Source organism: Aptenodytes patagonicus, chromosome 9 (genome assembly GCF_965638725.1).
Source record: "Aptenodytes patagonicus chromosome 9, bAptPat1.pri.cur, whole genome shotgun sequence".
Lineage (NCBI taxonomy): Eukaryota > Metazoa > Chordata > Aves > Sphenisciformes > Spheniscidae > Aptenodytes > Aptenodytes patagonicus.
In genome coordinates, this window is record NC_134957.1 from 2,948,911 (window position 1) to 3,020,999 (window position 72,089).

Below are 72,089 nucleotides of genomic sequence, written 5' to 3' on the forward strand. Positions count from 1 at the left end.
TTTGGAGAACATATGTATAGCCACTGTCCATACACAGATCTACTACTGCTACCCTTCAGCAACCTGAACGCTGGTTTAAGTTTTTTTTTTTTCCACAGCAGTGGTTGATACCATATAGAAATATTTATCAACTAGATGCTGCTCTAGACATTCCCTTTCGTTCACAAGCACCTACAGAACCCTTGCAAGAAACAAAGAACCCTTGCAGGAAAAACAAAAGGCAGTATCTTGCTGTATTCTTGACGGTCACTGCTCCACTGTGGCCATGGAGCACCGTTAGACTCACCATTAGAACATAAAGATGCTGGTGCTACAAGTAAAAAGCAAAGGCTTACAGTGAAAAGTTAAAGAATTCCACAGTTACGAACACGTCATTGGCATGTACAACCACAGCCAGATCTGAAGGTGTTAGTACAAATACCTTCCCAACCACACAAACGCAATTGCCAAAGAGGCTACTAGTGTTGGGAATCTGCAGTGTGGAGTAGTTAGAGCAGGACCAGAGTGCATCTCAAGGCAGCTCAGCATGGCAAGGGGTTGGAGACTCCTAGTAAGGTAATGTTTAGCATTACAGAAATAAAGCATTGTTCAACTGCAAAGTTTATTTAACAGTGCGCACATATTTACATAGAGCTGTAACAGACCATTCAACAAATAATATCAGCACAGAAAAAATATCGGCATCTTTTTTGTTAGAATGATTGTCTCTGCCAGAATGAAACAGCTATCATACAAAAATACATTTTTCTTTTTACCTAAGGCACTGCTCTAAGGTCTAAAACAGTTCTACCGTATTCTGAATAGCAAACAGTGAGAGTTAGAAGGCTGAGGGTTTCCTACTGTAACTGTGATGTCGAGGAAAGAACACATTTAGTTCCAGCAAAACCATTTGCATTTAACCACTGAAAACACAGCTGCCATTTGGATGATTCATTTGAATTGAAGTATCAGCCACTGGTTTATAGCAGGATTTGAGACAGCTATTCTTTACAGTAATCACTTATCCAGTATATCTGTTACAGGAGACATAAGAACAAGACTGCATTATTACTTTTAGTAGCAATTTTCAGAAGATGCTTAGTTAATCTCTTCATGCTGTAAAGAGCAGGCAAGTGTAGGTTAAATAGATTACTTAATGCAGGCTTTAGGGGAAGGGAAATATATATGCAGCTTGCAGCCACTGTTATAAAGCTAGAACAGGAACACTTAGAATAATTAACATGAACACCACATGACTTCAGTGGTCTAATACTGTTCTGTACACAATAAAATAATACTGCCATGAGTGTAGATAAACTTAAATAAGTAATTCAAAAGGAAAACATTTTTAAAAGCATGACATGTTAAACTGCTCTACGACAGACATATCTAGGTACTCAACATTTTTGTAACATATTAGTGCATATGCTGTAAAACGTTTTGATGTTTTCCAACAGATTAAAACATATTAGCCATGGTACACTACTGCATTTTGAAACTGCCAATATTTTCACGTTAGAAAATAAGAATTTCTTCTTCTCCATTCAAAATTGAAGATATTCAATTTTGCGTTTTTAAATAGCATGTGAACCAACAAGTAACAGCGTTTTTTCTAGAACATTACAAAGGGAGTTCAGCTTTAACACACACTGAATGAGTCTTATTTCATCAAGTGTCATTTTAAGAATATGCAAAATCTGGCCAGTAGCTAACTGGGGAGCCTCCAGTGGCACGTTGCTGTACATGATACTGATATGAAAATAAAAAGACTCAAACAGGTTACTGTAAAGTCTGTAAAAGGGAAACAAGTGATATTTAAACAAGGAAATCTTATCTAACAATTAGCTAAATGAATGGAAAAGGAACATCAGCACAATAGTTTCCCTGAATGTTTCAAGGTGCAAATCTAGAAGTTTGCCATCCCTCCCTGGTGTTTTTTGTTTTTTTGCAAACTTGAAGATGGATAAAGTTAAACAAGCAGCTTTTCAAAACAAGGCCTTCGGTACTTGATAAAACACTGGATTACTGAAGTGCAATCACATTATGTCCAGGTTTCTAGTGTTCACAGTTCTGTCCAAAGAGCAAAGAGAAGAAAACATTTAACCATCGTAACTGTGTGTATGCCACATATGTCTATCATCACTGTCAGAGTCTACAATCCAGGGAGTGAGCACAGAACCACTTGGTTACTTACGGTCCAAAATCAGCGCAGCAGCTTTTTTTATATATGAATATTAGTTTTCAAAGTTATGTACATAATTCTTAAACCATATTATGTCTAAACATTTTAAATTTCAAAATTAAAAGGCAACACTTTCTTCACTAAAAAGTTAATGATTTTGATCAGAACAAAATGTGATCAGCAGTATCGCATTAAAACCATCTATTCCCATGGCCCAGTTAGTCGTGGCCCCAAGGAAAGTCTAAATAAGGCTATATCCATGGGACTAAAATTCACAAGACGCAGAGTGACAGAGGAGACTCAGGAAACAGTTCAGTCTAGAAAAGTGCTACACTTTAATCAAAAAAAGTGCTACACATCATCACTTAAGGAAAATGTGGATAGCAAGCCTTGTTTTTTCCACCACCATTCATTTCAACTGTTCACACAGTCATTTATCTCACTGAAAGAGATCTCCTGCTGTGAGTACGTCCATTTGGGGTTTAGCTCCAACACCAGTGAAGTTTAGTCTTACATAAACCAGTTTACTGAAGCCTCTCTGGCACGCTATGCTGTACTGCATCAGGGTTTGGCTTCTCAAGTACATGTGGCTTCAGATGCAGCCCTGCTTCTTTCAGAAAATTCAGAATATTGTGTCTGCAGCTTTATGACTCCTCCCAAAATGTAACACAACCATCTGTGGAATTTAAGGTTGGTGTTATCCCCCTCAGTGAAGTGAAAGACTATTCTACAGTAAGTGGAGAGGACAGCTAATACCTTGCCAGAGCCTGAAGAGACCTTGTAAGACCATGCAGGACAGCATCAAAAAGTTACAGAACATGCCTAGGAGTGGAAAGGTCTTGTCTGTAGAGTTACATCAGACACCTTTTAAACTGTTAGTATCTTCAAAAGTAACGTGCCATTTAAGATATCTTAGAAGGAGCTTAAAATGCAACAGATGGGCTTGAGTGCTGGTAGGAGATACAGGAGCTTCACAGGGGCTCAGCTGTGTCTTTGGAAAAGCCTTAGGTGCTGTCTAGAGCAAGTACCTAAAAAGGCATCAGTTGGTGACTCCTTTTGACAGAACGCAAGTTACAAGCACTAAAGAAAGAGCTTTCCCTCCGGTCTACACATTGGAAAAAGTGCCTTGAAAACAAGAAGCTGTAGTTAAGGCAAGGAGAGCAAAATGAAAGGAAGTCAATTACCTAGCCAGAGGAAGAGACAGATAGGGAAATCAGCTTGGATTACCTGATGAAGCATCTATAGGTTTGGTCAATGAATTCACTGCACCGTCTTCCTCAAAAGCCAATTTGGGACTAGAAGGTATTATAGCAGCATCATTCAAGTTTTGATTACAGTTACCAGCAGAGATGCTGTCCGAGCTCAGTTTGGTTGACTTGGAATGTACTCCAACGTCAATGAACTCCTCAAAAGTCCATGAACCAGATTTTCCGTTAAGATTCTGAGTAAGTCCAATTGTATGATCAGCTTCGTTAACACCCAACTTCACTGACTCATCGATAACCGTTTCTTTTGCAGGTTGGCTAGAAAAAAAAAAGAATGGATACTTCTATTACAATTTCTGCATGTTTAACCTTTAGATTGATTACAGGCCAGCCAATTAGCAGTCTGCATACTTTGCAAAGCACTGAATATCCTGAAGGGCATTCCCAGACAAGTTCCTCCAGCTGCCACGCAGGATCTTCCCTCCAAGAGCCAATGGGGAAGAACGACTCACCAATATATAGCCACTTTTTACTATACTAATAGCTCCCAGGTAAGGTCTGGCTCCAGAAATTTGATATAAGAAAACAAGTTTAAAGCCCTGCACCATTAAAACCTATTTTAGTAGTGTGCATTTTTCCTTTTTTCTCCAGTTAAGACTTTTTAAACACAAAACTGAGCCTCAGAAGACTAGCAATATTTAAAACAGATTCAAAAGCTAAATCTGAATCAGAGTGATCAATTTGCATTCACTCTTAAGAAAATCATGAAAATGTCTTTATATTCCATCACTGGAGGAATGAGATTAATTTATCATCACTTTAAAAAAAAAGAGTTCACAATGTCATTTCTAAATCATTAGCATTTAGATGAGCAAATGGAACAAGCATCAGAGGACAGATTTTCCAGTAGTAGATAGAAATGCTTTATGTTCAAAAAGATAAAATTTGAAATACTAAAAAAAATTCCCATTAAGGGAGGCTTTTCTGTTGTATCTGGTGTTTCAGCACAACTGAAACTGTTCTAGAGCTTTCTGTAGGTTATTCTTCCTTTTCAGTGTTGTCCCCCTCCCTCCTGTTTAATGTTTTGTTAATGAAAAGAACTGCTAGCCATTTCAAGGGAAAAGATTTCAAGCCAATGCCATTCTTTATGAGTAACACTGCGACGTTGCTGGCTATGTGTCTCTCTTCTTAGCAAAGCCAGTACTGTTAACATGGTGCCATCTAAACAATTATCCTGAACTAACTGCCTCTGCGTGAAGCAGTAAACTGACAGCATGCACACACCACATGCCTGCAGCAAGCCAGAGAAATACCACAAAGCTAGCGGGGTGCAAAATTTGAGACGTTACATACAGCACTAAATTTAATTTAAACATAGAGAGAGATTTCTAGTGTGATGGGTAACTGCTCTAACAGCAAAGCAGCCACCTACACAGACTCACCTGCAATCCTTTAATTCAGTAACAAGTAGAGACCCCTCATCGCTTTTCAAATCGTCTCCATTCATAAACACTTCACTGGCCTTCAACTCTGACACATCTTGTTCCTCAGATTCTGTAGAGATCAAACTATGCGCAGTCTCTAAACAACCCTCTGCCTCCCCCTTGACTTCCTGGGCTACGTCAATGCCATTTAGCTTTCCTGAAAGCAGGGGGGGGAAGGAAGAAAGGAAAAATGGTTAGATGGTCGCATCCAGAGGGTAGTGGTCAACGGCTCAATGTCCAGATGGAGATTGGTGACGAGTGGCGTCCCACAGGGGTCCATATTGGGACCGGCACTGTTTAATATCTTCATCAATGACACAGACAGTGGGATCAAGTGCACCCTCAGCAAGTTTGCAGATGACACCAAGCTGAGTGGTGCGGTTGACACGCCAGAGGGACGGGATGCCATCCAGAGGGACCTGGACAAGCTCGAGAAGTGGGCCTGTGTGAACCTCATGAGGTTCAACAAGGCCAAGTGCAAGGTCCTGCACCTGGGTCGGGGCAACCCCCAGTATCAAGACAGGCTGGGGGATGAAGGGATTGAGAGCAGCCCTGCCGAGAAGGACTTGGGGGTACTGGGGGATGAGAAGCTGGACATGAGCCAGCAATGTGCGCTCGCAGCCCAGAAGGCCAATCGTATCCTGGGCTGCATCACAAGAAGTGTGGCCAGCAGGTCGAGGGAGGGGATTCTGCCCCTCTACTCTGCTCTGGGGAGACCCCACCTGCAGTACTGCGTCCAGCTCTGGAGCCCTCAGCATAAGAAAGACACGGACCTGTTGGAGCGGGTCCAGAAGAGAGCCACGAAAATGATCAGGGGGATGGAACACCTCTTCTGTGAGGACAGGCTGAGAGAGTTGGGGTTTTTCAGCCTAGAGAAGAGGCGGCTTCGGGGAGACCTTATTGCAGCCTATCAGTACTTAAAGGGGGCTTGTAAAAAAGATGGAGGCAAACTTTTTAGCAGGGCCTGTTGCGATAGGACAAGGGGGAATGGCTTTAAACTAAAAGGGGGTAGATTTAGACTAGATATAAGGAAGAAATTTTTTACCCTGAGGGTGGTGAAACACTGGCCCAGGTTGCCCAGAGAGGTGGTGGATGCCCCATCCCTAGAAACATTCAAGGTCAGGTTGGACGGGGCTCTGAGCAACCTGATCTAGTTGCAGATGTCCCTGCCCACGGCAGGGGGGTTGGACTAGATGACCTTTAGAGGTCCCTTCCAACCCAAACTATTCTATGATAAAAAAAAAAAAGAAAAAGAGCTTCAGTAACTGAATTGCTATTCTAAATGAATAAAATACAAGTGCTAAAATGACCTTTCCTAGCCAAAACTCAAGGCACTTGGCTTCAATACGTTCATTTCTCTATAGACAAGCTGCCTATAACAACATGAAATTTGTTTTCCCTCTTTAAAAGTACACTTGTAGAATGAAAGCATGCTGCCTGCATTTCACACTCAAATCATTTTTGCATTTAATAATTTTGACTGTCTCTTGTGGTACAGAACTGGCAATGATCTACTCTGTTCAAGCAGAGAGCCTCCCTGGCATTTCTGGGACTTGCGTCTCAGACCATCACTGCTGTTACGTGAGTGACCTTTTTAACAATGCTTGAACATCACTGAGACACTGACTGCCACTTAGACCTGACTCATCAAGTTTCCTTACCTGGTTGATCAGTCTTCTCAAGGCCCAACTCTTCCTCCTCTTCAATATCCTCTCCCTCCATAGCCTCAGAGACAGACTTCCCTTCATTCTGCAACTGAATTGCCAGAATGTTACTTAGAATAACTCACTACCCTCTAGCGTTTCACAAATGGTTCAATCACAGCTCCCACGCAGGACTATTCTGTGCCCAGCAGTAAGGCCACACTAGTCCAAAGGCATTAGACAGGCAGGTCACCCAACAACACATGCTCTGCTGAGCCAGAGCCTGTAAAGGAACCTGTGGGACCCACTTCCACCTCCTACCATGAATTATTCTCGAGTTCCTTTTCCCCTCATTTCTCCAAGGTGTGTGCTAAATATTTACTGATTTTCAGCTATGTGAAGACTTGGGTCTTTGAATGTTCAGAGAAGAACAACTACTCCTCAATATAATATGCATAATTTACCACAAACCTTAGGTCACTACATTAACAAAAATACATCCAGTTTACTGTAGCAATCCAAGGGGCATCCAAGATTTGCTTTAAGCAAACAGATTGATTCTAATGATTCTATGATTCTAATTAGCTGTTCATTCTTTCTGGGCGAAATTATCTGCTGCTGTAAATTTCTGCAGCTTTATTAACCTCAGTAGAACTGGATCGAATTACGTAGGCATAGAATTTAGTTGTGAAGAAGGATTTATTGCTGCTGTGTGGAGCTGAAGTTCTTGCAGGATCGGCCTTGCGTGGTAGATGAAGCCAGAAATTTAAGTTTTCTGGGGAAAAATAGCCCCAGCAGAATGCATACAGTTTAAAAAAAAAAAAAAAAAAAAAAAAATCATTCATCACTAACCAGTGGTTTTTTTTAACCAATCTGCAAGTGGTAATGCCAGATCACATTGTTTCTATATGCCTTGAATAAAAATGCATCAAAGACTTTTCGTCAGAACAAGCAAAGCAGAAGAATGCGTGCAATGGGAAGCTACTGAAAATTATTCTGGTGCACCAGAACTTTGCACTTCACATGGAAGCTAGTTTGTGTAAGGATAACAGAGGAAGACAGGATACAAGGCAAAGCCTTCTCTGGGAAGGGCCTATCCTGTCATTATACAGTACCTTGGATTCGTTTTGATCTGATTTTCGTGTTCTTTTCATTATTTCTTCGATTCTCTGTTAAAACAGGGAAAATATTTGCAATGACATACAGACCTTTATATTTCAGCATTCCAGTTTACATTTTCATCAATCATAATATATTTTAATATTTCATAAACTTAATACTTTATTCACCATTTTTAAAGCTCACAAGCCAGAGCTGGCTTTTTTAAAAGAACACACTACTTCTGTTTAAATGCATCTGAGACCATTTGCCCGTTCAGTTTAACGCCTCAACCACTATTTTACGCTGAGAAACCTCTCTGCTTTCAAAACAGTATACCTTTTTTCTTTCAAGCCTTTCCTGCATATTTTGCTGCATAATTCTCTCTCTTTCCAGCCGCTGTCTTTCAGCCTCTTCTTGAGCTTTTGCTTCAGCTTCTTCTCTCTGAAAATAAAACAAAAAGAAGAGAGCACACAGTGCACAACTCCTTCCCAAGAGTCAAAAGCAGAGCTGTTACAGAGATTCTGGTTCAACACAGACAGGAACATCAGACAATCACTATTTAATATTACCATACACTGCAACTAAATGCCAATTACCCAGCTACTGACATGAAATATATATTACTATGACATTCAGAAACTGATCTGAAAAGAAAAATGATGTGCATGACTATATTGTGATTATGCAAATGTTCTGAATGTTGTTGAGCTACTACTCAGGGTTCAAACTATATTTCAGGATGAAGATTTGTCTAAGAAGGATAAATTTATAAAGTAACAAGACAGAATTAAATTCTAAATGTGGCAAGGTTAACTTAAAAATCTTGGCAGTCAGGTATTACTACCAAGATACTTGGTGCTGAACATGTTCTGTCTCTTCTACACTGGAAAAATCTTTTCCAGTATGACTGGAAAGAAGATAGAAGCATAATTAACACTCTGAATAATTGTTATAAACTTAAACAAGCTTTTAAAGAAACATTCAGACATGTCAATGCTATCCATAAGATACAGCTTTTTAAACACAAAGAATTTCATTGTAAAACTGCTTTAATTTTCAAAATTAATCTCATTTAAATAAAGTCCACTTTCTGCAAAACAGCTTCCTTCAGTTAGAAGGATGCCTTTGTAAAGATACACAGATACTAGCTGTGGAAGACTATTTAGCAACCGGAAAAACAGACTTGGAAGCACTACCAATCTTTCTTTTAAAGGAATCAGAGCAAGCCAGATAACTTTCCAGACAGACCTCCTCCTTATAGTCCGTAGCAGTAAGCTGGTAAAGTGGGCTCAGTACAAATATTTTACGTATGCAAAATAGCATCCCAGATGGCTAAAAAAATTTCCAAAGTATCTGCTTCTGCCCCACACTTGAATTTATCAAATGTTGAAAAAAAAAAAAAAAAATCACAGACTAGGGCAAGGAAAGGACTTCAAGGCATTCTCAAATCCATCTCAGACAGGATGAACTCTGCTTTAGATCATTCCTGACAGAGATTTGTCAAAACTGTTCTGTGAAAAAAAATCAAAGACAACCCCCTTGAAAACACGTCAGCAGCTTGTACGAGGAACACAGTTGGAGCCTACAGATAAGCAGACCTGGTGCTGAAGCTCTGCAAGTTTTTCCTGCTCTTCCTGTTCTCGGCGAATCCTCTCCTCTTCAGCTTGTCTTTGTTGTTCTTCATAAACCAGCCTCTTTTCTTCCTCCTGCTTGCGGAGCTCCTCCTCCCGTCGTGCTTTTTCCTCAGTTGCTCTCTTTGCCATTTCTTCTTCTCTGATTCTAGTGTTTCCAAGATACAGATTACCAACTAGATATTTATTTCTTTAAAAGTGTGCATGCACATGAGACAGGCTAGGAAAGCAAGGAAGTTCTAAGTTATCCAATCACAAAATAATTGCGTAAAGATACTTTCTGGTGTGGATTTACAAATGCCACCATCCAGGTGGCATTTCCTTTTTCAAAGGAAAAAGCAGAATAACTTGGAAGAAACTGTCTGTGAGTACATAAATGTTCTCTGCTGATTAAGTCAAGGCCAAGGCAGGTTGCTCCAATAATGGAATGTCTGATTGAGAACTGGATTAAGCAACAACTATCTAATAAATACCACCTGCATCCATGACATGAATGAAGCTTTTAATCACTGTCAAACATAAATTTAGTTGGATTTTCTAAAAGACTGTTTCTTCTATAGTCCGAATTCCAGAGATATACTGGAAGCGTACACTGCCAGATCATGCAGACGTACACAACAGATTTGATGACATATTTCTGATAAAATATCTATAGCAGACTATATGCAAGCTTATGACAGCTTTATACCCATGAGTGGAAAACAGACAAAAGCTGATGTTCCATCATGTTCACAGAAGCACAGACAGGTGACCCCTGATCTGGAATAAAGTTAGTCAGCACAAAGTTAATAATTTATTTTTAACAACTTCTATGCAGTGAACCAAATGCACACTGATTTATCACTTTGAATTACTTGGCTGCAACATTTCTGATCCAGATTTCAGATCACTAATATGATATTTAAGGTACCATCAAACCACTGCCTGAGTTCATCAAAGGAAAGTTTAATACAGAGAGGTTGACTATTTCAAGACAAATACAAACAAAACAAATACAAGTGGTGTAAAAAGCACACTCTAGTTTTGAAATAAAAGCACCACTGGTGACTGGAAGGAAAAAGAAGCAGTGATTTGCACAGGGACTATGCATTACGTATATACTGACATATAGATTAATGATACAAACAGCAACCTGTCCCATCTCAAATGGTGCTAGCGCCTGTCTCTGCTTCAGGAACTGCATTGAGATTTACAGGAACTTAAATTAAAGCTTAGGAAACATATAGAGCTGGAGTGTCTGTTCCAACCACACCCCACCACGGAAAGCATCCCTTCCTTCTCCTGAATTGTTACCTTTCCTCTTCCTGTCTCTGAATTCTTTCTTGGTCTTCACGCTCTCTTTGCTCCCGTGCTAGACGTCGTTTCTCTGCCAAGATTTTAGCAGCTTCTTCAGCTGTGGTGGTCCCTGCTACTGTTTTGCTACCTGATTCTGCAAAGGTTAAAAGAAACTGCTGTTAAAAAGCCCTAGTAACTTAAAATTAAGACAGACATTATCACTGTGAGATGAGATTTTTCTTTTGGCCAACCCACCCCAACTCTTTTCGATCAGTGCTCCTCACTCAGCGAGTATACCCTGTATCTAAAGGCCCACAAGAGCCAAAGGGGAGTCCTAAAGAGATGCAGAACCACAGTATCTCACTGACACTGAAATAATAACAACTCATTTCAACTACACTGATCCAGCCATATTCCAGGCAATACAGTTAAAGATATTCTCCAATTACCATAGTACTTAAAAACATGTTTCTGAAAAGACATGTTTATTCTGTAACACTTACAAACACTTAAAAGAAAACTGAAAAAAATACTGCTTTAGGAAATACACTTAACTTCCTTCTAATAAAACTGAACACACACGACCCTAAAGAGGAAATTTTTTTTTTTTTATTTCCTTGTTTCATAACATTAACATTCATGCCTTTGTATTTATAGAGTATCTTAGGGTGCAAATAATCACCATTTTATCTGGCCCTGAAGGCACATGCTAATGACTTCAGTAATACCATATTTCTACACATTTTAGCAACAAATCAATTTCCAATTTACATGGAGATCAAAACAGCTCCAACCACCAGGTTAGTAGGTATTTGTACAGTCCTGCAGTTTATGTTTCTTCATGTCCTGCCTGGTGTTATGCTGTCTGAACATCAGAGATACTATTATAAGTTAACATTAGGAAAAAAACCACCCTTGCCATCCAGTTGCTCTCAATGTATATTGAGAGAACTCTGATTTTTATCTGTTATTCCCACTCTCTAGAAATATTACTGTTTGAATATGACTAAAGAACTCATCATCTGAATATTCAGAGAATTAGCTCTTGGTGTCAGTAGAGCAAAAGCATCATAATGCTGCTGAGGACCTGCCTTTCTTCTTTTTAGTATTTCACAAATCAGCACATATATGTTTGCTTAACATTTATAAAGCCTTCAAGTCAAGGTAATTTTAGTGAACAATGACATCAGGGTTTGATCAGTTTTTTTGCTTCTGACCTAAAGACAAATCATTCAAAACACAATGCCATCATTAGGAACTTTAATACCTGAAAAGCTGCTTAAGCCCCATGGACACGTAATCACTACCTGCAGCTGTAGGGCATAATTACACAGAGTAAACCCTCAGCAGCTGAATCATGGCAGTGTGTTGTGCATAAAAATTGTTCTTGCAGTCCTAGGAAAAACATTCCAGCACTGGTGGAGTGCAGTCACAGAGAAGTTTTCTAATATTTAGATTTATCCAATGCTGAAAAAGAAGCACCTCCCCAGAACACACATTGCTTCTGATTTGGGCAAAAATGCAGTCATGTTGGTACAAACAAGAATCAGCCACAACAGTTCCAAATTTGAACTCAGTCAAAAGGGGTCCTCCTCCTTCTCCCTGAGCAGGAAAGACCACTCCTTTGCAGTTATAAGAACCATTAGCAAGATCTGCCTACTCAAGACTTCCATGTGCTTTTCTTCCTATATTCTGCAACTTTCTTTTTTATTTAAAGGAGGGAGGTTTCATTTAGTGTTGCCGGTATGCAACCACGAAGAAATCAAAATGCCTCCCTTCTCCTCTACCACTTGAGTGTCTTGCCAGTTTAGACTAGTCACTTTTTATAGCAGAGGCCATCTTCTATTGTGCACATGCAGAGCAACCAACGCAGCAGTCCTATTTTAACACTACTGGAATCTCAGTTGCATCAAAATTCATTGACATTTAATGTCAGGTTTAACCTACTTCCCCCCCTCTAAATTGAACCTAAATAAGACAACTCAATCTTCAGCAAGAAGCCTAAAGGTTTTAGGCTTTTAGGTTATAGGGTTATAACATAATGATAGCTTGAAATATGATGAATATCTGGTATTGAAAATGACAGAAGAAAATCAGTCACAACGTTTCAGAACACTGAAGATATGGAAAGAACAGGGGGCATAAAAACAAAAGAAAGGATAGGAGACCTCAAGTCTAAGGGGGACCTTCCCATTGCGTTTTCACTTTCGAAGCTTTACTGATGTTTTCCATATCGTTACTTGCAATAGTGCTTTCATCTCCATGCACCCCTTGTACAGTCTGTTTCCATAGGGCAGGACATGGGATTTCCCAACATGATTGCTAACGTGCCTTAAGAAGATTCTTCCAGCATTTTATATTCAGCTCCATTTTCCTTGTACTCTCACTGTCATTCCTGGTAAGAACTGTCTTTTTCTCAAAGGACCTTTTTATGATGGAAGGGGAAAGAGGGAAACAGGCAAGAGAAATGTCTCAGAACAATTGTAAAATGTACTATTAGTTGGATGGAAGGAAGATTCCAACACATTTCAAGGCAAGTCATTTATTCACAGTTAATCTAGGAATCACATTCCAAAGTCTTCACTACCCAGATACAAAAAAGTGAGGCTCCATGACAGTTTATTACCTATCATCATGCATAAGGTGAGAGCTCATGAAGGAGCACTTATGCTTTAAGTCGAAACAAGCCTTTTAACTCTCAGAGCTGTGAAAGGCTGCTGCCAGAAACGACAACTGCTCCAAGTCACTGAAAAATAAAGTGTTTTACTGCAGAACAGTATATTTTAGTAGGAAGACACAAAAAACAAGACAAAAACTTGATTGCTGTCTGTCAGCAACGGGCAATCAACTTCAGTTTGGAGGAGAAGAGATGATATGAAGATACAAGTGCACAAAGCTGAAATTAGGTTGAACCTACAAGACCTAGGGACTGATTTGCCACATGCCATTCATTGGTGCGCTCTGACTTCAGAAGCTGTCTGGAATATGGTATTGCACCAACCCACAGGGTGAACTGCCTACACAGATGTGTAAAATAAAAATTGCCTTGAAAATTGAAAGCAACTTTTTCTTTTTAAGAACAAAGATTTTGCCTCACTTAGCAATATTGCACTGTACCAAAACATTCAAAGAGATAAATGAAATCATCTCTATGTTGAAGAACATGCCTACTATTTACTTATCTTTTATGCATCAAAGGAAAAGAGCTTCACCCAGCCCCAGTATGAATCACTACAAAGATGACTAGCTTGGAGATTACCAATAAAATAAAATGGAAACAGACAAACTGGGTTAATACAGTTCCAGAAGTCAGTGTAGAGGAGACAGGTGGGGCATCCAAGGAACAAGGACAGGTGTTCTTGTTCCAGAACGACTGGAAGATGCAGAAATAGGACACATTGTTACGGAGGTTTCAACCAACTGATGACATTGATCACAATTGATTATGCCTCCTGAGGCATTTATCACAGTAATGTAGCACATTGAGGGATGGACATTCTGACTGCAAAGATAAGTGACGTGACACAAAAGACGGATGTGCAACTTTATACAAACATCCACATTTGACTATGACATCCAGGCTTCCTTCTAGAGGAACATATGCCCGAAGAACTGTACCATAAATGTTCTTCAGCTGACTAACACTATTTCACATCCAACATGAGCAGTGTCAGGAAGAGCCTCAGAAATAACAGACAACTGCAGCAGCTGAGGAATGCACAACAGGAACCATATATGCAGTAACATGCAGCAAGCACATGTTCCCTCTTACCTTATGTCTGAAGGATTTTCACCCCCAGTACTGCCCACTGGCTGTAGCTTAAATTCCAGAGATCCCTCCTTTCCCTCTTAAGTCTCCCCTAAGTCCTTCTCCACAGAGAATTGCCTGCCAGACCTCATCAGAAGGCTCTCCCAGATTCTGTTCTGGAGATGGCAGACGGTGTTCTTCCGGTAAGACGGACAGAGGCTGTGCATACTTGGCACGATGAAGAGGACTAGGAGACTAATTACTTATCCAGTATATGGCTCTCCTTAATCTACCAAGATAATTTCTCAGTGTGACCTGTGAACTGGCCACTTTTTCCTGAAGCAGCAATGATTATACATTCACTGGAATTGAGACTGAGGCAGCTTTCTAGCTTTGTGAAAACTGGCTCTCAGCCTGTGATGCACCAATAGCTGATTTCTTCCTCCAAGCACGTCTCTACACAAGCAATTTCAAGAACTACCAACTGGACTGAAAGACCTTTACATAGTTTAACTATTGACTTTGCAAACCTAAGCTAGTAGATCCCTCAGCTAGTGTGGCTGAAGTCCAAAAGGCAAACAGGATTTCTGCTTTTCTTAAAATTATAGTACAAGCAGTAGAATTGAAAGCTCCTGACTTAAATCTCCAAGTCATATAAACCGACTACTGCACTAAAATCCACACTCAAAAGTCATACTACATAAAGTTATTGTATAAATAATCAGCAATGAACAGCTTCTGCCTTAAAGCATCCTACCCTCCAGTGGTCTGCCTCATGAATGAATTATTTCACCAGTCCTAGCACACACATTCAAGCAATGTCTTGAATAAGAGTGCATCAGCCACTGAGAAACACTCACCTTCTTTGGTCTTTGTGCTAGCTGCTACCGCATCCCTGTCCAAGGCTGGTGAAGCACCTTGCTCTTGTCCTGTTCCTTCTGTGCTCTTATCCTTTGGTTTGCTCTCTGCTTCAGTTTTCTTTTTGGTAATGTTTATAACACCTGGCGTGAGAGGTGGACGTTGGATGGGTGCCGGCTTAGAGACTGGAGTAGGAGATGGCGGCCTTTGTTTTGACATGCTAGGCGAAGGTGGGCGAGTCTTTTGTCTGTTGAAATGAAGAATATTTTTCAGGGCTAACACTGAAAACCTCAAACATGCAACTGAGGACAGCACTCTACTTTGGTTAGTTTACATTACGTACCTCACTTTTAAAAATAAATCCACCCACAAACTGCTGGTGCCTTCCTCATAAAACTCAAATACAGGATTCCAAAATACCCTGGGCACCTGGACTCGCTACTTGTGGGCTAACATCAAAAGAGGTCCGCTAGCCCAGACCTCCATTTACTCCACATCAAGGATGAACCCTGTGCTTCCAAATCCAAGAAATTTCCTACACTAATACAGGCAGATCAGCTTATTCAGAAGCTCGCATGCTTCCTGTTGGTTTTAGTGCACAGACTGTACAGAAAACCTGCGTGTATTTTGTCTGCACAAAAGAGACAAAGGTTCAGGTAAGATCTGCACCCCTACTGTGGAAAAGAGAAATTGGACCAAAAATTAAGTCCTTATGTGTATAAACATGGCATAACGTAGGTCATCCAAATTCTAACAGAACAGATGTCTTGAGATAGGAAGCATCCTTCATTTTGTTCTGAATTAAAAAAAAGATATTTAACCTGGACACATACCTAACTGTAGAAGGTGATGGAGGACGCTTCACCAAATTAGCAGGAGAGGGGGATCTTCTACGGGCAGACACAGATGGAGAGGGAGGGCGTCTTAAACCAGAACCTGGGGATGGTTTTTCTGTCTCCGATTTCTAAGAAGATACATAAAAAAATGCTCATTCTCTAGAATACATCACAGACAGAGGAGCTGCTACCCCAACAAACGTACAACTTCTCAACAAGATGTACTTTACATTTCCTTTATGTTCCAAAACACAGACCCAGTCAATGTTACCTAAATTAAACTTTGGGAACCATAAGCAGCAAACAATATGCCTTTAAGATACCAGAGAGATCAAGGACCATAAAATCCCAATTTGATTCCAATACTGTGTTTTTTAAGCAAATGCTATTGAACATTTCAATAAACAAGCAAACTGTTGAAACAGGATCCCATCCTGAGCTGTTCCAAACCCCCTGATTAATACAAACCTAATTCCCGTAGATTTTCAACAAACCTGGGTTGAATCTGGTGAACTTGCATCAGATGAAGATACAGAGGACTTCAATCTGTCGATGCTACGACTGCGCACGGGCACTTTAGGAGTTGGGACTGGGGAATTGATGGAACTGGCTGAAGCTGAACGAGGACAGAGGTGAGATTCTATAAAGTTAGGAATTTGACAAGACAAAACGAGAACCAAGTGCACAGCATAAGAACAGGAGAAAAGGAAGAGGGAGAAAGAGAGAAAGAAAGATTGTGTGTGTTAGAAACCGTACAGAGAAACGCCACAGGCAGTGCACATTGCAATGGGTCACGCACACAGACACCACCACCACACGATTAGTACTTTGGAAGCAACAGCACCAAGAATAAAACCATTCTGAAAGCAGCAGTCTGGAGTAGATAAAAATAAAATGCTTTTCCAAACGACGTCTAAATTTGCAATACACCAGTGTTACTTTAATTTTAGTCAAGCTGCATCTAATCACAAATACTTCAGTTTTAATGGCTTAGCACCTTTCTTTACAAGTTCTTCATGACAGGTTCAAATTTTAAGCATGTTTTCCCCATACTCAAAGAGGAAATCTTCCTTCTTTTCAAAGAGTATTTATAAAGCAGCATTACATTGGAATCTGAGCATTACTTTATAAACTTTTCTTGTGAAATAAGCATTTGTGCAACATTATGTTATTCTACTTTCCCTCTCTGACCCCTTTATTACTACATATGTGTGCCCTTTATCCACATTAACAAATCAAAATAGGTGGTGTAAAAGAAACCTATCAAGAGAAAAAGGTCAACTGTTGAACTAAAATATCTTTCCTACCTGAAGTGTCAATCTCTTCACACATAAGATACTGAAAGAAGTTGTATCTTCTAATTACTTTTTTCACTAACATAATCATAGATGGATAAGCATACATAGATGTAAAAATCTACTTCTGAAACTAGATGTTGGACTTTTCTATAGTCTGAATAAATTGTGACAGATGCCAGCACTTAATTTTGTAACTTTATGGAAAATACATTTTATTTTTATATTTATAGCATTTGTGCAAGAAGAACTGCATTCTGTTTGTGCATAGTTTGTGCTAAAGCACAGGTATGTTTGTACTGAAATGAAGAAAGTACCGCTAAGTAAACTGATAAAAATGTAAGTTATTTTTAATTCAGCAATAGTGAATAAGTCACATGCTGTCAGTTAACAATGAAAAAGATGGTATTTCCCCACATGACATGAACTGAAATATGCATGGTAAAATAAAAGTGGAACATAGATAGGTGTGCAAAAATACGACCATTGACTACAAACCAAAAAAGTAGAAACTGATTATTACACAAGGGGAGCAGTGTAGAAATGTCACCATTGCCAACAAGAACCAAGTTAAGTGGTGTAAGATAAAAAACAAAGATGGAATAACACACTTAAGAGGAAACAAGCAAAACTGGGAATGCAAGTTGTAAGGTAAGAGAGGAGAAAGGACTCCACATTGGTTCCAGATATGCATTTACTGGGGCATTATTACAACCAATAACAATTATAAGACATGTGGGATGCAGCTAGGGCTTGCCCACGATGCAGATTCCTGCTCAAGTACTAAGTTGAGCCACAGTGTAGGCTTATCAGCTCAGTCTGGACCAATATAAAATTGCTTGAGCCAGGCAGGGTTTCTCTACAGTATCTCCTCCTTCTAGTATGCCTCTACTTCTACAATCAGCCTGAGTGAAGCTAGCTCAGGGCTCCCTGTACTTAGGTTAAGACAACCCCTTTGTCATGTTTCTACAAGAGTTTCTCCCCCTAAAGAAATTTAGGCTTTGCACTTATTCCTTTCAGCTCCCTTTGAAATTATATGTTTGTTTGGGTTTTTTCCCTTTCATTTCCTAGCACTGTTCTCTGGCAGTATGTCTCAGATTCTTTTGAGGGTATACCCAAATGCAGATCTCTGTCAGTTAAAAAAAAAAACAAAAACACAAACAAAACCCAAAACGAACACCAACATCTGGTTCTCTGCAGAGCAAGTAAACTGGCACTGGAGTTTAAAAGCCAGTATTATTCTATGGTTTTGTAAAGTAAACATGCAACATAGCATATGAATTGGTTATTACTGACCAAAAAAAATACTGGATAAGTAATATTATACATAACCATATATTAACTGTCTGATTCATACTGAAGTGTAGCACAGTTAGCAACTATCATGTAAGTTCTTGCTTGAAGAGCAACTGCATAAAACTTGCAGGCTTTGCTGTCCTCCTGTTACCTGAGGGATCTTGTCCATCAGCCGATAATGTAGCAGCACTTTTACTCCTAGCTAATGAGGCCTGTGTGGGGGCGAGGAGGCGACTGATTACACTACTGTCCAGAGGACTGAGCTGGGAGCGACGAGCTAGATGATGGGAACAAATCAAAAAGGATCCAACATGAAATCATATTATGAAAAAGACAAGCAGTACAAAGCAAAGGAAGACTGTAAGCATTGTTGCAAATCATAACAGTTTTGGAAGAAAAATACTGAAGTCATGGAGAGGGAAATCCAAACTAAAAGCACAGAAGGGTTAAACACTGCAATCTCTTATGTTGCACTTCTTGTCCTCCGCTTGCTTAATACTAATTATTTTAATGTGCAAAGACTGGCACGCGTACAACAGAGATAAATGCTGAAGTCAGTCAAAGTATGAAGTGTTTTTGACCCAGCTCTTCAGAGCTATGTTCTCTAGATCGCAGGAAAAGCTGTTCTGACATAATAAACAGAAGACTTGCAAGTCAAAGTGAACGGTTATCATCAGGCATCATTTGCACACACAAATTCACACGGACAGCACCCACCATCCTCCCATACAGGAAAGATTCTGAAGCAGAATATGATTTCCACTGTTGGCAATAGCTGCTTAAAAAGGAAAGTTTCAGAATTGTTAACTCAAAGGGAAAAACACGTTAGAAAAGTTGCTAGTCTTCAGCTTTAGGAAGAGTTCCTAGAAAAGAGGTTATTTGTAACCTAGTGGGGAATACACAGACCAAAAGAGACTGAAGTGAGAACAGGTTTCTTCCTTCATTTGCATGCACAAAGTTTAGGCCAGCAGCAGGAACAGAGAAGTTGCTTTTAAACTGAATAATGAAAGAGAGCTTAAAAAGCAAAGGTAAAGTTTAACTAAGAAGTGAACGTATCAGTAACATTTTTACTGTATCTTACATTTAAACCTACCAGCTTTCAAATATGTCTCTGTTAAGCAGAGAGACATTTTGTTATCTGCTTACAGTGCCATTTAACAAAATCAAAGTCCTTCTTACAGGATTTCTTTTTTGTCCAAAGGGAGAAAACCTTTACCATTTACAATTTTATCTTTACCACGGGATAACTAAAAAAGCCATTAAAAAGTCCTAAAAATTTAAGAACCAAAGAAACTAGTGAAAGTAAGCCTATCCAAACTTTACTATAAATGGCTTTAAAAAGAAATATTCAGCTTTATGAAACAACCACCTGGTTTTTCTTCCTTTTTCACTTTTTCTAGTTCTGGAGAAGATTGGGGTTTACTACTCATTCTATTCAAAGATGTGCTCCTCTTCTTTTCTGTTCCTCCTAGAGACCAAGCGTAAGGAAGATTATTTTTAACAAGGTATTTATATATATGATTTTCTAAATTGCCATTCCCATGCTTTGCTTTTGCCAATCAGCTAAAACCACCAATCTATCATCATGAAGCACTGTTTATCATGAGCTAAATGGTTTGGCTACCATTTGTCTACTCTCCCCCCCACCCTTCCACTTTTCAAGAGGAATAAGGCTGGTTTATAGACACGGTTACCCAATATCTGGCACTGCAACGTGCATAATGGTATTTATGCCACAGTGCGTAGACTACATGCACAGCAGTGAAAGCCTGAGTAAAAACATTTATAATGAAACTGGGACATGGTTTAAAGTCAACTTTAAATATCCCATTTGCTGCCTCCCAATTCTCAAAACAAACTGGTTTCTAGCACCTTTCTGTTCCACCTGTGAACCTTTGAGTGCTGACTGCTGAGAATGTAGAGGAACTTTGTTATTCAGTCTGTTTAATGAGGCACTTCTCTTTGTGGTACCTGGAAGTGAAAGCGCATGGATTAATTTTGTTGAAAAGCCTAAAAGTCCCCTCCAACACCTGCCCCACTTCCCTAAGATACAGAAGAGTAATTAAGTCACTTTATAGTATGAATCCTTCAGAACCAGGAAAACTGGATCAGGGAAGAATTACTCTATATAAAGTACGATTTCTTATATTCCTGTATGTTACTGATCATAGCAGCAGGATGCCAGTCTCGACATACCTCTTTGTTTGACCTACCAAGGCCATCCTTGTACACCTTTTTAAATAAATAATTGGAAAAGGCCATTGCTCACATTCTGTATGAGTAAGAGCAAGAAACAAAGTGCTCGGCTCAAAATTAACACAGAACACAGCTGATTAAATACTCCACTGATCCAGGGACAAGCATCTTCCTCTCAATTCCGCACTCTGCTCCCCCACCTTCTCAGGCACACACACACAGCAGAAGCAAACTGGTTAATTCTGCGACTGTATTTTCTGTTGTTTGAATTTAGCCATCATTTACCAAACAGCCATTTCTTCTTAAGTGCCAGATCAAGAGCATAGAATGGCTCTAACTTGCTGTGGTGATCTAAACCAGTCAGTCAACCTCTGTATCGTTGGAGTCCAGTTCAAATTTCTTGTATTTCAGGCCACCTGAGAATTTTTCCTCCAAAGAGAACAATGATTCACAAAGGATTTCAAGGTATGACAATAAGTTTGAAAGCAATCCCAATTAGTTGATAATTAGTGACTTCCTTCGTTAGTGGCTTAATTTGTACTTTACAGCCCTGTTTCTGACTCATACCCAGAGCTGAACCCTGCAGACACATTATATATAAATATCACTTTAAATCACGAGCAGTCTCCAGTGACTCAGAGCCCCTGCAGCTATGCCAGTATAGACATATTGACTGATTCCCCTACCAGGCATACAATGTATGAGTACAAGTTTTTCTGCTGCATCACCTTCCAACATGAACCAGCAAAATCACTGTTAGCTGTGTCCATGTTAGGGATTCTTCTACCACAGCTCATTTGATCAAAGGTTGTAGATTGACAGAACACTGCAGCATAGACCTAGCTTAACTTGTTTTCGTATTAAACGGCTCTTAGCTTATTAATGCTTTTCGTCATTTTGGGAAAAAAATACAACATTTGGCATACAGGCAGGCTCCTATGAGACACTGGGAAGATTCCCCACAAGGAAATCGCAGGCTAAAACAAGCTGGTATGTGCTCATGCAAATAATTTTTATTTTTCTTAACAAGTAGATTAGGACAATTCCTTGTGTTTTGTCTTTTTTTTTTTATTCGGACACCGCAGATTGCCATGGTTTACAGAATGACCTTGAAGTAACGTTCTATAAGGTCTGTTTCACATTTCCTCTCTCTGAGTAGCTTACATGTATCAGGACGGGACAGCGGGGAGGAGGCAGAGAGAGGACTCGCACATAGAGGTTTACCAGAGAGTGGGGAAAACCAGAGATCTATCCCATCCTCTGCCTCCCTGTAAGACTAGTTGGGTGGTGCACATTTTACACATGACACGCTGCAGTCAGGAGCTTCATCCACCCCAAGGCTGCAATTCAAAATGAGACTGGAAGCCACAGAAATTGGTAGACGATCTCTAGAGTGCAAACACTCTCAGAAAGCCTTAAAAAAATAAAATTAAATAAATAGTTGGCTTCCAGGCCATTTCTATTCCTTGATAGTCATTGGCACAGTAAGTAACCCAGAACGATTGCGAGCAGTGGCGTGCACTAACAGTTTAAGAAATGCGTAATTTGAGTATCAGTATCAAGATTACACTAATTTATCGGGCTAGGAAATGCTGTCAGAGCTGCACGCTATGGCTGTAATCATGCTAGAACTCCAGGTCAAAACAAAACAATCTCCTCCCACAGGTGCCAGTTTTTCATGCATCCTTCTCTATTTCGTTAAAGTAGAATTCTAATATTATAAAGAAAGTGTGTGTTTATGGAGTACAGGACTGGCACAACAGAAAGATGTCAAAACTAAGTTGATTTTTTCCTTCCCACAGGCAATCAAATGACTGAAGCTGTCTAACAGAACAAGGCAAACTTTATTTTTGTACTATTTCTATTTTGCTGAAATTTTAGGGTGTGATTTAAGGCATGCAAACCCCTAAAGATGATGTGAAATGATCCGTGAATCAATCATTCACCAAGATTTGACTTTAGTAAAACAATTACAGAAATAAAAAATAAAAAACAGCAATCTTTACCGTTACTCTTCTCCTCTAACAGAGATCACATCAACTGGGTCAAAGCCCTGAACAGTCAAGCTGGATTAACAAATTGCATGAAATGCATTTGAGATCAAAATATGAAGAGAGTTACAGAGCAAGGGAGAAAAAGGAGTATCATTCCACCTCCTGTCTCCTCCCCAAATAACAGTTAAGCAGTACACCTGCTATCAGCAGACACTTACTTCGATCAGAAGCGTTTAAAAGTGCTGCAGACGATGATAACCGTTTATTCATGACAGCTTCTGTCTGTTTGAGGTTTGCTGTGGAGGTGGACCGCTTGCTGGCTGTGTAAAGAAGCGCTTACATTTAGAATTCATCTTCATACCTGAGGAAGAACCTTTCACACATTGCTGTGAGCTAACTTTGGAAGTATTACATCCTGAAAGCTATTTCCAGTTTTGCTTAATGAGAATCAGAGATATAATATTTTCCCCTTTGAACAGACTCAATACAATTAGCACCAGTTGTAATGTGTACAGAAAAGGCATTTAGCTTAGTGGAGTGATGCCGAGATTTTAGGCGTATGTATGCAAACAGGTGATTTTGAAACCCTGTGCCCCTAACATGTAAAGACAAAAGTTACTGAGGTTGTATGTTGTTAACAGACTGGCAAGACAGAGAAAGTAACAACAAAACCTGAGTAACAATAATTTCTTCACATAGGTATGTCAAAACAGTTTTTCAATCACCAGTTAACAAAACCAAAACAAAACAAATGCTTTTGGAGGGATAAAAGCAAGTCCTGAAGAAAGGCAAGAAAGCACTCCTATTTCCGATTACTTCCCAAGGGTTGCTCTGACTATTTTAGAAATTTCCAATTTTTTTTCAAAAAGCTAGTCCTTAAGTTCATGTTTCCTATCAATTTTGCAACTCTTCTGACAAAAAATTGCCACAAGAGGCATTAATTATTTTTTTTGTATGTGTACACACACACATATATATACACATAAAAATCACATCTCACATGGAAAAATTTCAAGTTTACTACAAAACCACATAAATACCCACTTCTTAATTTCAAATAATGTACTTTCAGGATGAACACTACTCCAGAGTGTGAAAGCCTTGGAAAAGCAGTACCTGTTGCTATGGAAACTCAATAAGCAGAAAACAGTAACGCACACAAAGTAATGCGGACTAGCATAATAAACACAAGAAATTCTATACATCAAACACAAGTAATCGATTTTGCTGGCATATTGGACAACAAAGATGATTAACGTGAACTCATTAGTGCATAAGCATCAAAGGAAAAAGCAGCTCACCACAGAGGCAGCATCTTTTCCCTTTGGCCAGCACGCTATAGCAGCTCCTTATAGCAAGAGCCAGGACATAAGGATTCCTATGGACAGCCCTGCCTCTGCATCGTACTTTTGACACATGGACCCATCCCAGGCTTCTTGAGCCAGGGGCCTCCCGCAAAACCTCATCAAGTGAAAACCAGATTTTGGAGTGGAAGCTACAAAAGTGGCAAGCTCTTGTCACAGTGGACAAGAACAAAGTCCTCACGGGGTAAGAGGGAGAAAGGGGGATCAATTGAATACAGTTAAGAAATGAAGATCTGAGCTTAGCAAATACTTTCCCAACATAATAAAAAAAATGGCATTTTGTGAATGAAGCCAGAGTACTGGGATAACTAAAACAGCCTTGAGAGGTTTTATATACAAAAATCAGGAAACTCATAATTCATGTATTTGGGTGTTTTCAAAGGAAAAGACTACCCTCTAGCGTCTGCTCTTAAAAAGAAAGCCTGGCTCCTGCCAGAGCTCAAGCGTGCGAGTCAAAGGCCTCCAAACATTGTGTAGATGCTTCATACAAATTTCTCTTCGTTCAAATTAGCACTTGCATGAAATCTGAGATTTGGTCCACCACCTACTCAGACCCAGAGGGCAGAAAATTAAATCTTGCCTTGAGGAAAACTACACTGAGCAAAGTAATTCTTTTCCAGCAAATTTACAAGTTCTGGAGATGGGCTGTGCCGTTTAGTAAAGAGACAAGGGATGAAACTTCTACTAGAAGATTCAAAAGAAAAAATGACAGTCTATATATGACTGTTCAAACAAAAACCAAGTATGAGGTTCTATTTTACAGGGAAACAGAGAGCAGTGGTGATGGCATGAGTTAATATCCCAACTGATGCCTTGACTGAAAAAATCTAAGTGGTAAAGAGTATTCATACAGATATTTGAGTTTTCTTTTTCCAGAAAATTTTAAGATCTTAAGAAGTCAATGCTTTTTTGATCAATACATTTGTAAATATATGATCAGATGGCCTCAACTTTTCCCTTCCTCAACCACAAGATAGCTTCTGAAAGCTTTGGATAATTCACTAGGAAAAAAGATTTAGAAGACAGACAGGATATTCTCGAGTAAGGTAGTCTGGTTACATAGGTAAATTACTATTTTACATAGGTAAAATACTCTTCCGTATTTTGGGGGGAAAAGTTAAATTACTTATATCAAGGAATTCTAAATGGAAGAAGCATATAGCATAGTCCCACGCAATACCAAACACCTGTATTGTGTTTAATGGAAGGGGGAAAACAAACTGTAGCAGCAAAGCCAAATAAAACGTACAACTGCCATGCAGCAAGGCTTGCAATTAGGCAAGGAGCTGGGAAACACAGCATCTTAAGAAAATCGTTATTAGAGAGAGCAGCTCTCAACCCAGCTTCTGAGTTTCACTGAGAGAGGGTGCTGGAGCACTGCCTATCTGAGGCTGGATAAAATTAGGCTAAATAAAATAAGATTATCTGTCTCTTAGTTCCTTCCAAATTTCTACTAGGACAAGGAAGCTCTTTATTTAGAAAGGATAGACTCTGGCAGCCCAATTTCTATTCTAATAGCACACGTCTCCAGCACAGATGTACCTGAACGTCTAGTTTTGCTCAGCAGTCATCACTAAACCTCCCTCATTTACAAGGACTCTGTCATTAAGGACGCTTTATTACAGAGCCTTGCCATTTCTCTTGGAAGACCCACACCCCGCATGTTTCATCTTAGCACTGACAGCTATGTCATTAATGTAACATTTGACTCTCGGGCTTTCATCAATTTTTAAATTTCAGGCCATCAGTGGGGTACTTGGTGCAGTCTCAATGAATCACATTCTGTACATAATGCAGAATGGCTGATGGTTGGTGAAATGTTCAGTTACACAGGGTTTACTTTCCAGACCACACTACCTCTATCACCCACAAATGCTGCTTTACCAGTCAATGTTCCTAAATATTACTGTTGACACCGCAGTTCATGGAAGAACGTGTCCGACTTTATATTTTTTTGCACAGCAATACAACAGACAAGAAAGCCTTTAGTCCTAAAATAATGTAAAGAATATTTGAAATCTGTTTCCCCCCATGGTTTTCATTTTAAGAAATGGAGCCTTTAATCCCAAATCTGCCACAGAAACTGATGGTGGAAAAATAATATTGTACTGAAACTTGCTCTAGATGTGCTGTTAGAGAAGGTGCACTAATCGGCCACGATGCAATAATGTAGCAGAGCTCATATGGTGTCATTTTTCAGAAATCCAAAAGTAATTGTTGTCTTTCCAGCAATTATGCAAATATAAGGTGAAAGGGACCAAATAAGGATTTTTTTTAGAGAGCTGGCTAGACTTAGGCATCCTACATGGTTTGTGTAGATTTTAAACAACAATTAAGTGAGGAACTTCCAGAAAGTTAACAAGCTAAGGACGATCCTGAAATGGAAATAAATATGAGAAGCATTAATCCAATCACAATTCCATATTATCCAGCACAGGTAAGACAGGAAGGTTGATACCTCAACGTAAAGATGAACACAAATTTAAAACAGTGTGGATGCACAAGTGTCTTGGTCAAACACTGCATTATCTGTTTATCTCCACAGTCTTTTTTTTCAAAATTGGTGCCAAGTTATTCAAATTGATCGACAGTAGCTGAACTTATCTGTTCCTCCTGTTGTTACTTTATGATGCATAAAGTACAGCTTAAGTGCCTATTTTTACATCAGGAGCACGTTTGTTGAAAGACACTTTATTTTTAATGTGCTTCAGCAGCAGTATGGTTCAAGTCTTCCTCCACGATCAAAAGGACAGACAAGACTCATTTCCTTGCATAAATGAGGAGAGAGCAAAGGACATTATTTTATGTTTGTTATAAAGTTTAGCTTTAAAATTAGATAAGGTAGAAAGGAATAGAGGAGGAAAAAAATAGTGCTATCCTAAACTTAAGGCAAACGTGATTTCCTAGTTTCAAGGTTAAATGACATTTGGTAATGTGGAATACAGTAATTGGATTTATATATGTATCCAAGAAACACATGTTAAACAGGTAAACCAATCCAGTCACACTGGCTAATTTTGGAGAAAATTAGGGATTCATGCTGCGCAGAGAAAGGGAAGAGAGAAGTTAAATAAAATACACATGCTTCTGCTGCGTTGCCAGAATAAGCCACAGTAGTTAAATCGTACTCAGTCAGACTTTCATTGCATTTTCAAGTCTCATATTGTCAGCATTACGAGACAGCTGTATTGAATTAGTAATGCTGTGAGCATGCACAGATTTTCAGAATTCAGATTTAGCTGGGCCTCAGCTGAGAGCTATCATCTTAAACTAGCTACAAGAAATAATTTTGCTTATTAAACATATAGCCTTGACAAATATATTAGTGATCCAAAGCATTTCTATGAATGGCTCAGTCTGTGCACTGGAAAGTGCCAGAAATCCAAAGAAAACACATTTAATATATAGAATTATGTTTAGATAATTGGACAGATCTGATTTTGCAAAACCCTTCATGGAAAGAGTATCAAACTGCACAAAGGACCCATTCCCTTTCACAAAGTTTCAGCAAAGTATCATTTGATTTTGCAAACGTTACTTCAATTGCTGGTAAAACAAAGCAAAAAGAAAACAAACCAAGCCCTACCATGTATTTTTTGCAAATTAGGAAACAATGAAAGGGTTCGAAATTGCCCTTAAAAAAAGAAAACGCCCTCAGACTACTGAACTAATTTATATTCAAATACATACCACTAAGAATTTCTCTTCTCCTCCCCCATGCCGTATCCAGTCATCTTTAAAAACCCAAACGCACATATCCTTTCCCTGAAAATTGCCTCAGGATGCCATGACTTAAGCTTTAGTTTAATTAGCTGGGAGGGATAGTTAAAAACGTAGAGGGTTGCTTTCTACTTAGGGATCACACTTGTTGCACAGCTGGCCAAGATCCAGGAAAAGATCTATAAGAAGATGGTTTTCCCTAGTTTCGGAGAAACAAGAACTCAAGTTTAAAAGGTTAGTAGTGAGTGAGAAACAACAGAAAAAGAACATTTTAGAAATCAATACCACCAGTTCCACCTTCATCTGTGGTCTGTTGTTCTGTAGAAGAAGAAGGTTTGTAAGCTAAGTCACAAGGTCAAATAGCAAACAATGCAAGCTAACCAAAAAATGGGGAAGCTGGATATCATAATGATAATTTATATCAAAGCACTTTCAAACATGTTATAAATAAACCCTTAAAAGTCAACACTCAAGGTGACAGAAGACGACAGTACAATTCTACCAATTCAGAAGATAGGCTGAATTGAAGCATTTTTTGTTTTATTTTATTCCTGGACAGTAACTTATGTTAAGTAACTTATTGGCGGGGTCTTCCAGTTAGGTAGTGCATGAAAAGATCCCTTCTACTGCAATCCTGATTTGCTGGTCTGATTTCAGAATGTTTGCAAGCAGAAACAGTTAATTGTGTGAAACAGGAAACAATCTGAGGTCAAATTAAAGAGCATTAAAATGCATCACCTAATCTAGAATAGAACCTATTCTCCAGGAAGCTTGGACACTGCCCACTGCATCTCCTCACCCATTACTGGTCGTTCAAATAATCAGTTAGCATTCTGTAACTCTAAGGGTGCGTTTAAAACATTTTAGATGTAGTATTACAGTACAACTGGTTTTTTTGTTCTGTTTATCATCAGTCTTAGCACACCATTACATGTACTGCATTTGAAGGACTCAGAATTATTTTAGCATTATACATTACAGTTCCCCTTATCTGATGGTTGGGGGCTGGCGATGCAATGCTGCCAGGTGTTGTATTTCCCATGTGGCTTCTCTCTCGCTCTTCCCAAAGTCAAAAATAGCTCTAAGTCTGAGCAGCATTTCAGGGCAAGTACGGATATGAATCTTTCCCCAAGAGCTACCCATAGATCCTGCTGTAAGATCCAAGATAGGAAAGAGTGCCCAGGTCCCTATGAATACTGCTGCACCTGCCAGTGTTCATACATAATATTCTGTGATTTTAGCCATGCTAGAAAAGGTGCTACTCACCAGTTTTGCTCTCTGAATCTGGAGTTACAGACCCTCCCCATGACCATCTCTTCTGTCGTGTTTCCAGTCGCTGATTCCGTTCCAAGGTACGATGCATAACTGCTTCATATCGCTCCTATCATCAAACAACACCTCTATGAAGCTATGTAACTATAAAGCACAGCTATGCCAGAAGACAATACAGATTCCCCCCCCCCCAGTATGATTTAAAATCTGTTTTACCTATACTGCCTGATAACAAGCTTTTGTTACAAAAACTATCATGCCAAGAATGTTAAGGGCAATTAATGGTTTCTAAAACACTGCAAACATGATTAGGTTGAACTAAAGCACAGATAATCTATTCTACTCTTTACTTAAAATAGCCACCAAACAGATTTCCTATTCAGTAAACAGCACTACTTATTTTCTGAATAGACATGAACCCCAAACTGAGCAAAAATAATTGCTTACCCTTTAAACTAGTCATATTTTGAAGTTATTTCTAAAAGGTGCTAAAAATTCTCCATTATAAAATACCAAGTATAAGATTATTTGTATTTTCAGAGAACTACACAAACACTGACCCAAGTCTTAACAGATACTGGCATTAATAGAGATACAACGAAGCCAGAAATAGCAAGACATGAAGGCAAAACTACAAAAAAGACCTATCAACTCCAGACCGCAGCAACCACTGCTGACAGGACAAAGGACTGAAAGAAGCTTTCTCTTCTGCCTCCAGGACCAGTAACTGCTAATGTGGGAACTTTAGCTCTTGTGCATAAAGATGAACTGTAACCATGCTAGACTCTTTCTTCGCCATAATCAGCCAGGTTTCCATACAAGTGTCAACAACAGATTTCTCTTCTGGAATAGTCATATCCCAAGTGATCTTTTGAAGCAGTATTTACCGCTGATACATTGCAGTAAGATGCCAAAGGGACTCATTATCCAAACATTTCTCCCTCTTGAGGGCACAAGACTTTCACCTTCTTTCAACACCATTTCACAACACAAACTAAAAAAGTCGCAATGCATAACAGACAAAGTAAACTTGGAAGGAAGGGAGGAAGGATTCTGTTCACTGACAAAAGATAAAATTAAAAGTTTTTGTTTGAAATATAAAGCTTAGCTTCCCCTCTGTTAAAGAAACCTGAACTAGAGTTTACCTAAGGTGCCGAAGTACCCAGACATTATGTAATCTGTAGATGATGTGAGAAGACAGGTATCTCAACCCTAGCCATGGCTAGCTGTCTTCAAGACTCTCTTAGGCAGAGAACCACTTATTTTTCCACAGTATTTGCTATTGTGCTGCTGCTTCTACTTTATCTAAGGAAGGTGATTAACTAAAGGAGACTTGGCTGAAGTACCAAACAAGAATGTTGGAGACTACGTATTTTTTGATGCACTTCTATCTACTAAATTTACAAGAGTAGATGATATCTTGCTGGCAAATATTGCCCTAAGATAGCTTAGCATCTTTAAAAGTGATTATTTTCTAATGTCAGAGTACAAAAGTCAAGATCTGTTTTCACTTTCTGGTTGAAAGCAAGGTTTACAGGTCAAGTGCACACTATTTTCCCACCTGCCGGATTCTTCATGTATAACTCTATGTACAAGGTCATCTTCCTCCAGGGACCAAGTAAGAGACAAGGTTAACACCAAACACTCATCGGCAAGTCCTTGTCTTCCTTGATTATTCACCCCAGTGGCCACTTAAAACATATCCACCATCCTCAAAATTACATGAGTAAATGTCCTAGAGGCTTAGGGGCAACACCTCTTGAAGCACAAGGGATGCTTTTTGCTTCAAGTAGTTGCTTAAAGAGATGATACTGCACTGGACTGCAGCCAAGGCCCACCCAAACATTTCTGTTTTTCTTCAGCAATGCAAACTATTCCATGAAGTTCAAATGGAATATCAATCTGAACACACCCCGAAGTTGATTACAGATAACCAAACACCACTGTAGCATACTGCCAGTCAAAAAGGGTAAAAACAATGGATTGCTAGAACAACGTAACAATGGCTGGACTCCAAGGAACAGCCAGCCAGGCTTACATGCTCTTCATCAATGACCCACAGCAAGTTCTTACAACTAGCTTATGAAAGCACGTGTGTGTCATGCCTTTACTGCTGACACCCTGGAAATGAACCCTTTCAGAACTTGCATCACATTTAATATGCACTAGCAGAGCTACTCTTCAAAGCGGATGGCATAACTTCATATATTTATTTCTACTTTCAGCTTCCATCAATCTTGCAACAAACTCCGCAACTCAGATACTGCTCCACTGGTCCATGTGCAGTCAAAGCAAAGGCAAAGAGTCAAGTAAGAACAGTCAATACACAGCTCAAAGCAGCAAATGGTAACTACACAGGTAACATTATCAACGGCACAACATATAGTAACAAACTGTAATGTAGAAGAACTGAAAGAACGTGAGTCTCTTAGGCCACAGTGGGGCTCCCAGGAAGCAAGACACAGAATTAAGGGAAGTCTAAGACCTGTCACCCATGCTGATTTACAAACAGGATCTACAAAGTGCACTGAAAGGAATCTAGAAATCTAGGAATATGGGGTGGGGTTTTTGCTCATGTGAAAAAAAAAAAACAAACAGTGGCCAAGCAGCAACCACAGCTCCTAAAGTCCTGAGTGCCTCGGGGATAGTTAAAGCTAGGCCTGGGATGGGGAAGGAGGACATGTGTCTACATAGCCCACCATACAGATGTGGAAAATATTTTTATGTTCTAATACATTCACCATTTACGTAACTTTCTATTTCACACCACTTCAGAGCACGGTAATGTTAGAAAACAATGTAGGAGTTTCTTTAAAACTATATAACTTTGATGTGTAGTACCTTTTCCTCCTCTATTTTTTGTTTTCTCTTTTCTTCTACTGCTGCCCTCCGTTGTTCCTCTTTCTGCTTCTGTTCTTTTAGCTTTCTCTGCCTTTCTTCTAACTGTTTTTCATACTGGAGTTTTGCTTTTCTCTCCTTTTCAAGGATTTGTGTCTCTTTGGCAGCTGTAAATTTTTAAGGAAAAATTAAAATCAAAACTTAACTATTCATTGACATTACAACGCAACTTAGAGGCAAGAGACTACCAAGCAAAATTATCACCGCTTAAAGCTAAAACATACAGCAACATTAGCTTGCAGTGCTGGATGACACTGTACATGGCAACAGAGGTGTCTTTAATCCTGTCCCCATGTCGGGCAGGAACTAGAACCTTCCCTGCTATTAGACTTTACTGTCTAGACCGGAATGTCAGGACATGCATATAGCCTATATTAAGCATATACTTTTCTTGCCATCATAATAGTGAAGTCTTTGTAAGTAAGTAGTAAGTTGAATATCAAAGGGCAGAATTTTCTATGTTGCAATTTTCATTTTTTTAGAACAAGATATAATGAAAAGATTTAAAGCACTGAGTGACAAGATGGGAAAACTCCACAGTTATTGCATCCGAGTTCAAAATAGTTATGTCACTATTCTCCGCAGCCTCCACGTAGGAACAGCTGTGCGCAGTTTAACAGGAAGCTTCAAGTCCTGTGAGAAAAAGCTAGTGGTTGAATACACAGTGGAAGTATTTTCTGTGGCTAGACAGATGAAATGAACAGAGAGACCAGATAATTATACCAACAATGCACAGGCAGTATCTACATAAGGCCCCCCAAATACTTTTGAATTTAAATGTGTCCTAGTCCTATCCTCTCTCCACGTTAGGATAACACAATCATTCCCATTCCTGTGTGGTTTTGCTTTTATGTTAAGAAACAAACATACAGGCCAGAGAGACACCACTCCTCACAAGCTGGGAGACCAAAAACAGGACTGCAGGGCATACTGTGACCCTTTCATCTCTTGCTGCACATACATGCACTGATTCACGTCACAAACAGCATAAAGCTGGGCAAGAGTTTTATGCTTTTCTCTAGGTCTCAGATTCTTTGCTAAGACAAAGCGTATACTGCTGACACTTCAATCCAGGAGTCATTTCAGTGTGCTAGGAAACAAGGGAAGCAGTGTTCAAGGCAATCAAGCCATTCAACTAGCTAAATCTTTTTTGGCTTTCTCTGAATCAGTGTTCCCCAAACCTGTCTTCAGGGCTACGGGAAGCAGTTCTAAGCTAAAAGTTACCATTTCAGAAGTGTTTTTGTTAAGGCTTTCAATAAGAAATTGGCTAAATTTGCTTGGTGGTCACTAAGAAATGGAAGGTCAGACGTGACATACTGCTTCAAGAAGCTAAAAATCTCTGGAATGTTTTCCTCTCAAGTCTAATACTTCTCCATTCAAGTTCACAGATGGTCACTGATGCAAGACGAAGAGCAGACCTTGTCTCTTGTCCCCAGCAAGCTGAAAAAAGTGACTGAACAACAAGTAAGAGAGTAAGCTATTCCTTTATCACAAACATTTTAGGAAATTGTATTTTAAATGAAACATGAAAATACCATGTTGCTTTTCCCGCTCTTCTCTACGCTCCCTGGCCAGTCTTTGTCTTTCTTCTGTTCTCAGAGTGGAACCATCTATCACTGTCAAAAGAAAAATTGAAGACACATAATTGTTAGTTACTCTCAACAGTCAAATTTAAATAAAAAAGTTGAAAGTCTTTACTATCAAAAGGAAATGGAACTTCCTGAGATACACATACCACCAAAGCACTGCACACTCTGTACAGAGATTAAAGATGTCATCTGAAAAATTCCTAGGAAGCTGAATAGCCTCCTTTTTCCCCCCTTTCCTTCCCTCACAACAACCAATCCACTATTTTTATAGGTGCAGCAGAAAGCAGACACAAGATTAAAAGGCCCAATGCGCACAGTCAAAAGAAAGCCTGAGCAGAAGTCAGATGTGTGAGAACATACCCTTATTCCAAATTCAGCTCTGATCCTCATTCTTGTACATATTAATTCCTATGATCAAGAATTACAGGAATCTAGGAAAACTCAATCTGAGAACAGATAGTTCACCCGTCATGACAAATTCAAAGCGCTGTAGGATAGCTAGTTTGCAGGCTAAGCAGAACCAAGACTGCTTTAAGTCTTTGCAGGTATAAAAACTTGAATTTCAGCAAGAAGTGAACTGGTAACCTGACCAGAGCACAAAAAAATCATTTACCTTTGTTGTTATGCCCCACTGAAAAGATAGGCAACTTCGCCAACTGAACTCTGAGTGAGTCAAGAGCAAAAGTCTGTCATCAAAACCAGACCTTCAATGAATCTATGAACCATCTACCAGGTGCTTTATGCTCTGATGCCTCCTAAAGAAAGAGCATCAAACTTCTTTTAAAAAGATGTTTTATTCATTCCCTACTAACTCTCCCTTATGAACCCAGTACTTCATTAAGAACAATGACCAATAATTATACCTGGTTTAGTTGCTGTCTTTATATTTATTGAGGTCTGGACTGCAATAGGGCTAACGCCACTTTGGCTTCTTCTTTCTTCTGCTATGGCTTGGGCTGCAGCAACTGTGAGAAAGAATCATTCCATATTAAGAAAAGCTCTACAACCAAAACCTCATGAAATAAATGTATAAAATAAATACATAAAATTCTATTTGAGGTTGCAGATCCTTTTATTAAATAACTAACTTGGGACTGCTCAAGAAGAAAAAACTTGTCGAATGAGACTTCAGACCTGGCACAGCTTTTCTTTGTAAAAACAACAGTTACAAAACCTTATGTTTTAAAATATGTAGCAAAGGACTATAGAGTTTCAAAAAAAAAAAAAAAAAAATCAAACTTATTTAATAACTTTTCTAAGAAGAAAACCAATATTTAGCAAAGTTATGAGTCTGACTTAACAATAAAAACTCTTTGCTACTGCACGTGTATTTGTGGGCTGAACACATGTAAGTAAGTCAATTAGCACTGGTAGAATCATATTCTGACGAGGCCCAAGCAGGGAAAGGTTTATGAATACTTTTCATTATTTCATGACATGAAACAGAAAGTGGATTAGCTGCATAAAGTAAACCATTAAGGGATGCTTACAACGTACTTCTAAAACTGGATCTTCAAAAATAAATTTTAATTATAAATTAGACTCCAAAACAGTAATTTGAGCATTTATGCAGAGACCCATTCACCTTATCCGAGTTTCACCAAGGAGAGTACAGTGAACTGCAGGGCTACGACTCCCAGTTAATTATAGAGAAATGAAATGCTAGCAATATTAATTTCGCTAAATAACGAAACCCATTAAGAAGTCAGGGAGACTAATTTACTGTATCACTTTCCACAGATTTTCTTTATTTTGGTATCAACTTTCACTTTAACCCATCACCTTTTAGGGTGTGAAGGTGAAGCGTTACAGGGAAAGCAGGCAGGACAACCTGTAAGACAGCATTACTCCATTTTCCTGCACAGCTTTGAACAGGAGTGTCCTTACAGCAGTGACACTTTGTTCTCACCTTGGCTGACAGATACGGGGAGATCAACTTGGTTCTTACAGAAAAGCCCAACTTTGGGGGAAGCAAGAGAACACACCACGCAATCAACCAAACACGAGAAAGCAGAAGTCAACGCCTGTTTTAAACAGAAAAGGCAATCCACAAAAGTAATGCACAACGTGCCGTGATTTCAACCATAACATGAAGGATGAATAGTAGAATTTAAAAAAAGAAGACGAGAGCTTTGCCAATGATCTCAGGCTTCCCATTAATAGAGTAGTGCAGAATGCAAAGGAGGAAGGAAGAGTCTCCCTCTTCTCCATGCATTGCCATGACAACTAGTTGTGTCACGGTAATCACCCTCCCTATGGCTGTGCCCAAGAACAATCACCTCAAAGTGTTTAATCCCATGTGATGTCGGTGATAAATGCCGATTACAATACTTATTCAGCAACTCTAAGTTGTCACTCGCAGCTGTTGCCATGTCTTGAATTAATTTTTCATTGCAGCACCAAACAAAAGTCTTCCTCAGTTCCATCCCATACATCTCTGAGGCTCTTTTCAAACAAGTCAGAGACCAGATATACTGCGACACGGTAAGATTACCAACTGGCAAAGAGAACAGCTAAAAAAGGGCTCACTGTAATTTCACTATGTAGACCAAAAGTCAGTCAAAAAGCTGATTTTGTACTGTTGCACGTCATGTGGCTGGGAATCTAGCCCAAAAATTCACCAAGTGGAGAACAACAAAATTATATATTCTCAACACAATTAGATGTGAAAACAGCCTGAGGAAAACCAGCCTACTGCAGGTTTTTCCGAGAGGAAAAATATACAGCCAGGGCATTTATATCCAGTGACACCTTTCTAGATCACAAAGGCTGAAAGAACATAACTTTAAATGGTATCTGAAGAAGCTTAAGGCAAATACAGAAACCCAGTTGCATCTCTTCTTCAGTCTCCCTCAGCAAGGGAGGAGAGACAGGAGGTGTACAGGCAGACTGAGCCAATTCAGCCCAGCCCAGCTGGGAAATGAGCCCAACAGAATAAATTCACCCTACACCTACACCAGGTTTAGTTAAGACCAACACTGGAATTTTGCCTCAACTCTCAAAGTTTAAACATCCAAATTTCTCTAACAAAGTTACAGTAAGAAGCAAGCTGCAATTTAAACAGGTACAATATTCATCTTATTTTACTTGCAGAAGTATTTTATTATTAGAAATCTTGCTGAACAAACCAGTCATAATGGATGTAGGGGATTATGTATTTATTTATTCATTTAAAAAATAAACAAACACTTGAATAATGTTCATGATTAGAAGGCACTCATTTAAAAAACTGCGTCATATCTGCAAAGCAATTAGTTCATCTTAATTAATTAAGGTTGCAAAAAATTACTTGAGGTTCTATAGAACAGGAAAGTGGGTTACAGAAACAGTACAGCTTGCAAAGGACACAGAGGTGAAAAAAGTCTAGAAATACTTAGCCAAAGGATTTTGTATGTCAGGGGTTTTTTGCATGTCTGTTAAAATATTTATGTTCACAGCTTCAATGCTTCATTATCTGCATAGAAGCAACATGCTTACAAATTTGAAAGTAGCAGATTTAAAGGCACTAGGAGCGCACCTTCGTGTTACACAGAAGCAATCCATTTAACTAACAGAAAGTTAGAATTGAACGTGAACTGGGGATTTGAACAAAAGATTATTAAAAGGGGAACAGCCATCACATTAGATGCATCCCCAAGATGCGTGAGCTCAATTTCACCAAGTCTCAGGTCAACAGACAGGTTTTACAGCCCTTGTCAATTTTATGGTAAATTTACAATATGAAACTGTGATTTTCAAAATCCACATTCTACTACAGTAAGAGAAAATGAATTGCATACTGTTGACCTCTACAACCTTTAAAAAAACCACAGACTGTATTTTGCTTTAATATGATAAAAGAAACCTTAGTTTTTAATACATTTAAATATTCTTTGGCACAGATGCCTACAATTTTTTTGCCTAGTTTTCCATAATGAATGTAGCAGTCTGCTATGGAGCGAAGCTTCACTGAAAAGAATTTTCCACAAAATCTATCTCTGTAAAATAAGCCTAATACTTCTGTAATTAATCAGGACACCCCAAAACGGGAAACCAGTTAACAACCATTTCACTACAACCTGTGTCACATGCTGTATTACTGGGGGGTGCCTTCATGGACATATTCAGCAAACTTCCTGGAGAAGAAAAATTCTTAGAGGCAAATTAAATCTCATTTCTATTCTGAGCTTCCCCTCCCACAGTAGTCACTAGACTCTCCCAAATTCACCTTCCAGCTCACTGTAATGCTAACCTTGCAGGTACGGTGGCACCTCCCTTGCACTGAGCACGACGGCACTTCCCTTCGCTGATCAGGTTTCCGATATGCCCTGAAGAGACCAGTGCTAAAAATAAAACTCTATTTCTATTTCAATCCTCACACTGAGTTAATACCCTTGGCCCTTGCCAAGACTGCCAAAGGACCCACACAGTTACTGTTCTTAGTAAACCGCATTAGGAACTGAACTGGCTCTGTCCCTTCACCTAGCGAGGTTTAGGGCTTCCATCCCATCGCCTCTCCCGCTATCTTTGACCCAGCCGGATGCTGCCCCACTCGCTCTTCCCTTCCTGTGCCGAACCAGAAAAGAGAGCAGAAAGTGCCGACTTTCACAGAAATCCTTCTGGTTCTTATGATTTAGTGACTCATTATGCAAAACAAACAAAAAAATCTGAGACTAAGCCTTTGAAACGAAAGTTAGGAGGTCTCCTGAATGTTAAGCATTGTTGTGAATCGAAGTGTTTTCAAGTAAGTTTAAAGCAGGTAACAAGAAGCCAATAAGCAATCCATAAAACAAAACAAATTTGAACTTCCCAGCAAATACCTCTGATTTTATAGCAAACTGTGTCAAATCTGCAAGATGCCATTTCTGTCTTGCTCCACCACAGGCAGCTACTGTTTGTCTAGCTGCTAGTAATCTTTTCAGTAATGGTGTTCAGATCCTATTTCTTTTAATAACTTTTGTACATGCTTTCAGGAAAGCAGGGGGAAGTCAGCATTCAAGTTTAAGATTTCTGCGTATTGTCTTTAAGCTGATTTCCACTTATTAATTAACACAGGTTAAGACAAATGGATGCAAGATCATACAGTTAGATGGTTTCAAAATCGGGTATTAGTTTCATACTATTACTCCTTGTTTAAAGGAGAAGGATGCCCCCTCACACAAACAGGTGGACAACACAGAAAGCTTCTAACAGGGAACAGAAGAGCCCTCTGTATGCACTCCTCTTTTCCCTTCTTTCCCCCTTCTTTCTGTCTTTCCTCGTTGATCCTCACGTCCCATCTTTGGGCTGCAAGGACTGACAGGCTCCACAACCAAACACGTGAGCCTCCCAGTAGGCACCTTCTGACGGACCAGCTGGAAGGCAGATGGTTCTCCTGTTTTGTCTGGGCAGTCACCAGATGGGAAGCACACAGATCTCCAGAAAGCAGTGCACACTGTCTCTCAGCTTCAGCAGGCCAGAAGAGCTTCCTGTTGTCTTATCCTTATTCCAGATTCTATTTGCGCACTTTAATTGTATGTTTATGCCCTGCATGGAATACCTATTTTACTACCTTTATGTGCTTTCTCCCCTTAAGCCCATTTCTGTAGCTAATTCTGTACAACAATCTGGTTTTCTTCCCAATGTTCAAGGTAGTTTAGGATGATTTCTTCGGTTCATCACAAGTATCAATCCCACTGGAAAACCGCTTGACACAAGCATTCGTTTGTAGTATATATGAATCAGAAGCTCCACAAGTAAGTATTTGAGACATATTTGCAAGAACGTAAGTTTTTACTTACCCTTAAACATCCATACTCAGATTAAGAGCTAGAAACATTTAAAAAAATTCACATCGTTAACAAAACACTACTTATTTCTTGTAAGGAAACCTACAAAGATAACGGCTGAAGCAATCTCAAAGACATGTTACCGTATTTGTTCAGCCTAGGGCATGCTCAGAGAGGCATGAGGAGGGTTGCTAGAGTAATTTGTGGGTTGATCTCTGCACGATTTTCCCTAGGGGAAGCACACAATCTAAACCAAACTTGAACGTTATATGAGCACAGACCAAGGAGTCAAAATTTGTCCTTAAAAGAACTGGCAGCCATCTCCCAAAACTTTTTACAGTCAGAGATGCTACACCATCGTCCGACAGCCACATCAGATGAGTACCAACCTTAGTCCAAACACTAGTGATACGTACTGTGAACGTATCTCCTATGGAGGCCTTACTGATTCCTGCTGTCGCTCATATTCTCTTATTTTAACCTTGCTCACACTGCTCAGCCAAGAGTTATTCTTCTCTCTACCTAATGGGAAAAGCAACTGCCAGCACAACGCTTAAAGAGGACAAAGAGATGTCACCAGCTCTTACAGAAGCCATCATAAGGTTGGTAAGAAGCACCGCCTGTACTGTGTACATGGGGCTGACAAGCTAAATCCACCTCTTTCTTTGGGAAAGAGACCCAGCTTCACAATTTGGGGTTCTTTATTAGTAAGGTATGTTATTACTCACCACTTGAAAGAAATGAAACTGAACCACGGCATATACTCTACTCTCACTCACTCACTGGCTTTCTGCTGCCTTCACTTTCCCCTTTGCCACTCTCTTCTTCCCCACGGTTCCTCCTCATCTTCCCAAAGCAACATCAAAAGGCTTTGCATTCAGCATGATCCACTTGTCACTTTTTTTTTTTTTTTTTAACAGAACACAATCTTTCACCATCTGTTTTGATATGATAACATGATTTGTACAAAAAGGCTCTCCAGAGCGGACACTTCTCCAATTCACACATTTCCAACTCTCTGCAAGCTTTAATGCAAGTCAGATCATTTCCCTGCTCTACCTGGCATTAGTTATTAATCAGTTTATTGCACTGTGCTTACCAAGCTTATCTGCACAATGACCTCTCTTTAGAGCTAATGCTTCCTACATAAAGGCTATACAAGCCTTACAGTCCCAGTTGTGCTCTTTAGCAAACAGCCATGCGTTGCTGTTGTTTCTTTGCTGTCTAGAAGCACAGTCTTAATAAGACAGAGCCACAGGGAAGCCAGAGGCTTGGAAAGGTTGGAACACTCATTATGTTTCTCAGTGAAAGAGCAAGGCACTAAGGTATTTATACTTGCTGTAAAATTCTCCACCAGAATACATTAAGGTTGCATTTTAGATGTAAAGAAAATATTTCTGCACAAAGTTTCTATGGGCTGGCAACTACAAACTCTTCTGGCCAACTGCAAAACGAACAGAAATTGCTTTCATCCACCTTGATTTCTTTTAAGGATATATTAGACACTGACTGCAATGCTGATGCAATAAACTATGACTAAAAGTCCTTTGTGAACCTTCCCAAGTGTAACAGAAATCAGTATTTACCTGTTTCTGCATAGTGGAAATTCCAAAATATCCTAATACACTGGACTAAAATGAAAGCAGTTTATATAATAAATATGCCCTTACATCATTTCAAGTGGATTCACTGTGAAATGCAGTAGTTACATGACATAACTTAAATATATAGGTGTATACAGATTAAACACTCCAAACCTGACGGAATTAGACAAAGGTTTTACAGCTACAGGATGAAAAAGGTAAAATGGTGGAGTTTTAAACACAGAGTGGAAGATTATTAGTACCCTCTCTGCTGTGAAGATAATTTTCTTTCTTTACTAACACTTTCCAATGCCTCAGGCTCCTGGAGTACATTAGAGGGAAAAAAAAAAAAAATTTAACATGTTTTGTCCCTCACATTGGACTGGCTTAACAGATGTCAGAGCAGTCCCACTTCTGACACACACTGAGCAGTTTAGTTCCTACCATAATTCTAGCTCAAGTGTTGGCAAAAGCTACAGACAGAAATCAGCTAGCTCTGCTTTACTCCTCCAACGCTGGAGGCCACCTTAAATTGACTCCTGTTCACACTCCTGCATAGCCACTGCAAAAAGTAACTTCAAGACAAACTTTTGCTCTCTTCTCCTCTTTCACATCTGTTTTCCCCATTGTATTATTTCTTTCTTTTATATTGCACTATCCCTAACACTGGAAATAGCTAACTTCTATCTGCTACTTCCCCCTTTCCTGAGCAGTCTGGTTTCTTTTGCTTGCTCCAAGCATGTTCTTGTAAGTGCTTTTGTCCTCTTGTTTGCAGGCTGACTATTGTTTAATACACTCAGTCCAAACAATGCTAGCAAAGAACACAGCCTAGCACTACAAGTCACAACTAACTTGAGACAAACCCCGTGAAAACACCATTTTGAGCTTTCTTTAAATGGAAGGATAATAGCTCCTTTACATGACAGCAGTGAAAACTACTGGTTTTGCCTTTTACATCTGATGAATTTCTTATGGCAACTTTAGAGCTCATTCAAACACTGTCTCCGCTTCAGAAGAAGAGGGACTGTGCTGGCATTTACCGCCAAGAGACCAGCCTCCAGACCCAAATCAAATCGCTCAATACAGCCGTGCACCAGAATAGTGCTACAAGACACTAACAGGTCCACAGTGTTTTTAATGCAGCAAACCCACTGGCTGAAGCAGAACACAGTGGTATAAAATATAAAAGGAATTAAACAGCAATTTTTCTTAACCAAACGTATGCTTAACCTAACCAATTAAAAAATGAAAGCTTTCAGGCATTCCACTACAAGTAATGCAAGACCCCAGCAAAGTAATCATGAATCAGTCCCTGCCCCATAGAGCTTGAAGAATGGGTAAGTGAAAAATGACAAATGGGTGTAAAAAACCCAAGCTGGATAAAAGGGCAAAAGAGACCGATAAGAAGACTATATTTTTGCTTAACTCATTAGCTAGTGGCAGAAAGTCTTTCAGAGAAATCTGAAAGTGAGTAAGGTGACACTCACTGATCTAGTCTGGAGACAACCGTCCTCAGTTTTGAGTGTCCAGAACACAACTTACAGATCATTGATCAACACTGTGCTGCAAAATTATGTGCCTTTAAGAAATTCTCTTGGCAAAACTAAGCAGACGATAAACTTTCAAATGATTAAATGTGTTCTATTAAATCATGTGCTTTAAGTATAAAGATCTCTACAGGATTTCTATATTCTTGTAGCCAATCCCTCTCAGATTTGGGAGGGGAATTTTTACACTTGGAAGCTTTAAAACACTTGCCCAGAAAAGGCGATTCACAGGCCACTACAGTATCTTTGCTCCCTCCCAAGATGCAGGTCAGTGCATTTAAACAGCAGAGGGTGTCTGTAAATTAAGAGCCAGTTAAGTACTCATAAAACAGTATTTTAAAAGTTCGCTGTGAATTGTGAAGGCAAAAAACACTGTAAGGAAAGACAGAGGTATTCTGAGCACGGCTAGTGGTAACTGTTTTCTTCAAAGGCAACTTCAGCTGTGGATCCTTCACCTAGAAAGCAGAAGTTCAAAACTGACTGGAAAATGAAAATAATTTAGAAGAAAACAAATGTCAAGCAACCTGGCCAGCCTTCCTTAAAAGCAAATGCTTGTGTCTGTTTAAGTACACTGTGAACACGACAGGCATATACGGTGGATGGCTGAAGCTTTATGCAGGGCAGCTGAGGCTTCTCTATCAAACAAAAACACATCGAGCAACATCTGATTTTTCTTCCGTGAACCCCACACTCCAAATAAGTTAATCACCAGCATCTAGAACAGTTTTAATTATTGGACAGGCATGTGCAAACACATTGAAAGCATATCATCAATTAAGAATTACCTGGTTGTAAGCTGCGTAATTGGAAACTAAATGGTGCTAATTTATTTGTGGTAGACCAGGAATTTGAAGTTCCTAGTTTGTTTTTAAAATACTGCAAGTCATCTGATAAGTCATATTCAGAGAAGTCATTAAAACTGCATGCTCAGAATTTTATTTGTCAGGCTATCCTTTCACAACAGGACTGCAAGCATCTCCAATTATTTAATCAAGTTTAGAGACAGACAGCAGCATTTGATACCCCTACGATTATGACTAACCCAGAGTATTTCTTCCATTGATCTCATAGTAACCCAGTGCTTTTCTTCTTAACTCTCTTATCACTTTTAAGAACTGAGAATTAATAATAGCATATCAGTACTTTAAATATTCCTATCTGTTTTCTTTTTGAAAAACACAAGTGTATAAAGAAGTCGCAGTCCTTAATTCTAGTCACATTTTAAGGCTCTGCACAGTTAGGGACAGTACAAGCCACAGTATGTCTGGGCTCTCAACATTAGAGTTGTGATCCTTGCAAGTCATTATTTGTTTAATACTTCCATCTGAATTGAAGCATGGAATCCAAATTTATATTTTGTAATTTTAACACATGAAGAAATATGCAGAAAATTGAACACTCTGTATAAGAAATTTCCAAAAATATGCTGTATATGCATACAGTTTAGAGATTTTTTTTTTTTTTTTTTGCTTTACAGCAAGGAGGATATCTTTCTTGAATGCATTTGGAGAAATCTCAAGAATTTAAAGTTTTAAATTAGAATAAAACCTTTTTTATAAACCACTTATAATTGAAAGTAATCTTCAAAATGTTAAGCACCTAATACACAGCATACATCTTTATGAATCAGCATGAAATTATCCCTACTCCGTACTATTACATTTCCATGAACAAGAAGAAAATGAAATTAAGGCTCATAGCCATTACCATTACATTAAGTTCTCAGCCTGACTTGGGAACGTTCTCTCTCACCACTGGGATCTACGTGAAATCCAATTTCCGTGCAGTTCTTTGCATTTATCACCTTGGCACTCTGCAAAGCAGTGTAAATACTACTTCCATGCAGGGAAAAAAGATGAAGCACAGAAAAACCTTAAATACCTTCTCCAAAGTTATTAGGAGTTTGACAAAACAAGAAACCGAAGCCAGACCTAGTGAACACCAGCTGAATGTGCCAGTCACTGGGCCACCTTTGCTCCACAGATGGAACACATACGAGTCATTCGTACAACCACCACCAAGTAAGACAACAACTGAATGCTGAAGATGCTTTTACTGTAGTACCCCCATGCTATCAGAAACCTGGCAAAGGAATAGTTTCCTTGTCTTGCAGCTCCCCAGACAAGTTTTGAAGCCCACCTCTACTCACAACCACTCTGTAAAACCCTAAGGCTTTTAAGGATCCAAATTCAAAAGTAAATTCTTTCTCTCTTCCAGCAAGCAGCTCTGATGCAGAGGTCAATTCATCGGTTGTCTGACTGACAGACGCTTCTGGATCCCAAATAATTTTCTCTAGACAGCACTCACCAAATTATGTTGTGGGACTTTGCCATCAAGACTCTGCCAAGGAGTTCTCTAGTACTTCCATAGGTGTTGGTACAAACTTGTGTTCTTAAGTTATGTTTTATAACTATTACCTAGAGACCAGACAAATCTGCGCATGTTCCTGACTACTTGCTTGAGCAAGGAAGTTTCACTATTAGTTATCCATCCAGCCTTCTTTTCATGCCAGTTCTGTGTATACGCGTTTGGTAAAGAAGTTACCAGGAACTGTGCCCCAGGCAAGATGGACAAAGCCAGACAGTGTCACTTATACAGGGAGAAACAACTGATCAGACGGAACGAAGATGTTATTTTATTAGACAACTTCTGACCGAACTGGGCTCGGCCATGCAGGTCATGGGAATTATGCCTGCAGCTAGATTTGTTGAAAAAGGCACTTTATTTTTGTCCCATGTCCTGAGACAGGTTTCCCAAAAGATCATGTACATCTTGGAAAGGAAAATATACATATAGCATTTTAATATACTGTTTTGAACAACCTTCACAACAGTGATTCAATACACTAGTGGAAATCCTAGCACCAGCACAGCCAAGCTCTGGCAAAGACAAATACACATTCTTTACCACTGATACTACAAAAGACAGGATAAGAGATTTTAGTATTGCAGTGAAAATGAAGATAAAACAATAAATGTAGGCTACAACAGCTTAAATTATATGTATTTTTATTCTGATTACCCATACCACTCAAGAAAAACCTCATTTACTGGGTAAACCACAAGTAACTGACTATTCCCCTCTTCTCAAATCTTAACAAGCTCGGCAGTCTTATAGTATTAGAATAGGAGCAAAAATTCCTCTTCATCCCTGAAGGATGACAGCAGCAAGCATTGATCACAAGAACGGAGTAAGCAACTGCCATTTATGCACTGCTGTTTCACAGTGTATCATCACAATTCATTTCTAATGTTAAGTGATGTTCATGCATCACTGACAGAAATGTTAACTGGCTTCTAGTTGTAGTAGCAAATTCTGCTTTGTGTCATCCACCTAAAGGAAATAAGATTGGACAAGTGTGTAAGGGCAGAAATTATTGCAAAGGAATCGAGGAACTGACACAGCAGGCATGATTTGGCCTGCAGAATCTTAACTACAGTTGATACTCAAAGAAAGAGAAACACCTTTTCCTTACCTCAATGCTAGCTTGAATTGGCAAGAAAAAGATTCTCTTTAAACTTACCACATTGGTACAGAACTTAATAACAAGAGGCACCATGGGATTCTACACTTTCAAGGCCTAAAATAACTAACAAGCACCAATCAGCCACAGATCAAACCAGTATCAAGAGGCTGGTAACAGAGAGTGGAAGCAGGGAACAAGAACCCAGCAGTGTCTTGTAATAAGGACCCACAAAAGGAACCCTAACTATGCAAAAGGTATATGTACACCGCCTAGTCAGACTACCAGAAAGAGCTGTGGTTTCTCAGCAAGATGCTGCAAATTTGTATTTATTGTCTTTAAACGCGAGATTCCCAACCAGAAGTTCACTGGCAAATGACTGAAGGTGCATAGCACTATATTTGTTTTGCATAGATGTTTGCTCTCCAGATTAAGATGACAAAGTACATAATTGCCCACAGACCAGCAGAAACTGGGCGCAAGTATTCTAGTTAGCAGGTATTTTAGAACTGAGAAGGTCCCCACACAGCCAACTGAGCTTAGAAAGGCAGAAAGTTACGTCCCTCTCCAAACCTGCTGAACGGTAGTGTGGGACTGAACAAGGTTCCTCCTGCTGTCTTTTTTTTCTACATCTTCTCCAAACAGCTGCGGTATCAGACTTGGTTGCTGCTCACAACTTCTCCAAACAGCAGCAAATACAGTGGCAATTATCTTGCAAATTCCACTGTTAACCACTGGATTGCAAGGATGATTTCTAAACACCATTTGCTTTCCCCAGAGAGTGAGGGAGTGCTACTGACAAGAAGTCAGGAGCAGAAGTGCAGTGGCCTGTACATTCACAGACAGTATTGCTTCAATTCACATTAGCAATGAGTTCATCTTCTAGCACGTAACTGCTAGAAATGCATTCTGTGTAAATTGAAGTTTAGATTCTGGTTCAGTGACTTCTACCCCCTCAGGGAAAAAAAATTCAAGGTCTAGCCTTTCCAGGATCTAGTGAGGGGCTTTGGTTTTGTTTTTTTAACATGATGTGCATATTAGAACATGTGCATATCTAAAGGGAGATGGAGCTGCCTGGTTCAAGGAACATTCCACCTCTGGTTTTGGGACTAAATCTAGATCATGACAGCTGTCAAAATGTGGGTGCCCCCGTCTTTAGAGAAAACTTAAGAGCCACAGTGTAAGTGCATCCAATACACAAAAGAAAATTCAGCAGTTCTAGCAGGGAGGATAAGGACCAAATTGACTAGGTCTGGGCAGGTGAGAAGCGCTATCTTTTGGCAGATCGTTATCCTGGAGCACTAGATTGTCTTAATTTTGAAAGAGAAATAAAAAGTAATTAAATAATATTTCTGACACACAACACACTGAAGAAAGACTGCCAGATGAGAGCTGTGCATTCAGGACCTTTTGCCAGCACTCTTCTTTATGTAATTACACAGGTACATTGAAAACAATCAAATGAGAGGCTGTCAGAGTAGTTTTTGTACATAGTCCAGGTTGGTTAGTTTAGATCAAGGATTCTCTTTCCTTATTTTTTTTTTTTTTTAGTCTGGGATAAGGAAATGTTTACTTTTTCTAATGGCTCACCCACAAAGCTAATATGTGGAGATATGCCATGAAATTATGCTTGGAACATACATCATGCATGCACAATACTCATTTCAGAGTATGATATTATTAAGGACCTTCAGTATAAATAGGCACATAAACACACTGGAGGACAAAACCAAAGCAGAGTTTCTTTAGTGCTCTTAAGACACCAGTTCAAAAAAGTAAAAAAAAAAAAAAAAAAAAGATTTAAGGCATTATCAAATCTTTGATTAGGAATCAATGCCACAGACTGTCCCTGCCTTCCGCACTTGGGGCTCGGAGCAGTCATCGGACACATCGCTGGGACAAACCATCTGCAATAGCAGCCAGCCTGAATGCAAGAGCCACCAGAGAAACCGAGAAGTTCAGACCGTCAAGAAGTGGTGAAAAATGGGCGATTCGTGTAACGAAGCAGTCCTGCAGCCGCCTCTGCTGCTGCCTACAAGCTGCGAGAGGTCCCAAGTCAGCAACTAACGCCTCGGGGGGGGAAGGTCTCGCCGCGGCCTCACAGACCCGTCCGGGCCGGCGGGCGGGGAGAGGGGCTGGGGCCGGGCAGCCCCGGCGGCGGGAGGAGCGCCTCTTCCTCAGCCCGCCGCCAGCCGGACACAAAGCCCGGCGGCCTGCAGCGGCCCCAGATCCCGCTCCCGGTGCCCCTTCCCCCCCCGCCCCGGGAACGGGGCCGGGCGCACTGCGGGGCGGAAGGCGAGCGGGGGGCACCCGGCCCCAACGGCGGGCCGTGCCCTTGGGCCGCCGGAGCGCGGGGGTCCCCAGACCGCCCCCGCCGGGACGGACCCCCACACCCCCCTTTCCTTCCCCTCCCGGCCCGGGGCCGCGCTGCCCGCTCTCACCCATCTGCTCCCGCAGCCCCTTCAAGGAGGAGGAGGAGGAGGAGGAAGAGCAGGAGGGGGGAGCCGCGCCGCCACCGCCCTCCGCCATCTTCAGCGCCGGGACGCGCGACTGCCGCCCGGGCAGAAAGGGGACGCGGGAGCGCAGTGCGCAGGCTCCGCGCCGCCCGGCAGCGCCGCCGCGGGGGAGGGCAGGGCAGGGCAGGGCAGCGCCGCGCCGGCCGCCCGCCCGGCGCCGGCCCCTCACAGAGCCCGCTCGGCCCGGCCGCTCGCCGGGGCCGGGCAGGGCGGCGGCGGGCGGGGCTTGCCGCGCCGGGGCGTAGCAAACCCCGGGGCTGCCCCCGCTCCGGCGGCGCCGCGAGCCTCAAGCAGCGGTGGCGCGAAAGGCGCTTTCCTCCCCATTGCTCCATCCCGCCCGGAGCCCGCCTGGGGCGGCGGATGGTGAACACCCGCGGAAAGGGGCGTCGAGAAGCCCTTAGAAACGGCCGCTCCACGGGAGCCGTCGTGGTCCCCAGAGCGCCCCGGGCCACCTCAGAGCGGGACACGGCCCACCCTGTCGCTGTGGCCTGTGCGCAAGGCAGACAGCGGCAACTCAACTACCCACAGGCCAGTGCCTTGAGGGTAATTTATGGCCCCACAACAACTGCAAACGTTATCCCGCCATTAACAATGACGATTCGCCTTCCGATAGGGAGGTCTCAAAGAGAGAGCCCTCTCTGCCAGCTGTCTGGGGTAATGAGCCATTATAAACGGCCCGTCTGTAAACTCACTTTTCCAGCAAAGAGCCTCAATCAAAGGGGAAGCGGGCTAAATTTTCAGACTGTGCACCAAGTTTTAGTCTCAACTTGGACGACCAGTGGAGCTACCTTGCTGTACCAAATGCAGCGTTGGCCTGAAGCAATGGAAAATATGCACAGCTGGACAAGCTTGCAAGGGTTTTGCTGACGGGTGCTGCAGACAATTTGCTAGGCTTGAGTGGCTCGTGGTCTAAAGGTGAAGCACATCCCAGGATTTATAGGTCCTACGGAAATTTAAGTTACCTGGATTCAAAAGAAAACAGCCACAAATGTATGAGTTGGGTTGCACCGCTGCGTAACTGAGCACTCACCGGCTTGCAACAGGGCCGAGGGTTCAGCACCACTGGTTTTGTACGTGTTCCCAAAAGAAGAGCGGGGTAAGGGTGAGGTGGTCCTGCCAGTCAGGAAAAAAATTACTCAAACCCCATTGAATTAATTCCCAGATATTGTTCTATGTTAATTTGAATTTGTCACCTAGTTGTTCTTTTGCTGCCTACTTGGTTATCAACGAATTCTGGAACAGTCTCTTCTCATTTTGCCTCTGGGTTTATGCTCTGGGAAGAGTGAGGGTAAAACAGCATCCATGGCCGTATTAAAGGGTAGGTTCTTTGGGCCTTGTGCAAAAAACTCCCTTTGAAATCATAAATGGAAAGTTTACCTGTCAGAGGGCCACAGAATTGGCCCATAAATGGGAAGAATGCAGAAAAAGTAGCAGTAAGATCACGTAGTGTTTCAAGAGAGTAAAAAGGAACCTTACATAAATTCAGAGCAGAGCTCCATTTTACCTTGAATATTCAGACCACAGACTTGCCCTGTTCTTTGTTTCTTGTTTGTTATATTGGCTTTCCCCACTTTAGCATGGGTCTACAGAGAATCCTTTGTCTGTTGTTTCCTCTCAGTGTTAATAGAATGCCAATTATTATTATTATTTAAAACAAAAGGGCAGCTAAAGGGAAAAAAAAACCCAAACATTCTGTGCTAAATTTCCCAAGTTTGTGTTTATAATATGTAGTAATAATACCTTTCCCACTTAGCAATCTCAATGTGCTTTATACACATGCTGAAATTAAATTTCACCATTCCACTGAGAGACATTCAGATGTTATCCTCATTTTACAGATGAGAAAACTGAGTCACTGAAATCAAAGTCTCTAGTTATGTCATGAACAAAGCAGCACAGCAGAAAAACCCAGCCCAGATTTCTCGACTCCTTGTTCTCTATCCACGTCTTTTTCCATCTTCCTTTCATCAACAACTATCAGAAAATATCACCAAAATGGTTTATATTGATTCTCTACAACATAAAGTACAATAGGCATGGTACAAAAAAAGTGGTCAAGCTACCTGATAGAATGTAATTTTTATGTTTTTACAAGCTCCGTAAGTAATGTGTAGTTACGAGGCTGTGCTTTCCATATCTGTAAAAATAAAGTGCTCATGAATGTTTTGGGGTGCCTTTGAATTTTGGTTAGGTTACATGTATTTTCCTTAACTTGCAGAATTTCTTCAACATACTGTGCAACAAAAGGGGTCAGTGTCTATTTATCCATTTTTGTTCCTCTGAGAAAAATGAGACAATTGGCACGGGAGGGATCACTCTGCTGAAGGGAACGCTTACAAATGGAATGGGCAGCTAAAATTAATTTTCAAATGAGATGGTGTTTTCTGTTCTTTCCATTTCAACAGACACATATACAAGTGGCCTCAGTGCTTGCAATTTAACACATCTGATAAGCTGCACATGCAAAGCTTCAGAGTAGAAGGTATAAATTACAGGAAGGGAAATAACTGAGTGTTGCACACTCAAGATATTTGTGGTGGGACAGTGGAGGCTGTAAACTTAAAATAAAAAGGCCAAGCACATACAAATTCATGAGAGATAAAAGGACTCTTGAGGTAGAAGTGGGGCATTGTCCCTTCCTGCTCTCCATACGTATACATACTGCTTGATATGCATATCTTTTATCTTTAGGCACACAGGAACTGAGCTGAGAAAATCTGCCCCAATGTGGAAAATGTGTTACCTTTTTCTCTGATGAGCAACTTAGGAATGTTTGAGCTAATGTTTCAGCAATTATAACTGTAACTTCCATCTTATTTCACGTTTAACCTTGTTCCTCAGATTTTCGGTTCGGTCATGCAGTTACTGCTTATGCATTTTTGGTGGAACTTCATTAAAATTTTGACCTTGCGTGGCTTCAGCAGCACTTGCAATCATCTTTCAATTCTGCAGCATTTCCAGATTTGATTGCAGTAGCTGATTTATTCTAAACCTTTAAAGACTGTCCTTTTTTCCATTGTCCCTGTGGAAAAGTGAATCATTTAATTTTACAGTCATTTCTTCTGTCCTTTTAGTTTTCATGGGATAGTTTCTGACAAATCTTTCAAAAATGTTTCAGGCCAAATCACTGATGGGTGCATATCGGCATTATGAGATGAAAATCGATAGAGCCCTGGCACTACATGCAATTTGAGATTCCAGGGGGTTTATACTATCTCTTTCAGTTTAAGAAATACTGAAATCAGTCGAAATAATAGTAGCTGAAATTAGTCAAGTAGAAGCTTCCACATGTGATGACTGAGATGCAAAAAAAAAAAAAAAGCTAGCTCAGAAAAGACTTAAGCCATTGGTAGATCCAGGGAGGGTGTTAGAGGAAGAAGCACCCACCCATTCATCTATTTCTTACCCTGTTTCCCAAAGTATCCAGTGTTACACAGTATTTGATGTTGTGCTTGACTGGACTTAGTCTGAAATCTGGTATAACGGTTTTTGTATTCTAGTTCAAAAAAACAGCCCCCAGATTTTCTGTGAGCCTACAGATCCTAATCGCTTTGATCATTGAGTATCTAATAGTAAAATGTTCATGTGTATTCAACTTCATTTATGTCGGAGTCTCGCTGAGCAAGTGCTAAAACAAGAAACCAGGGAAATTAGATGTATCTATGTATTCATATCCGTGCATAGGATTTTGAAAAATTATGAAAAAGTATTTCAAAATGTTCTAAATCCAGAAGCGTAAGACACATATTGTGACAGATTATAGTGGGTTTCTTGTGGTGAATGTAACTGCCATGGCCGATGGAAAGAAAATCAGTGGCATGAAAATTACTGCAGCCGTCCAATCTTCTTTCCAAATGGGCTTTAACTGCACATTCTTGTTTATTACTCTCCTGCTGGGACAAGTACCTGCAACAGTCTGTGTTATGAATACATCTGTACTCTAAGGACCTCATTTCTCAGTCTTGGCTCAAGTTGACTTGCGTTTATCTGGGTGAATAATTCCTTAGATGTAAAGTTATCAGACAATATTGCTTAATGTAAGAGATACAGAATCGAGCCTTTAATTTGTCCTTGGTCCAGTGTGTTTATTAGTTACCTGGATGATGGAATGGAAAGCATGCCTATAACATTTGTATGCGCTGCTGATATGTTAGAGTACAAGCTTAGAATTCAAAATGATCTTGAAAGTTAGAAATACAGTCCAGGACAAAATAAAGATAAATAGGGACTGATGCAAGGTAAAACATTTAGACAGGGATAATTAATTGCAGAAAGACAAGACAGAGAACAGCTTGCTAAATAGCAGATAGAGCAGAAAATAATCTGGGATGTCACAAGCTGAGCATGAGTCAACAGTGCCATGGTATTGTGAAAAGGGAAGCACCCTGCCTGAGAGCACGGACAGAAGGGTGGCCCCTTGGACATACAGCAGTCCTCCGCTCAGCTCAGCAATGGTAAGGCATCAGCAGGACTACTGGTGGGGCCCTGCACTAGAAGATGCAAGCCAATTGGAGAGGATCTAGAGGAAGTCAACAAAAATAATGAGAAGATGAATGAGGAAAGTTAAAGAATTGGGATTTTTTTTTTTAGTCTAAAGAAGAGGCAAATGAAGGGTGATAATCTGCTTTCTTTGCCTGAAGCAGAGAAAATAAAAAACAATAGACTTGATTTTAATCAGGGGAGATTAATGTTTCATTTTAGGGAAAACATTATCGGGTAGGGATAGGGAAGCATAGTGGGATAGATTGCTGGGGAAGCAGTAAAGCTCCAACATGGGAGATCTGTGGCTGGATGAGTATCAGCCCAGAAAGGCAGGTCTGATCAGAGGGCAGGAGGAGGGACCGCATGACCTCTTGAGGTCTCTTCCAGCTCTGTGTTTCTGTGATTCTACAACTCCTGCTTGTGGGTTTTGGGACTATTGGCCAGAACAAGTATTATTCAATGCAAGGATTGCAGAACTGCCTTCTCAATTTAGATAGAGCATACTAAGCAGTGACAAAAGATAGAAGAGTTCAAGGGAAGGCACCATGATCATGTGGTGCTGGCAGAAAAGGTTTGACGCTTCAGTGCATGACACCAGTTCTGTATCTTGGATCATCCTTTGCTGTATGACAGTTTGTAAGGACGGGAGACCAATTTATGCAGAAAGGAATAAAGTGAGAAAGAACATGCACATGTAATACATGTGGAAACAGGTCTGCTCCTTTCCTGTCTGTAATCCTCTGCATGCCCACCAGTTCTCGTTTCATAGAATAACACCTATGTGTTGCCTTAGCATACATACTCCCCATGAAATCCAAATTTTAGTTATTACTGGGGTCAAAATAGGGCTATAGAAGTCTGTTCTCACCACCTCTCATCTTTTCAGCGTTTATGTATCTACTTATTTATTCTATGGCTTTCCATCAAGCAGAAGCTCTCTCTGAGGTTGACAGTTACTGTATTTATGTGTGTGTGTGTGTGTGTGTGTGTGTGTCTGGTAGGTTGAGCACACTGAAGGTAGTAAACAAAATAAATAATAAAGGTTAAGCTCTAGGGCCAATTCTGTGAAAGTGGCTGCCTAAACAGTGTGTGTACAAGCTTTATCTGTTCAACTAAACCGAGATGCTCTGTGCCCAAGTGCTCACTGCATGTGTAAGCACCTAATGCTGTCATCGCTAGCTGTTTGTATTGCCCCACTGTCTAGGAGCCTGCAGTAATAGCGGCTAAACAGAGACGGCAGTAGGCTACTCACCGCCCCAAAGAGCCCAAATCAGGCCCAGAATTTGTTGCAGGATATGTAGAGTAGCGGGCTAGTTTTGAAAATCCTTTTCTTATATTTGCTTCTGTCTCGTCCTGCTCTGATTTGAAGCAGTACATTTCCCAAAGAACAGATTAAGGTGAATCAGCTCAGTCAATTTTCTTAAGGTACAAATCCCATCACACTGAGTCATTGTACAAATGCTGCACTGGCTGTGCAGATTTCAGCATTTCCCTTTGCCTACAGCACAATCTGGTAATTATTACTGAATCATTTGAAATTATCCAGAATTTTGATGTGATTACTGTCAATGGCACTAAGTAATAAAATTCCAACAAGCTAAACACTGATACGGTAATCCTTATCATTTCTAACACCAAACAGTTTAATCTTATCATCATGTGCTGATGAGATAATATATTCCAGCAGTGGCTTTTTATGAATATTGTATTGTTCCAAGTGGTGTTGAGATAAAACACCATTGTGGAGAGTTACGGTATTATGCTAACAGTGCTGTGCATCTGACTGAGAGGACATTTTTTGAAGACTCTTAGATGACTCCTCAAATCTAGGTAATGATCTAAAAATCCTTCTGATTGATCCCTGCCTAGAAGTGAGTACTTATGGGATATCTGAGAATACAGAATAATTTTTCAGTTATCTGAGCGTGAAAATATTTCTCAGTAACTCAATGCTGCTTAGATGTTTTTCTTTCTAACAGCTCAAAGGTGGCTTCTTTTGAAAGATCAGTTTTCAAAGAAGTCTCCTCGGACAAAAAAGAAGAGCAGTCAGTCATGCTAATTTTATTATGCGCAAAGCTCCTTGGCAGAGCGGAGGAGAGTCCCTGGTAACAGCCTCACTGCTTTTGGAAAAAGCAAAAATAAAGACCAGGTTGTAGTGATGATGGGAAAGGTTCTTAGCGCAAGGATAGAAGCTTTGTCTGAAGGCTTTGCTTTCCTAAGTTGATGTAAGATGTTTGCTTGGAGTTTGAAGAGTGGCTCTGCCTGCAGTAAGAATGGGAGAACAGCTCCCATTTCCCAAGGTCTGTGTAGACCTTTTTCTTCATATTGCCACCTGCTCTTCCTAGATTTCTTGGCAGGCCCAGATTTAATAGCCTCGTTACATTGTCTTGATTCCCTGTGCAGCTCTGGTATAGGCCATGTGCAGCCTATTGCCCGGTCGTTCCCATGCCAAAGGAAAGTGAACTCCAGCTGAGGAGAACCCTGGCAGTGATGGTTACACTACCCTGCGCACAAAGGGGAAGAGGAGGAAGAAACTGCTTTTCGGCAGCAACAACAAAAATCCACCAGAACTCAAAACCCCAATAATTATTTTATTAATGCACTTAACAGCTGGACCTACTTTAATCCAAATTTCAACTTCCTGCAGTATTTTGGGATTTACCAACCTGAAAAATCCTCCTTTATCTCAATGCCATCTAGCTGCCATTCCAAGCACCTTGTAAGGGGACCCTTCCCCTGCACATGGGAGTGGGCACTAACAAGTTGTGATTTAGGATCACTGCATCCAGTTTGCTTTCCTCTCTGTCAGAGGCCAAAGAAGCTCTTGGTGTTAGATGGATACTGCTAGGGCTGCACAATAAAAGACCGTATGCGATCCTGGCACAGATAGGTGCTGGCTGCATTCGCGGTGTCAAGAAGCTCTGGTTCCATTTCTTGTCTGGGAGTTACAATCTGTTAATTCTGCTGCTGGATCTGCCTCTCCCCATTCAATTAATCCAGCCTTACTAAGTTCAATATGGGGTAAAAGCTATGGGTCCTATTCAGCAGTATCAAGGAAGATCTTAGCTCTTGGATTACTTAATCAGTTTGCTTGGGCAAACACAGAGTAGTTCCTTTTTGTAAGAAAAGTGTATTTAGAGTAGAGGCTTTAGCAGTATAGCCGTTACTGAAATCTTCCTGTTTTGGCTTGGAGATTGCTGCTTTGGCAATTCCCACTGTCTTCTTACATGGCTTGGAAAAACCCTGGTCTCACAGGCTGCTTTTCCATAGACCCTACCTTGTCCTCCCATGAAATGGGCCCTCTACTCCTGACCAGCTGAACGGACTGAAGTGGGATTCTGCAGATGAACTCGGCAGGGAGAGCGGGAGGCCCCTGCCACGGTTTTAGATCGTAACACTGTGAAGCTCCTGTATTCCAGCACAAAAAGAGGGCAAGGAGATAAATGACTCCAGTGTTTGTTTGTTTGTTTTGCCTAAAGAAGCTTCTTTGTAAGCGTATTCCACATGAGTATTCTTCTGTCCACGTAAAATAGATCCCTTGTGTCTGAATTTAAGTCTCTGTATATTGTTACTTGTGCAATGGCTTAGAAATACTTTAGAGCCATTATCTAGGAGCTTTTATGACTTCTCTCACATATTTCCTCTGCCTCCCTGCACCCACACATCCATGCACACATAGTGAGAGATGCAGGGTCAGATTCTGATCAGACTTCTGCTGATTTTGCACAAACAAAACTCTCCCTTTACACATTTTTTTCCCCTGAATTTAACCCAAAAGTCAATTTTGGACCCATTATACAGCTCTTGATAAACACTAACCCAACAATATCTGTGCTACTGAGAAAATCAGGACCTTAGATTCTGGAAGGAGTGATAAGCAGCTAGATTTGGAGCTGAGAGCCTTAAAACACAAGCATCAGCCCATCTGTGGCTGGTTTTCCTGCCTGGTAGGGTTGTTTTGTGAAGTTGTTGCTACAGAATCACAGCAGTGCCATTTATTCTTGAAACTGTGGATTGCATTGCAGGGACAGCCATAACAAATCGCTAGCATCTGTCATAAGCAGGTTTCATGCTTTCCCATTTGGATTACTCTTCATTTAAAGCTCTGAATGGCGGCATGAAGCAGGAAGAGAAAGGCCAGATGTTTCTCCTTGAGCATTTTCTAATTGTCTCTCCCCCAAAAGTTAACTGTTCCACGATTCCTTTGGTTTCACATCTGTATTTAACTTCAGTTTTGGGAAGTCTTCAAGATTAAAATCTAAAGAAAGCATTTCAGCGCAATAAACCAAGGAGCGCTTTGCTGCTTGGGGGAATCACCAAGCACTAGGGAATGTGCACGCAGAGTTTTCCTAGCAGAAATAATTTTTAAAATACAGCTGTGAGCTGCAACAGAAGTAGGCTTTCCACCACAGAAAAAGGACATGTGCTCCATTTATGAAAAAGGACATTAATTAATCAAAATTACTATTATAAAATGATTTGTTTTTAACAAGCAGGTAACAAGATGTCCCTGACTGGACCATGTGAAGGTGGTATATGTGAGGCCTGTCTACGGTAACTGGAGTTTTCTAAATGAGAGATACAAATCATGCAGACGCTAGAAGTATGCCAGTTCCACTTTGCATGCACAGCCAATCAGTTATTACACCCCCCTCTAATGTAATCAGTGATGTACTCTGCAGTTAGGCCTCCAGGGTAGCTGTCTGTAATGAGCGCTGGCTCAGTTCTTCATAGCATTGCGAGTGTAAAATAATAGGTAAGTGCATCTTGATGAGTAAATTGATGCTGTGGGCCATGGATTCAGCAACATGCAGGATTGTAGACCCCCCCCCCCAAGAAATCCACTCTGTCCAGTCTGTTACCTTCTAGCTTTGCATTTATTTACATCTTTTCAAAGGACAGCCAGATTTCTTTCTTCTAGAAATTTAAGTGCCAAACTAGCAAGACATTTAAATATTTCTGAAATAAATGGGACGTAGGAATAGCATGTGGGAATCCTTTATATACATTTTGTGGCAATGCTGGGTGATCATATAAATGATATTAACTCCAGAAGAACCCTCAAGAGTATTCTCTCCCATACCCATGCACAGCGAGCCATGCACAATAACAGCCACCAACCATCGGAACGCCCAGTAGCCAGCAAGACAGCTTCAGTAAAGCGTTCAGCACATACTCTAGTGAGTTTTTCAAGGCAAACTCTTCAGTTTTGGTACTCTCCAACCCTCTTACCCTGCTAACAGAAACCTCTAGGGCTCTTGTTTTCTGGGAGTCAATGGCTTTCAGTATGACTGCTATTAGCACAGGTCATAGAATTGCTAATAGAGTTTCTATTAGTTTATTTGCCATAACTTCTGCTTTCACGTGTGAAGGTTTCTGGCTCAAGTCAACAGTGGTGAGCCCTAAGTGGTTTAAAATCCTGTGGTAAGTGGCCTAGTATAAATTACTGTGAACACAGTGCGATAATACCCATATGTGTATAAACTCGGCTGCAAGCGTGTTGTTGAGGTTGCGTGGTTTGCTCAGTGAAGAAGAAAAAGGGGAGAAGTTTGAAAAGCCTTGAAGATTCTCCTTTGCCTTACTGTGGTGATGCAGCACCCGCTTTGGTATCCGAGATTCCGAATTTCAAGGTGTTTTAGCACTGGATCAAAGCAGGCAGCTCACGCAGAGACCCTTTGAAGCTTGCTCTGCTATAGGAAATGAAAAAGAAAGAAGCACCCAGTGCCTTGGTGGGTCTGAGCATGAGGTTCTTGCTTTCCACCAGCAATACTAGTTCTTCTTAGTATGACAACAACCTGCTCAGCCTACCAGGTCTGTAGCCTTGTCTTTTCTCAGGGGATTCCTGGGGGCGTGATTTTCAGAGAGCCTGCACCCCACTGACTCAAGGTGGTATCAGGGCTGCATATGTTGTGTGAAAAGAAGTTGTGACAAGTCCTGCGGTGGTAGCACTTTAGCTGTGCAACTTTTGCTGGCGAGTGGGTGGAAGAGTGGATGAGGGCGGGGGGTTTCCATTTGGGGTTTCCATTTGAGGTTTCCATTTAAATATTGACATTTGCCAATTATTACTGTACAATGGCATCTGAGCAAACTCAATTATTTTGCTGTTCCACCCCTGGAAAAATAACTAGTGTAGTTCAGACCTCAGGGTAGTAAGTGTTGGCTGCTACGTACTTTTCAGTTCCTTATCTGCTTAGAGGCGATGCCATGAACCTCAATTAGTTAGTGGTTATACAGTGCTTTGAAATTATAAGACACTATCTACCTTTTAAGTATTATATTGTTTCTATAACATATTGTAACAAGTACATGCTTCAGTACACAGCAGCACACTCAGCTGTAGGCCAGAAATGCTACCTAAGTGAAATAATCCGTGACTTTGTGTCTCAATGACACAAGGAAGTCAAGGAAAATCTTCATCAGTTCTAAATTTACTGTGTAGGTACCTTGAGTACATGGATAGCCCAGCTAAGAAAATCAAGGACAGTACAAATAGCTGTCAAATATAACAGCGATGGATGTAGTGTAAAAACCTGGGTACAATCCAGTCAAACAGCAGAGTGCTTTGTAGAGCGGGACCGAGAGGAGGATAGGACAGTATAGCATCATCTATTTCCAGTGATTTCCTTCAACGTCCAGCCCTGGAGCTTATGATTGCTCTGAGCATGACTGTGCAGTGCTATAGATGGGTTCGTTTATTTTGAAACGTGGGAGTCAAGGATGAATCTGACTTCCCCATTTTGCTCTTCAGCCAATACTACCAGTGGTGAATAAAATGCGTTGCTAAATTAATAAGTCATAATGTTTTTGGGCTCGGGCCACTAAGCTGTCTCTCTCGGCTTTGCACACGAGTATGGGAGATATGTTAGCCTGGGGATAGAGTAACAGCTCCAAAAGGCTGCAGTGAAATGCAATCTGGTTCTGACACAATGCAGCCAGTCAAGCCATCTGTGTGAAGGAGCACCCAAAAAGGTAACTGGCAAAGACTGATAATCCCCAACTGAGCCTCGAAAACTCAAAACACCTGGCCTAGCTGTGAGAGAGCTTACAATTTGCAAATATGAGAGTTGTGACTGCGGCACTGAAGTTTTACAGTGATGGCAAGTGGTTAGGAATAAGGATATTTAGTTTATATTTCTTGACCAGGGTCCACTTTTAGTCCTGTGTCTTTCCCTCTCTCGCCAAATCGGTGTTTGCGTGCAGGTTAGCCAGAGCTGTCATGGAGCAGGATGCTCTGGTGTGGTCTGAGCACCCGGCTGTGCAGACCTCCACTGCTCAAAGGAAAGGGTGCCCTGGGTATGCAGTACCAGCCCTTCGGTGTGTCTGTCTCTGCGGGATTAAATCGGCAGAAGACTGACCCTGTGGAAGGGGTCTGAGGGCACAGCTTCCCGCAGCAGCTTGGGCAAGGCCGGGTGGATGGTGCGAGGCGTGGGTAGGACTGCAGGGCTGGGGATGGGGGACTGGTTAGTGATATCCCCTCCCTGAGTGCAGCGAGCTGTTGGCTTGCCTCAGCTGTAATCCCACACTCACTCATGCCACTGGCTTCTGCCCAGTCTTCCCCCTGGCTGGGGCTATCTATGCCTCACACCTCGGTTCCCACTGCAATCCCAGAAACAACAAGGATTGATGGGTGAAACAGTGACCAGCTGGGCCTGGTACGTGGGGTCCCAGAGCTGGAGACAGGCCATGTGCTGTGCAGCCACCGAGGGTGTGCAGATGAGCAGGATATTTAGCTGCAAGAGGCTCTGTGGAGCGCAGCACAACAGTCTTGCCTCTAAATGTCCTTATAATGTGGTTTCTCTACCTCTGTTTCTGTGCCTTATATTGCACAGGTACCTGTCCAAGAGGGAAGGCTGCACAGTTTCATCATTCCTCCCTCTGTGCCCTTCGTTCCTCTCCTTGGCTAATGTCAGTGTGAGGTTTTGATCCCCTTCACTCTGGATGGAGAAGCTATGGCAAAGCAGGTTTCACCGTGAGACTTTTCCACCTGCTGACTGACACATCCCAGCCACGCAGGGCTGCGGTGTTCATCGGTCAGGGAGTACTTCTTGTGGAGATCAGCTCACAGGAGTGCAGCAAAGGAATGAGGGCCTGAAACTAATAAAAAATTAAGATTGTGAAAAATTAAATGAGGTTTATGAGGCTGTAAAACAAAAATCCTGCAGATGGGAGTGGGGACCGGCACAGAACAGAGAGATGGGACTCAGAGCTGGTGGAAGAAGTGTTGCATCACCTCAGTGAGATGTAGCTAATGTCACCACCTTCTAGGGATGAGGATCAAAACAGACCCTATTGCTTTCTTTGTCTATGCATCATTCTAGTATATAGATTGTGATATGGGAAGGGTTGGTAGAATAGCACAGAGAGCATCTTTTAGATATTCAAAATAGCTTTAAAAGAACAAATATGTCTCAGAACTAAATGCTTGGTGCCACCTGCAGAAATAAAGAGAGAACTACTCATGCCTGTTTGCTGCTTTTCTGACAAATACCTCATTTCCAGAGAGAAGTGGTACAAGCACAAAGCTGTATTCTGCGTTCAGATTTCATCCTGCTTTCATGGGACAATTTTCCTTAAAAGCCTTTGACGCAGTACAGCCTTTAAGAAACCACTCACTTGAACATACTGTATGGTTTAACACTAGAAGTGAAATAAGGTGCATGGCTGTGTGGAGTGACTAAATGTAGGATACAGCACAGAAGGATGTAGCATCTGATCTGGAATTTATCTCCAGCAGGCTGTGGCAGAACAGAATAAATCGGGAATTATGAATGCTTCATGTGTGGTGGAGGATACATCAACTGCAGACTTGGTTAAACCTGGTGGTTCACTTACCAATGTGCTCTTAGAAACTGAATAGTACGACCAATTACCACCTATTTCTGTAATGACAGCTAAGAGTCCATGTTTCTCTTTGGTTTCCCAGTCAAAGCAATGGGCTGCATGTCAAAGCTTGTACTTGCAAAGTTAAAGGCTAGAGGATTTGAGGCAAGCCGGATGGTTTGTGTGTCAGTGAGAAAAGGAGTCATCTAATGGACTCCTGAAATAATAGGAGGACAGACTGTCTTGGTCGTAGGCCATGATAATGACCCTGATTTGGAAACGATGAATATGAGAAGCCTTGCTTGGTTTTCTTCTTCGGTGTTCAAGGAAACAAGGCTCAGTATTGTAAATACCTGACTTGTGTCTTTAGCTTCTCATCCCAATGGGAACAATCCAGTGAGGCCCTGGTTATTACCTGCTATAAATCATCTGAACATACACACTTTTGACTCGAGCAGGGTCCCCTCCCCTTCAATTATCACTTCTTCTCATGTACAAATGTTAAAGCAAAATTCAATTAGAAGTGAGCTGGGAGAGCGCAATTAAGAGCTAGCTCCAGCTCCCAAACGCCCTGAGCAGAGCAGATGTAATGTTTTGAGGGGCTGCAAAGGTACATCCCTTCAGCAGAGTCCAGATCGAGGTTTAGATTTAAGCATCTCCTGGGCCCCAGGAGTTTCAGACACACTTTTGGCCACGGCTCATTTCTACCCAGAGCAGTGACAGGCTGAATGGGGTGCTCCTGGAAGAGATGGTTCCTTGACCATTCCTGGAGGACGGGTTAGACCCAGGAGTGGCGCAGGCTTGGGGTTCTGCCAGCATGGATGGCAGTCGCATAAATATCACTAGCTGTCGATCATGACTTCTCTGGTTTCAGAAAGGGCATTTTACTGAACGTCTAGTGAAGTCTCAGATTTAAGCCTTATTCTCCATGGCCTGAGCAAGGCCCTTGCCCTGAAATGGGTACGGGGTCACCTTTAGGAATGCAGATCACCATCTGCTGTACGTAGCAGAGACAGTGTCCAGTGCGAGCATACAGCACCTTGCACGTTGACATGTCTACAGTAAACATAATCATGATGAAAAAATAACTGCTATTTTCAATTTTCTTTTTCCTCAAGCAGTGCTACTACAGCTGATAAATCCTGAACTCCTTCTTTACCTAAAACCAGGGCTAATTTTTTTGCTGAAACGATCTTCATTGGCACAGCACAGCACAGCTTGTTCCACTGAGTAGTTACAGGGTTTGGGCTTTCATGTATTAGGATTTTGGTATCTCTTTACAGCAAAAAATTAATTCTGTCTTAGGACAGTTCTAAGTGATAATTAACGTAAACTAGTGTAGAAGAGTGCATTGAAAAACAGTATATCCTCTAGGCATCTGGGGAAAATACAAAGGTGGCAAAAAGCTTTCATCCCTTAAGTCTGTTTTTCATACTTTGGCGAGATTGTTAATGTTAATATTATTTCCTAAGTAAACATAAAAACATAAATCTGAATTATATTGAACAAGTTTAAATGTTCATAAAGAGTTTTTTTTTTAGGACTACTAAAATGCATCCTTTCTCTTGCCTCAAGACTTAACAGTAATTATACAACTGAAAATGGAATGATTCCGAGAAAGGGCTTGAGAAGATCTCTGGGGTGGTAGTATTGATTTTACAAACACACAGTGCAATCCTGTTGCTATTTTTAACGGCCTGCCTCAGCTAAAAAAGGAAAAATATCAGAAGATGTAGAAAATGTGAAGAGGAAGTACTGCCGAGTGAGCCCAGGGGACTGCTCAGAGAGGAAATGAGTCAGGCAGTTGCTAAGTAAAGGCAGTTGCCTATTTACAGAGGAATTAAAAGAGTTAAAGGCGTGTCTTATGAAATTCCCAATCAAAATTTTCTGAACAGAGTGCAGATGGCATGAGGATGCACTTAGAATAAACACGTCTGGATCAAACCACTGAATTGCCTGAGGTTTGCCCTGTGATAGCAGAGATAAAACAGACAGTCAGCCACAGTAATGGACGGGAGTCAGAAGCCACAGAACAAACCCATTTCTACCCTCAGCAAACACTGGCGACATGGGCACTGTTGTGACCGTGGTCTGGCTGCTGTGGGCAGGGAAGGAAGCCCTCTGGCAACCAGGACATCAGCCCTCGCACTGGCCACCCCCTGGGCCCCTTTTTCCTGCGTGATGGTGAGGGTGGATTGAGATATAGCTGAAGAACAACCAACCCCTCTGGCCTTCATCCATCCATCCTACAACAGGGCACCATCTTCCTTTTCTCCCTTTGCAGATCACTTGCAGCCCCAGCCTGGAGGAACTTCTGGTGGGAAAGGTTAGGCATGGCTCATGTTTTCAGCTCGTGAAATGAGGAGTCACTGGGATCTGCTGGCACAGTTTGTATGTTTGATGCACACTATCTGCATGAGAGGTGTGCCAAAATCACCAGCATCTTCAGGGCAGGCCACAGGGCAATGTTTCCATCTACCAGGCTCTACCTCTGCATGACTGTTTTTCCTTCTCACCAGCTACATGCAGTTAACTAGGCTGGAATGGAGAGAACACAAAAGCTCTTCCTCCCACTCACATCTAGTACCCATAATTAATGGGCAAAATACATTTCTTTTTGGTAAGCAAGAGACTAAGTAAAAAGACTCCTGGCATTGCTTGGTAATAAAATAAAATCTAGTAATAAATCCTAGCCTATAAGACGTGTTACAGAGAAGGGCTGTTGCCTCTTAGCAGCTCAGTCTGTCCTGGGGGAACCAAAGGCTGATGTGACAGCGTGCTGTGCTGTTAGCTGGTAATGGTCCCTGTGTTTTGGGTCCCTGACTGCACAACCAGGTCTAGTGTACCCAGAGGGAGAAATTTATATCCACTTACGTGAGATGTGAATCTCACCCTATTGTGTTTATCCACGAAGCTTTTACAGGGTTTTGGTTCATGTCTAGTGAAAATGTTGTTATCACTTTAAGAAATTCCCCAGCCACAGGGAATTGGAAAAGCAGCGATGATGTGACACACTGAATTCAGGCTGTGGAAAAAATCTCGGCTATGACATTTATCTATTTGAGTTTCTGTGTCATCTGTACTTTCCTAGCAGAATAGTTCACATAGTTCAGGCAGCTCCGACTCCCCAGCTGGATGCAGTGGCTATGGGGGAAATCCTGCCGCTGATGTGCTGCTCTCTGCCACATCTGCAGCCATATGTCCATGGGCTATTATGGAACAAGATTTCTTCCTATTGCTTTGGTCTGTTTTCGGCCCCAGCTGACTGTCTGAAATATTTAGTCTGCTATCACTGCTGAACCACCCAGTTTTGGTGGCTCTCGGAGTAACTGGAGCTTTCATATTTTTGACCAGCAGTATCATAACCATGTAGAAATCCTCGAGTTATGAACAGTAAGTTTCCAGCCTTTAGGTAACTTCTAAATGTAGGTGCATGTATCAGGAAACTTGGGATCAGGGTTTTTCTCCATTCACATGCATTGAGGGAAGCTGCAAATGTGGGAGAATTTAGGAATCCCAGCAGGAACCCTGTTTGGAATACCACTGATCAGAAATGCCCTTCTGCACAGTTGATGGAGCAGACAATGAAAAGGGCAAGAGGGAAAGTCTCATTGCACGTGTGGAGGAACAGCCAGAGAGTGGGTCCAGGGCATGTTTCCAATGCAAATGGTCCAATGCAAAATTCAGAGCAGGGGATCGTTTTCCCCGAAACCACAACCACCGGGCATGAAAAAGTCACAGAGAAGAATCAGACCTCAGTAACTTGAAGGAAGCTTCTTCTACAGACTATTATGGAGGTCCCCATCTTTCTGAACTCCTGCCTGGACAGCAGTGTTTGGCTCAGATGAGAACAACTACTCCATCATATTTACGTGAATATCACTAAGATTTTACCAAGGAAGGGGGTAAAAAGGGTTTAAAGTGTAACCTGGCACAGATAAAAGGCACAGGGCCAAATCTCTGGTTTGTAGTTTTGGTGGTCTTGTGCAAGAGGGACTCACTGGCACAAATGATTTTAAAGGTAACTTTAAGAAGTACCTGAGCCCAGCTTACGGTTCTTACTTTTCTTCCAGAAGGTGTTTCTGGCTTGTGGCAGAATGGCAGTGGAAATTATTAACCACTGGACAGTATTCTTGTTAGGTTTTTTTTCTGTTTTTGTTCCTGCACTGTACATGTGCCCAGGATCTGGACAGGAGCATATTTAAAAAGGAGCTGAAGGAGAGGCGGAGGACTAACTGATGCTGCAGATCAGCTCTCCTGTTCTGCAGATGGATTACAGTGTACCGTGAGCCGTGCTTAACAGCCTTTTCAGTCTCATACATTAAGCAGTAATGCGTAGCTGACAGGGACGCAATCCGTGTCTCATTCCAGCATGTGTCAGCTTGGCACATGTTACCTTCTGCAGGGCTGTGTGCGAGTGTCTGGCTGGGCTCTGAGCTCACCCTGCTGCAAACCCCAAGGAGATGGGCTTACGTCACCCTCGGAGGACAGCAACGAACCCCGAGCAAAATTCACTCCCTGTTTCTTGCAGTTCTACTCCTTAATGCTGCTTTTGAAAAATAGGCAGCTTTCTTCTTTTTATGCTGCTTTTACTCTTGCTTCAATGACAGCATTTTCTTTGCAAGAGCCACCTGCTGTGTGCCCAGGAAAAGGCCCATCAGCAAAACTTGTGTGGGGCAACAGTGACATCCAGTGGCCCCAAGTCAGCCCATGATTTGCAAACATCTGCATGCATCAGTCTGCCAGGGTTCAGCTCTGACTGTGTGATGAGTGAACTGGGTCTCCGCTGAAGTCAATGGGTGTTTGTCACTTCTTTAACAGAGTCATTAAATTAAGTTTTTTAAATTTCACCCAGTGCAATTATGACCTTGCATGCCTTGTCCTGGCTGTAACATGATTACACCTTTGACAAAGGAAGGAGAAGAACTTGCTCAGAATAAGATATAAATGAAATTCCATAAGAAATATTTCCTCCTATGTGTCACGAATACCTTATAAAAGAAAAGCTGTGTTGGTGGCTTATCTGCATAACCCTTATAGTATGTGAATCTAGGTCCTTCTGCTATTTGTTGTATATTTTTGCTGTGCTCACCTACTAGGAGGTCTAGTTAGGCTGAACCCTTACACTAATGACCCAGTCTTCATGCTTCTCAAGCCAAAATTTAAAGTCACAGAGTTCTGCAGGTAAAAACTGTCTTGGGATGTATTTAATTGTTTCTTTTGCAGCAGAAAGAACCACTGCTTCTTCTTATCATTGATAAGAAGAATTGAGGATTCTTCTGGGATTGAGAACTGGGATTGGGAACTGGGATTGAGACTCCAGTGGGGAAAACTGAAGAATTCAGGGAAAGTGGGGAATATCCCCTCCATCTCACCAAGTCCAAAGCCCTGTGCCCATCAGCCTGCTCCCCAGACCAATCTGTGCGTGCGTGTCTACGAGCATCCTCTTCTCCTGGGAAGGTGGGGGAAGCACCTAAGGCAAAGTTGGCTTCATCAAAGGCAGCTGAATGCAATCAAGCACTTCACAGTGGTGAAGACTGCTGTGACAGAGGTGGGGGTATTTGATCAGAGTCCCTGTTAGGGACTCACATTAGTCATTTGGATATGCTTGGGACTTCTGATCTGTCCTGTGCTCCAGACAGAAGTGTGGTAAATCAGCTTGTGCAGAGCAGTGCAACTGAGCTAGCTCTTTCAGAGCAGACCAGGTGTCTTTAATCGTACCACATTGTGGAGACAAGCCGGGTTTAAACAGGTCATTTTAGAATCTGTCTTCATTTCATGCAAGTTTTGCTACAATTCTCTCAATCTTTTAAACTCCCACCACAGCCACTCACATCGACCTCACCTTTCCTTCTCTTTTCTCTTTCATTACTTAAATGTCCCACAACGTGAGTCTCATACGATATTAACCACTCAAGCCATAAAGGTCCTGTTCCAAAGTCTCATAGCATCAAATTACTTTCAAGGCAATTTTCATAATCCATAATTCCAGAGGACTAGGAGGCGACACTACTAATAAAATCAGTTATGAGATTGACATTGTAATTTGTGTCCGTCTCTGTGCTGCAGTCACTCTGGGGCCATTAAGCCAGGGAGTGGCGCGTAGGTGTGTTGCATGGAAGTAGCACTTTCCGGCCCAGCAATTATGTGTTGTGGCTGTAACAGCAGTAGCAGACTGGATCGATGAACCACCTGCTAGGTGCTGCAGAGAGATTAATGGGTCGTGCAGAAGGTTCTCTGCTTAATTTGCTGTGAGAAATGTTGGTGAGGCTTGATCCTTGGGGGTAATGCGATAGGACGAGAGGAAATGGCCTCAAGTTGTGCCAGGGGAGGTTTAGATTGGACATGAGGAAAAATTTCTTCACTGAAAGAGTGGTTAAACGTTGGAACAGGCTGCCCAGGGAAGTGGTTGAGTCCCCATCCCTGGAAGTATTTAAAAGACGAGTAGATGAGGCACTTAGGGACGTGGTTTAGTGGGTGGTGGTGTTGGGTCGACGGTTGGACTCGATGATCTTAGAGGTCTTTTCCAACCTTAATGATTCTATGATTCTATGATTTTTGACCGGTGAAAGGCCAGGGCTGAGCCACTCAGGAACCTCACGAGATGCAGTGTGCTGTGGCCATGCTCCTGGCACTGATGTCTGGAAAGGTGCTTGGCTTGGGGGAGAGGAATAGCCCTAGGCTCAGTGCCTGGACACCAGCTGGGGATCCCCTAGGCTGGGGGACCTGTGAGGACTTCAGAGGTGGAGCAAGACCAATAATCTGGTCCTTACAGAATCATTTAGGTTGGAAAAGACCTTATAGCTGCAAAACAGATGTCCAGATGCACTTTTTACAGAAACGTCTTTTGTGGTCATGGAGAAAAAATTAAGGGCTGCTAAGAGCAGGTAAAGGGCTGCTAAGAGTGAAGAGATACTGCTCTTGCGTGGTTATATGAGACAGTGTATGTAGGCAGCTGCACACTGCGCCTACCACTCCAGCTGTAATACCTGGTGAGTGAAGTGATAGCAGCATCTCAGCAACTGCATGGCAATGAGCTGGATGCAAGCGGATAAACAACTGGGGCATATTTTCCCCAGTGAGGGCTGCACAGATAGACATTCAAAAGCCCAGGGAACTCTGCTGAAACAGCCGCGCTGCGTCACAGCGGGAAGTGAAAGAGAGCGGCCGTGATCCTGTTGAACATCATGTTCTGGAAGTTAACCCAGTGCTTCTGCCATGTCGAAAGGCAATGTGAGGTGACGGCACACCAGACTGCGATAAACAAGGTGCAAAATGTTCACTGACACTAGTTTTCTTTCAGGAACCATTGATAACTACTCTGGGGTGGAACAGGATTTTAATTTCATTAAAATTTCTACTACTTCTTGCGTTGAAACATAACCAAGAAAGAAAAAGGAAAACATGCTTCAGAACACATTCTTTTGGGTCACTCAAAATCCTTGTTCCAATTTGGATTTTAAAAACACAATTTTTTAAAAATAAAAAATGAATATAGAAAATGTGAATTTTTTTCCTTCTAAAAATACCTGCTTGGGATATTTTAACAGAACAAAACCTATGCCATTCTAGAATCAGCCTGTAGCAAAGGACCTGAGTAAATCTGAAGGCGTGGTTGTATTCTTAAAGTTGTATTTCTTAAATGCCTACGACTTCATAAGGATTTTACCCAGGTTTCTAAAATACCTACTACAGGATTCAATAAATCACGGCCAAAAATATTTTCTCCTAGCTTTGAAATTGAAAAGGAATGAAAAAAGTCAATTTTGTATTAAAATCAATTTGTAACCTAGAAGTTTGCATAGCTGTTTGTTAGCTGTCTCCAAAAATACTCTGTAATATTTATATCCTTCAAGATTTTTGAAAGAGAAGATTAACACCCTGCTAATCTTTTCCCGCCCTTATCTAGTGAACTAATCTAATCTTTTACAATAAAATTTGCAGGATTATGGTTTATGTTCGAGCATGTTATGTACAAATCAGTGTCCAGAGGGCAGTTCCAGCCCTCCCTCTGCTCGGCCAGCTGCCCCGTGCAGCCAAGTTTCTGTGCTGTGTGGCCGTGCAAGGCGCCCCGATGCTTCTGTTTTGAAGAGAAAGAATAACAATTGTTAGTTGGAATTTAACACTGGATCCCTTTGCTGTTAAATATTTTACACTGTTTATTTTGACCAACAGTGGTCTGAATGTTTCTGATTCAAAGGGTTTGTATTTTGGGTTTTAACTCTTTTTAATGGCACGTTATCTCAGGGGAGCTGTGCAGAACTGGGTAGATCCATAGGCTAGAAAATGTGGAGAATATTTGCACAGCTTCTGTGCTTTCAGCACTCAGTCAGTGACAACTGAAGTAAATAACAAAAGCTGAAGAAATGCGAAAATACTCCCGTCATTATGCACGTTTTTGTTTAGGGACCAAATTTAAATGTCCAGTGGTATAAAGAAAGCTTGGTCCAACTGGGAGCTAAACATCCTCTAAATAACCTTCACTGATGCATAATGCAGGACTGAGGTGTTCTGAAAAGGAAGCCTTTTAGTTAAAAATTATTCAAGAAGGTCTTGGGAGGATGGCAGCCAGCGAGGCCAGAAGGTTTCATAGAAACTGTAAGCAGCTGCTAAAGGCACAAGTATATGAATCTTTCTGTTTTGTTTTAGAATAAAAATGGCTGGTTGAAAAACATCCTGAAGAGTCAGCCACCCACATTCTTCCTCCAAAGAATCAAAGATTCCCAGCTCACAGGCTTTAAGATGTAATTACAGTATGAGGAGGTTTGGGAGAGCTGAAAAGTCACCATAGCAACCTCCTGGCAAAAATCTTCGCACATCCAAAGTAAAGCAAAATTCCTTTTTATCTGAACAGCCCCAGTGAGTCTGAATGTTTTCTGTCTTCATTTTCTGCTTCTCTTCATTTCATTGTACTCCTTAATCGCAGAGTTTTTTCCTGCTCTGAGTCCTCAGTGTCCTCTTCTAAAACTTCCCAGGAAAGTTTTGACCAGAAATGGATGCAGGATGCTGGTTATTAGATCAGGCTCTGCCTGTTACTTAGTGTTAAAGAGGAGATGCCCTCACATGGCATTCCAGACCCTTTGCAATAATCTCTAGCAAAGCTGATAAACAACTTGTATTGAATAATTAAAAACACCAAACTAAACTGAAAAACAGGGAAACAGAGAGAAGGTGGTGGAGGAAGTGGAGAACGGGGACAGCTAGACCTTCTCAGCAGTTGCGCTGGGGTTGCAGTAAAAAATCCTTCCATACCATGATGCCATGATACTGGTTTAACGGGTACAAAAAGTTGATGGGTACAAAAAGTTGATAGGTACAAAAGGATGACTTCTGAAGCACCCACCCTTGAAAAGTCCTGTTCAGTCCCATGCTTGAAGAAAGGCTCTCCATGCAACAGTTTATGTGAATACTAGAAACTATGCAGCATGGATTTGACGAGACAAACAATGCATGCCTGGCAATTTCTATTAATATGATCTGCCCATGAAAGAAAGAAAAGAAACCCTGCTGACTGAGGCTGGGGGTTGGCAGGAGGGTGCTCGGCCGTGGCTGCTTGGCTGTGAGAGGGTCTGTGCTGGTGCATGGTGAGAAGGCAAGGCAGGAGAGGAGTTCCTGGATATGGGGCGGTTTGGCTAAGGGGTGCTGTAGTGGTCTTCAGGGAAGAATCCTGAAGTCTGGGGTCTTTATACAGGGGTAACTGAGAGGAGAGGCAGATTTGTCAGGAAGAAAGTGAAGATGGATGACTAGATTATTTAGGAGAGCGGAAGAGAGGGACACTTCCATCCTCTTTGGAGACTAGAGTGTCTGGAGGAGCAGGATGAACCACAGTGTTAAGCAGCCTTGGGAGGTTCAGGCTCTCTCCAGTTCCTCTTATGTCCCTAACCAGATCCAGTGAGGGAGCTGAACTGCTGGGAGCCCCTGCCAAAATATTTAAGATCACACTCCTGCAGGAGACAGGAGCAAGTCCTCCAGGGCCCTATGCAAACCATTTCGTCCCTCCAGAGCTAACTCGCAAAACTCAGGACTTGGCCTCCAGCTAAGCTATAGCCAGGACCATCCTTTCCTGGTGCCACTCACTCCTCGGTCTCAACTCATGAAGTCTTTCTCAGTAGCAAGCAATATTTAATATTTTTTTAACTTGGCAATGACTGATTAATATCTTGCAGGAGGGAAGAAAGATACTGGTTGATCTTTACATTATAGTGCTATATATTACAAATAAAGGCTAGACAGCTGTTGTGGGAAAATTACAACTAATGTTCTTTAGTGCAGTCACTTTTGAATGAGAAACAAGGGGAACTCTTCAGCTCAGTTGTTCCTTTCTAATTTGTGTTTTATAATGCTCCACGTTCTGGACTTTGCTCT

The 72,089-nt window shown here is 41.2% G+C and overlaps 1 protein-coding gene across 1 annotated transcript; it reads right to left on the reverse strand.

Moving 5' to 3' along the window:
- Positions 1-582: 582 nt before the first annotated feature.
- Positions 583-48,476, reverse strand: MAP7D3 (MAP7 domain containing 3). The gene is made up of 20 exons (XM_076346938.1): positions 48,348-48,476; positions 34,430-34,531; positions 33,513-33,593; positions 31,921-32,084; positions 29,074-29,188; positions 28,093-28,125; positions 22,942-23,043; positions 20,406-20,504; positions 19,903-20,001; positions 18,685-18,810; positions 16,437-16,582; positions 15,940-16,070; positions 15,109-15,353; positions 10,519-10,654; positions 9,193-9,373; positions 7,931-8,035; positions 7,609-7,662; positions 6,512-6,605; positions 4,809-5,007; positions 583-3,684 (listed from the first exon to the last, which is right to left on the reverse strand). The coding sequence occupies exons 1-20, from the start codon at positions 48,433-48,435 to the stop codon at positions 3,375-3,377; spliced, it is 2,610 nt and encodes an 869-aa protein (XP_076203053.1). The 5' UTR covers positions 48,436-48,476; the 3' UTR covers positions 583-3,374.
- Positions 48,477-72,089: the final 23,613 nt, after the last annotated feature.

Bases quoted from the DNA above. Each gene is read 5' to 3' on its own strand.
- MAP7D3 (XM_076346938.1), bottom strand. From the start codon at position 48,435: ATGGCGGAGGGCGGTGGCGGCGCGGCTCCCCCCTCCTGCTCTTCCTCC. The intron at 29,189-31,920 runs GTACTACACATC...GTTTGATGATAG, and splicing joins AAAAAATAGAGGAGGAAAAG to GAGCGATATGAAGCAGTTAT. The intron at 8,036-9,192 runs GTCTGCTTATCT...TTTTATTTTCAG, and splicing joins TTGCAGAGCTTCAGCACCAG to AGAGAAGAAGCTGAAGCAAA.